The 72089-nt window shown below is 36.8% G+C and overlaps 1 protein-coding gene, 3 long non-coding RNA genes and 1 pseudogene across 5 annotated transcripts; 4 read left to right on the top strand and 1 right to left on the bottom strand.

Moving 5' to 3' along the window:
- The first annotated feature begins 4264 nt into the window (after positions 1-4264).
- On the top strand, positions 4265-4814 carry LOC121982835. Its single transcript, XR_006112281.1, has 2 exons — positions 4265-4407; positions 4730-4814. It is a non-coding gene; the product is annotated as an uncharacterized LOC121982835 (long non-coding RNA).
- A 3285-nt stretch (positions 4815-8099) lies between these two features.
- Positions 8100-8715, bottom strand: LOC121982836. Its single transcript, XR_006112282.1, has 3 exons — positions 8692-8715; positions 8250-8603; positions 8100-8169 (listed from the first exon to the last, which is right to left on the bottom strand). It is a non-coding gene; the product is annotated as an uncharacterized LOC121982836 (long non-coding RNA).
- Positions 8716-16142: 7427 nt separating this feature from the next.
- LOC121979580 lies at positions 16143-17544 on the top strand (annotated as a pseudogene).
- Positions 17545-29752: 12208 nt separating this feature from the next.
- On the top strand, positions 29753-32364 carry LOC121980494. 2 transcript variants are annotated; one of them, XR_006111562.1, is made up of 6 exons: positions 29753-30460; positions 30532-30587; positions 30679-30788; positions 31056-31123; positions 31957-32009; positions 32170-32364. It is a non-coding gene; the product is annotated as an uncharacterized LOC121980494 (long non-coding RNA). The 2 variants fall into 2 exon arrangements; XR_006111561.1 differs by lacking the exon at positions 31957-32009 and having other exon boundaries at positions 29754-30460.
- Positions 32365-32874: 510 nt separating this feature from the next.
- LOC121979581 (lysine-rich arabinogalactan protein 19-like) lies at positions 32875-33813 on the top strand. Its single transcript, XM_042531578.1, has 2 exons — positions 32875-33434; positions 33768-33813. The coding sequence occupies exons 1-2, from the start codon at positions 32875-32877 to the stop codon at positions 33811-33813; spliced, it is 606 nt and encodes a 201-aa protein (XP_042387512.1).
- Positions 33814-72089: the final 38276 nt, after the last annotated feature.

The following is a 72089-nucleotide window of genomic DNA, read 5'->3' on the forward strand; positions in this document are numbered from 1 at the left end:
TTGAACCGATAGTGAGATGATAAAGGCAACACTACTCTTAATCATTCCTAGTCGAGTATTAACATTCAGGGACAATGTTAATGCGACAAGACTAGTATGTAGGTCAACTCGATGACTTGATCTCACAAGTCATGGATATAGAGATATCAAGTTAACACATGGGTATGCATTGGAGAATGTATACTGAATGACTCGCCATAAGAAAGTATCATGGATCGTTATATGAGTGTCATATACTTTCTCATGTGGATATTAGTATAACTATTAGTCCTTGTACCTGAAGTCACCATGGATCCCTACATAAGGAGTTACGTACTTTGGCTTCGTCAAACGTCACCCGTAATTGAGTGGACTATAAAGGTGATTACTAGGTATGTAATGAATTATGCAGAGGGATGTGAGTGATGTAGATGGGATCTATTCCTCCTATATGACGGGAGCGACATCGATATTCTTGATAGAGTGAGACCACGAAGTGCATGGCCATGCCCAAATGAGTTAATATGAGATATTGAGCTCATTTGATCGAGTGAGTCTACTTGGAGTTCAAGATTTAGATTGATTAGAGGATGACACGGTCTATGCCTCACATTGATCAATCTATATGTCTAGGATAGAAGGACACTTATCATAAATTGTGAGGAGTCAAATTAGAAGTCACAAGGTGATGTTGGATCTCAACATTCTTGTAACTTGGGTAGTAATGATGTGTTGCTAGATATTGCTCATTACTTATGCTTCTAAATGGGTTTAGAAGCATTTCCAACGTTACAAGAACCTATAGGGTCACACACAAAGGGAAATTAGATGGAGATTAGGTTCATTTGATGAACCTAAATGATTAGGTTCATATGATGAATCAAATTGGATTAAGAGTAATCCAAATTGAGCTAATTGAGTTGGACTCAGTTTTGGTTCATGTGTTTAGTGAGTCTAATTTGGACTTAGACTCATTTAATTAATTTAATTTAATGAATAGAGATTCATTAAATTAAAATTAACTTAAACCAATGGTTAGATTAGATCAACCAAGGGAGAGAAGTGGTCAATTTTGACTTGACTCAAGTAGGAAGATGAAGAGTCAAGTTTTGACTTGACTTTGACTTGACCAATGCCACATCATCAAGGCTTCTTCATTTGGTCAAGTTTGACTTGACCAAATGCCACCTCATGGAGGAGATCAAGAGACTTGACTCTTGATATTCCATGGGGGTTACAAGCCTTGAAGTGGCCGACCACTTTTAGAGTTGAATGAGATTGATTCTTTCATTCAAGGCATTCATTCCATCTTCTTCCTCTTGCTCTCAATTTTCTTCTCCCTCTCCTCTCTTGGCCGAACACTTCATAGGTGCTAGCACAACTTTTGTTTGGCCTCTCCATCTCTTGCTTGTGTGGATACATATAGAGAAGTGTCTACTTTGACACTTTCGAGATCTGGCGAACCGAGGACTAGCGGGATTGCGGAGGGCTTTGCATCAAGGGTAAAATTCCTTCTCCTAGTTTAAAACTAGCATAAGAAACTCTTACTCGTAATGTTTTTCGAAAATTTTACATCGCACGGATCCGGTGGAATGGGAATCGGGGTTTCCGCAACACGAAAAAGCGGTTTTTGCGGCCCAAAATTCCCAACAATTATTACCCAAGTTACAAGAATATTGAGATCCAACATCATCTTGTGACTACTAATTGTGACTCCTCACAATATATGACAATGTCCTTCTATCCTAGATATCTAGATTGATCAATGTGAGGCATAGACCGTGTCATCCTCTAATCAATCTAAATCTTGAACTCCAAGTAGACTCACTCAATCAAATGAGCCAATATCTCATATTGACTCATTTGGGCATGACCATGCACTTAGTGGTCTCACTCTATCAAGAATATCGATGTCACTCCCGTCATATAGGAGGGATAGATCTCATCTACATCACTCACATCCCTCCGCATAATTTGTTACATACCCAGTAATCGCCTTTATAGTCCACCCAGTTACGGGTGATGTTTGATGAAGCCAAAGTACGTAACTCCTTATGTAGGGAACCATGGTGACTTCAGGTCCAAGGACTAGTAGTCATACTAATAGCCACATGAGAAAGTATATGACACTCATATAATGATCCATGATACTTTCTCATGGCGGGTCATTCAATATACATTCTCTAATGCATACCCATGTGTCAACTTGATATCTCCATATCCATGACTTGTGAGATCAAGTCATCGAGTTGACTTACATGCTAGTCTCGTCGCATTAACATTGTCCCTGAATGTTAATACTCGACTAGGAATGATTAAGAGTAGTGTTCCCTATATCATCTCACTATCGATTCAACCAATCGATTGATATAGGTAAGAACCTTCTACTCAAGGACGATATTATACTTAGTTATTTGGCACCAAGATAAGTTAGTATAATAACCAATACAAATACCTTTATTTATATATACAAGAATATGATACAACGATTCCATACAACAATCATCAAATGATTAGCTCTAGGGCTCTAACTAACACAACCACCTTGCCTTCTGTGGGATTATATAAGTAATATCCCTTTGTTTGCTTGGGATATCCTATAAAATAGCACTTGTCTGATTGGATCCTAGTTTATCTTAGACTTGTCGTCGAACGTAAGCCTCACAACCCCAAATCTTCATAAAAGACATCCTGGGACACTTTCCTGTGTATGTCGTATATGGTGTCTTTATGACAGCCTTGGTTGCAACTCGGTTAAGTGTGAAAGCGGCCGTCTCTAGAGCATGTCCCCAGAAGGAAGTAGAAAGATTTATATGACTCATCATCGATTGTACCATATCTAATAAGGTGCGATTTCTCCTTTCTGATACACTATTTCATTGTGGTGTTCTAGGTGGAGTGAGTTGAGATATGATCCCACACTCAACGAAATGATCATGAAACTCTTGGCTAAGGTATTCCCCACGTCGATCTGATTAAAGCATCTTAATACTCTTACCAAGTTGGTTTTGCACTTCATTCTTGAATTCTTTGAACTTTTCAAAGGATTCTGACTTGTGTCTCATCAGATACACATAGTCGTATCTACTGAAATCATCAGTGAAGGTAATGAAGTAATAATAGCACTACAACAAAAACCTTCATAGACATCGGTTTTCCACCGGTGTCTATTTCATTTTTGACCGATGTCTATGAAGCCGATGTTAAAAGTCTGTCATTTTAGACATCGGGTTAAAACCGGTGTAGTATCACTTAACGACACCGGTCTTCGAATCGGTTATTAACCGGTGTAGTATCACTTAACGACATTGTTTCATCAACGGTGTAAAACTGATGTAATATTGTATGTTAATAACACCAGTTTTGGCAGCGGTAAATGACCGATGTAATATTAGTTAATAACACCGGTTTTGCAGCGGTGGAAAACCGATGTAATATGTATATTTTTTAACAGCACACATTTGATTTTAAAATCGACAATAACAAAAAAAAATACACAAATATTCACAAATTATACAAATATTCTTCATTCAATAATATCCATAAAATACACAAATATTCACAAATTATATAAATAATCTTCTTACAACAATATCCATAAAATACCCAAACATTCTTTTTACATCAAAAGCTAGCTACTAGATATCAAAATCAAGGTAGAACATTCTTTTAACACATCAAGGTAGAACCACACTTCAAATGTAATCTAGCATGCATTCAGCCCACTCGAACCGCATTTCATCAATTTCAACTCTGGAGTACTTGACATTTGCAAACTGTAAAAACACATAAATCCACCATATGTCAAATAACTAAAAAAAATGTGTACATGTATCAAATAAAATAGAATACTGAGTTTCTAAAAGCTGTTGTGGAAGATAACGAATATAACATAGAATCTAAAACTTTCATATATGACACTTAGTATATGCTGCTTAGAATATAACATAGATAATTTGCTCCTTCTAATTCAAGTGTACAGATTGATAAGAACCGACAGCATCATACAACAGCTTACTAGGCATGATAATGGTTGAACAAAGAAATATGACTACACAACAAATCCAGTGAAGAAAGCATAGAAGAACAAAGCTACCTCTGATGAAGAGATATACTATTTATTGTACTACCTCTGATGCCATCTTGGTATCCTGATAGATGAAGGGATTCATCTATCAAATCTGTCTAACGCTTACCCTTTACTGTAGAGTCTAATGTTAGAAGATGGCCAAATAATGTCGTGTCCAAGGGAAGAATTGACCCTTACACTACTGAAAGCATACTGTTTGGAAAACATGAAAATTGAAAGGGTGGAATTTCATATCTCCTCTTTGACTATCTTGGTGACATTGTTTTTTCCAGGTGAATAATGCAGCTATTGGGGGAATAGCATCGAATACTCAGCTACTGGATTCCTCCAAGCAAGCGGTAAACCAAATCAATATCTTGAGACTTAAGGCACCTCAAGCATGTACAAGTACACTACTGGAACACAATTAAGACTATGTTTCATATTTTATTTTTTATTCCTAAATTCAGTATAGAAATAAAACCCTTAAAACACAAAAGACCACCAATTTCAGTCTTCCAATGGAAAGGGAAATAAAAACCCTAGATTGAATAGAGAAAAGAAATAGAAACATTATTGAAAGTGGTTTGTTGAACTGTATTTTTCTCTTATTTCTGAGCATTTGTGCTTTTACTTTGGTTGTGTATGATTCTTTCTCTGAGGAAAACGTTATAGATGCAGCCAGTTAGCTCATCAGGCCTGGCAAATGCAATTGTAGAGACTTATGAATTAGCCGAAGATTGCATCAACACAAACTATTATGGTCCAAAAAGAGTGACAGAGGCATTTATCCCTCTGCTTCAGTCATCCCAATCACCAAGGATAGTGAATGTATCCTCACTCTATGGGAAACGGCAGGTACAATGTCCATTATGAAATATACAATCTTTTTCCCTTCTCCAATCTGCAACTTACTCTACTGTATTGTTCTTCCCCATGTCAGTACATCCGCAGCGAAAGAATCAAAGAAGAGCTAAGGAATGTGGATACTCACTCTTACTTCTAGTTGAACTTGAAATTCATTGGTATAGCTAAATATGGTAATGGGTACCCTTTAGGTTTGATTACCCATTTATCTTAATAGGTTAGGTTAAATTCGAGTATCAATGTGTTAGATATTTAGAGGAAGTTGAGCAGGTTCAAAAAATGTAATCAATCCTTTAATCCTAAGGTTACCATTTAAGATAGCTTATCCAGCCACTCTACTCACTGCAGCTCCTAATCTCTAATTCCTTTCTTCTTAGGCAATCATTTAGTCTCCAACTAGTATCTGGTTTGTAACAAAAGCATAGCATCCAGTTTGTATCAAAAAAATCATTGTAACAAAAGCATAGCATCCGGTTTGTATCAAAAAAATCATAGCAAGCACCAGGGGAAAAGCATAGAAATTATCAAAATCACCAAGGGAAAAGCATAGAAATTATCAAAATCACCAGGGGAAAAGCATAGCAGCAGCAAGATCTCAAAAGCTAAGAGACGTTCATAATCAATCAAAATCAATGAGTTTGTATCAATTATGATACTGAAACAGTGTTGGAAAATGCAACAAATTATCTTTAGGGCTTATATGCAAAATGGAAAATATTGTATTATTACCATTGCTGGAAGTGAATCCTTGTGGTCAACTCCAAAATTTTTAATTATATCTTTCATATATCGCATGATATAAAAACCACATTACTCCGCATCCGGTTGTTGAGGAGCCTATGTTAGAAAAGAAATATTGGAATAACTCCTTCAAGGATAGTGAAACAGTTGCTAATCAAAAGGACATACCTTGACAACTACCCATGTTGGTTGTTTTTTCCCTTTCCTTCCAGCCTCCGCATTATACATTTTCAAGGCCCTACATGCATATAACCCGTGGGAATTGTATTGCCACATCAAAATACTTACATGTTTCAACAAAGGTAAGAAAAGAAGTCAAAAAACTTACATGTTGACAACATATTTCCAATCTTGATCACGAATGCGGTGACTAAGAGGATCCAACAAAAAAATAATCTCCTTCTCAACATTGATGATAGTCAAAATCCAGTGAAAACTACACAAAGAAATATAATTAGTGTATATATGCATCTTGCAAGTTCTCAAAATATGCAAGTGAGAGTGATATATAATGTTATTCTTACTCACCCAACGTTGCATGGCACAACAACCAATTAACCAGATGAGGTACCATCAGCAACTGATGGGCAATTATTTTTAGAATAGCTTGGCACCCGTGAATCTAATAATCAGTATCTATTCATAGAACACAGCAATTAAGGCTCTTTATTCAAGCTTCTTCAACAATTCAAATGCTTGATCTAGTCTTCCTAAATAGAAGTTAGCCTTTGCCTTCAGGAGCCAACGCCAACAATATAGAAGAAAAAAAAAACACTACAAAAGTTGCTAAAAGCCTAGAAAGAACGACATCCACTCATCACTTTGTTGTCTCAAACTCTATATCGAGCATTGGTCTTCAAGGAACAAGCCCAAGGTTCCACATCACTAAAAACGCATTGCATAAGATACAACAATATTAAAACAAACTGGGTTTTTAGAATAATGTAAAGGGAACAACAACACCGGAACAATGCAGAGGGATTTTGGATGTCAACCTGGAGTGTCGGAGTGTCAGTGCTTGAATTTGTGTTAAAAGGGTTATCTCTCACAGGCAACTCAATTTTGCCCATAGAATCACACGAATTTTGAAGAAGTATCAATAAAGAACTTACCATAAATCTATGTGGTTAGTGACAAATTTGTTAATCATCAGCACATTGCTAACATGATGTGAGGAATTAATATTTATACAATGCAGAAACCATGTCAAAGACCCCATCCTAGAATTTCATACAATATTAGCAACAAGAATAACATTTATGAAGCTAACATCAATGTGTATACAATAAGTAGATGACCACTTTTTGTGTGATTGTTGCTTAATTTTAGCCAAACAAGGGACTATAACTCATACTCATAAATCTACACGGCTCAAGCATAACTAAGCAGATCCAACACTAAGTTTTATAAAACAAAGTAGCTTCAAAATGGGTGCCAACGTAGAATATATTTGTTGGTTTCTTCAGCAAGCTGCATTCGACTAATAGTGACTTAAATGAAACATTTCGATCATCCATGCACCAGCATACCTAAGTCATTGTTGTTCATGCCTTTCTTCCAACAGAATACTCTCGATTAGTTGTGAGAACCAAACCATCAAAAATCAGCAGGTAACTCTTTCTTCCAAATATGTTACAATATAGTTAATTATTATGGTTCATATATGGCTAGAATGAGCTAACAGTAAAGCAGAAATACATATTTTTTTCCTTTTTCAAATTACTCAAACACTTTTATGTATATCTTAGGCACTGAGTGGATTCTTTATATACTTGGACCCTTCAATCAGGTAAAAATGTAATTTGCAAGAGAAACTAAGTATGGCGATTATAAGTAAGGTGACTCATTGGTCAGATGCATAAGGGGTAAGAAACACAAAAGTTTATCTCCTTGCACCTTTCTCATAATTACAACTATTATTAATTTATGATCAACAAAAAGGATTTTGAGCCAGAAACATAGAAAATGCATAAGCATAATGAATCACACCATCCTTATAATTATAATATCAAAATAGAAAAAAAAACACCTTTCCTCTTTCTCAAAAATGCACATGATTGAAGAAATTATGAAGAATCAAGAAACATAGAAATAGTTGAAGTTTACACAGGGTGATGCGCATATACAAAAATGGAACATAAACCAAAAACACAAGGAGAAAGTGGAAAAAAGGGAGAATACATAAACCAAAAACACAAGGAAAATAAATAAAAAGCACATACCACGTATTGGAACAACTAGATCCAAATACATCAAAGTTATATCTTCTTTCTTTAGTCCGATTTTGTATGAGGTCAAGACAGTCCTTTGACATGTCAAGACCCAAGACAATTAAGCTCTGTAAAGTAAGAAACAATCATCTCACGGCTAGACTCTAGAGAGAAAATTTTACTTGACAAAGAATAGGTAAAACATAAATAATCTGTTGTTAACACCTTATCATCCATAACTTGAATAATATGCATGCACTGCTTTTGTTCTACTTCAGTCAATGGCCTACATTTTACTGCCACCTACACAAAGAAACTAGAATGTGGCATTATAGTAACTCTTTTGAAAAATTATCAAACTTTTACTAAATTGAAAGGGATACCAATAAACTTGTAGTCCTTTTTGATGATGGAGCTCTAATGCTTGGCATTGCTGATCAAGTTTCACCAGGAGTAACCTCTACTAAAATAATTATGATACACATTTGAAATCTCAAATGTTTATTTTTTGACAATTTACAAACTTGTTCACCTTCTCCGATACTATCTGCTAGTCTTGTCATTAAACAAAGCTTCGATACTTGTCCAATTGTAGCCAAAGCCAACCAAGGATTGTTGCATGTCAGTATAGAAATTGTTCTATCAAACTCAAACAAGATCTAAAAGAAGAAACCAGTATTGCAAACTAACTTATCAGTCCTGTGCAGAGAAATATTCTCCCATAGTAAATCATCCTCCTACAAGAAATCAAGATCCAATTGCTCAAAATCTCAATTTTGCAACGACATCAGCATACCAACAACCAAAAAGATGGGAATTTGGGACCTGAGGCCTGAGGTATCCAAGTTACGATATGTCGATCCTTCTTCGAGGGGGCAACCGATGAAGGGGGTTCTTGTCAAGGAGGTCAGCCATAAGGTTCCACGCGTAGGGTGAGTGTTGGTCGCTAAGGTAGAGGGATCTTGCCTAATGGAAGAAGCGACGACAACACCTGGCTGGGAGTAAGAGAACTTGAGCACGACCTCCACATCTTGCGAGGAGACACGGACGCCAGTGTTATCAAGGGCACGATCGACTGAGGAAGGGGTGGAGGAGGTGAGGATCTCGAAGAGAAAACAAACAGAGGCTTGATGAGGAGGAGGAGAAGTAGCGGAGGCGAGCGAAGCAGAGGAGGGAGAGGGAGGTGGGTGGTGGATTGACGAGGAGCGGAGGAGGGAGAGGGAAGAGGGTGATGAGAATTAGGGATTGAGGGTTTGTCGGGCGAGTGAAAAAGTTACGGAGGGAAGAGTGAAGTGTTGTAAATTTTGGCTAAGTATTGGTGGAAAAATTTAATTATTTTATTTTGGTTCATTAACACCGGGTTTTAAAAATCACTGTTAAAAACGGCGTCTATTAACGAAAAAAGGCGCTCATAGACATCGCCTAAAAAACCGATGCCTATGAGCGAAAATCTGCGCTCATAGACACCGGTTTTTGGAAAAAACGGTGTAAAATATTCAAAAACATCAGTTTTTGCTTAAAACCGATGTTGTTCCACCGATGTCTATGAGGGTTTTTCTTGTAGTGTAGCCTCCTCTAGCTGTTATTCTGAAAGGGCCACATACATCTGTATGTATGAGTCCTAACAGATCATTAGCCCTTTCACCGTGTCCACTAAATGGAGTCTTTGTCATCTTTCCTTGAAGACAAGATTTGCATACCTCATATGATTCAAAATTAAATGAGTCCAAAAGTCCATCCTTATAGAGTTGGGATATGCAACTTTCATTTATGTGACCCAGGCAACAATGCTAGAGATTTGTTTGGTTCAAGTCATTAGACTTGAACCGTTTAGTATTTATGTTATAGATTAGGTTTTCAAAGTCTAGAACATAGAGGTCATTCATAAGAGGTGCACTACAATAGAACATATCATTGAAATAAACGAAATAACATTTATCCTTTATTACAAATGAAAAATCTTTCTTGTCCAAAACAAGAAACAGAGATAATGTTCTTTGTCAAAGCGGGCACATAACATCACTCTTCTAGTTCTAAAACAAGCCCAGTGGGTAAAGATAAAGAATATGTTCCTACAGCGACAGTAGCAACTCTTGCATCATTACCTACTCGTAGGTCCACTACTTCGCCCTTTGTCAACGCTATACTATTTCTCAGCCCCTGCACATTAGTACAAATGTCAGATGCACATCCGGTATCTAATACCCATGAAGAAGAAATAGATAGATTGACTTTTACAACATATATACCTGAGGCAGAAGTCTTACTTCTCTTTCGTTTCAGTTCCTCTAGGTATACCTTGCAGTTCCTCTTCCAGTGTCCGGTCTCACCATAATGGAAGTAAGTCCTTCCTTAGCAACCCCACCTTTGAGTTTTAGTGCATGTGTCTTGCTCTTGCCTTTGACTTGAGTCTTACCCTTACCTTTAGGCTACCACTTGCCTTTGCCCTTAGACACCATCAAAATGGGACTAGGCTTTGCCTTCTTAAGGTTTAGTTCAGCAGTTCTTAACATGCTCAACATCTCAGGCAGTGGTTTGCCAATTTCATTCATGTTGTAATTCATGACAAATTGACTATAGTTATGGGGCAATGACTACACGATAAGGTCAATGGCCAATTCTTGACCTAGTGGGAATCTCAACCTTTGTAGATTCTCCACATACCCGATCATCTTGAGCACATAAGGTCCTACGGGACTTCCTTCTTGCATTCTGCATTGAAACAGTACTTTAGTGATCTCAAATCTCTTATAACTTGCTTGTCCTTGATATAGTTGTCTAAGGTGTTCAACCATATCATAAGCATCCATGTTCTCATATTGCTTCTGAAGCTCAGAGTTCATGATGGCGAGTATAAGACATGACACATCTAATGCATCATCTTGATGTTTCTTGTAAGCATCCCTATCAGCTCTAGTAGCAGTAGCGGGGGTGCCTCAGGAATGGGCTGCTCTAGGATGTACAGTTTTCATTCTTGCTTGAGAACTATTCTTAAGTTTCTGTACCAGTCCAGGAAGTTAGCTCCATTGAGCTTGTCCTTATCAAGGATAGATCGCAGAGAGAGAGTGTTCAACGTATTTGATGACATGATTATCAACAACAACATAATGCAGAACTTAGTATCATATATCGATCATTTAATAAATCTTTAATTAAATGATTCTCCCACAGAATTGTAAAGCTTGGTAGGAGTGAGTCATGGTTGTGATTTTACCCACACTACTAGCTCCAATTCCAATACCTCATCTTGAGTTAGCTTTGGCTAATCGCCCAAGACTCGTATAATGTAGGTAGACATCTTATACCAATTGCATCAAATGTAACTCTTGTATAGCTAGATGAACAATATTTTTTGTTCATTTGCCCATTTTTTGAAATTCATATTATAGCTCATCTTGAGTTAGCTTTGACTAATCGCCCAAGACTAGTACAATTTGAATTCCATCTTATGGGATATGCCTCTAAGCTCTCATTCTAAGTGAGACAACTTAGTTAAGTCGCACACGAGTTTAATAGTCGGACATCGCAATTGTCCTGCCGCACTCTAACAAGATAAATTGAGTCACTTTGCTTTGGCAAAACCTGACTACAATTGATCGATCTAGATGTAAGTATTAAACTTTTGGTAGACATATTCTAAAAGGACCTAATTATATATATTAAACATGTATCGAATACATCACAAAGCACACATCACACATATTTGCATAAATCAAAATGTAACACGATTATGGCCCCTATAAACTACGATCTTCTCAAGCTAATGAGAAGAGTGATGAGTCTACTTAGGTCAAAGTAGCTTCTCCAAGTGCTCCCTTTGTCGCTGTGTGTTGTTGTCCTTCCTTCCTTCCTTCCTTTTCACCCATCTTCCAGTAGACTAAATTTTTAATTTGTACATTACAAAATCTAAAGAAACTCGATTTACATTCGAGTGTAGTCTAAAATTACAACTAGAATGAAAGGGTCATGCACGACACGCAAGCCGTATTATGAATTACAACAACACACACAAACACATAGGGGTTTCAAGGGCCATAACCATGCACCATGTCATATATATTCACAATATACCTACGACATAAATTTACTATGATTGCAACTACAAATTATGAGCCGCAACGTCATGGCGATCCCATTAGCTAGTTAGCGGGCGGGGTCAAGGGGCAGCACCCCTTGCGGGGGTTAGGGGCAGCACCCCCGAAACAAAATTAATTTTGCATACTCGTTTATGAGTTGCTGCCATGACCGAGACCCTACTACCCTTAAGACCGACTATGTTTCACTCCGAACAAAATACCTTTGGCCGAGATCTTGCTGATCACTTACCAACTATGTTTCGTTCTCAACAAAACACTAATTTTGGCCGAAACTCATAATTTTGCAGATCATAATAAACCTATCATGCTTTTCTATATCACATATAAAACTCTAAAACTTAGTATATCCCTTCGCAAGTGGCTCTGATACCACTGTAAGGAAATATGTTGCTAAACACACAAACACGCAGCGGAAAAACATATTTCCTCAAGAAGATCCATGCGAAGGGAAAGAGAAATTCCTACATATACTAAGTTTTCTAACATAGCATGAGAGATTATACCTTTGGTGTATACTCACGGACTCCCGACAACTCGGATCACAACACGATCTCATGTTCGTGCCTCTACGGTATCTACACGAACAAGCGTTCGTTTGTCTCACAAACTCACAAGATGGAGAAAGGTTGTGCTAGAAACCTATGGAGTGGATTTCGGCCAAGAGAGGAGAGGAGCAAATGAGAATGAAGAAGTACCCATAATGAAGAGAAAATTACTTAAGTATTTTCATCCAATGAAAACACTTAATTAGCATTAATGGCCTTAATGAGTATTTACACTCCATTAAGGATTACACTTGTAACTCCTCATTTCAAATGAGTGTAACTCCTCATTTCAAATCAATTTCGAAAATTGAATGAAATGAATAATTAAATTTTGAAATTTAATAATTATCTCCATTAATCCTCACTTGAGTCTAACTCAAGTCTCGAGTCTAACTCAAGTCTAATTCACTTGAATCTAACTCAAGTCTAATTCAATTGAATCTTACTCAATTAATTCGCATGCAATTCAAATTCAATGAATGACTATTTCATTAATTCAAATTGACTCCATGAGTCTAATTTGAATTGGACTTAATCCAATAATTAGATCCAATTGAGTCCAACTCAATATGTCCAATTCAGATTAAACTTAATCCAATGATTCATCATATGAACCCATCTCCAAATCTACTTGTTCTTTGTGTGTGACCCAATAGGTTCTCGTAACGTTAGCAATGTATCCAAATCAATATTTAGATACATAAGTAATGAGTGACATCTAGCAAGACATCATTGCTACCCAAGTGACGAGAAGGTCAAGATCTGACCTAACCTGTCCGTGGCTATTATCTTGTATGACATGGTCCCTCTATCCTTAATATCTAGATTGATCAATGAGGCATAGACAGTGTCATACTCTTATCAACCTTTGTGTTTCTTGATCTCTAAGTAGACATACTCAATCAAATAAGCTCAATATCTCATATTAACTCATTTGAGCATGACCATGCTTTTCTTGTGTCCTACTAATCAAGGGGCCCACAGATATCACTTCTGTTATATGGAAGAGATAGATCCCATCTACATCACTCACATCCCTCCGCATAATTCATTGCATACACAGTGATCGACTTTATTGTCCACCTTGTTACAGGTGACATTTCCCGATACCAAAGTACACAACTCCTTATGTAGGAAATCATAGCGACTTCAGGTCTAAGGACTATTCATACCAATAGTCACATGAGAATATTTATGGCACTCATATAACGATCCATGAAACATTCTCATGGTGGGTCATTCAGTATATATTCTCTAATATATACCCATGTGTTAACATGATATCTCATATCCATGACTTGTGAGATCAAGTCATCCGTTGACCTACATGCTAGTCTCAACGCATTAATATTGTCCTTGTATATTAATGTTCGACTAGGAACAGTTAAGAGTAGTGTTCTCTATAATATCTCACTGTCAATTTAACCAATTAATATACTGTAGATAAGAACCTACTACCCAAGGATATTATTATACCTATTCAATTGGCACTGAACTGAAATAAATATAATAACCAACTTTACCTTTTATTAATAATGATATATGATACAAAATGAGTCCTTTATAATAATCTCATAATTGATATTAGGGCTAATACTAACATATAACATAGTTTCTAATAAAAGGCCAACCTGCAAATCAGCAAATTTAAATCATGTTGCAGATAGGCACTATAATTATTAGTCAATCTCTCAGTAGACATCCAATATACGAGTGCAACCTGTTTTCTGCAATTATCTCGTCAAACCTTTGTAAAACTTCCAACTAGTTTCTTTGTATTGGCTTGAGAAGAAGAGAGTGAATCAGCGAAAGAATATTTTCCATAGCTAATGGAAGCATATCTCACAAGTCATAATACTAAAGCTTTATTGTCACTATCTGTGATGTTAACGGACAAAGTGCGGTCTCTCAAACATGTGAAGTCAGAGATGTTAGCTTAATCCAAAGCCCAAACATTGTTATTACAGTTCATTTATCAACAATTCTTTTCACAAATGAAAAGATAGCAATATTTTGCTCTTAGCAGAAAAAAAAGATGATAACTAAATATAAATAATTGAAGTAAATATAAACAACTATTTTTTTCCCAAGTATTTACAGAGGATGTCACAAACATCTAAATAACATCATAATCACACTTTGTCAGCCCAGCTACTAATTAATTTAGGATTGGATATGTGGATTTCATCAAACCAACAAATTCTTTTTATACACAAAAGAAGAGAGGAAAAATATCAAGAGAGTTGAGTAAACTTAACATTTACTCTCATGTTTCGCTAACTAAATAATTTAACAATCTAAATCAATAAGGGGCAATTAAGTTTGCTTAGCATGACTTGACCGAATTTGTTTTGACAATGGCATATATACTGTCTGGATCATTAATATGTCCAAATGCAAGCAGATCCACATGTGGAGGCCACTAAACACATAATGACAAAAAATCAATCTGATATATGTGCTTAGTGTGAGTGTCGCTCACAATCCTTATTAAGTGTGAGTGTGAGTGTGAGTGTGAGTGTGAGTGTCACTCACAATCCTTATTAAGTCCTATTAGTGTTGGATATAATTATCCCTATTAGGTGGGTTTATTTATAAGTTACACACGTGAATACGATTCGACCCTTTTAAAGTGATTTAACTTATGTTTAGTGGGTTTCAGGTAATTGGATGTGGATCTCATATGTATAGAACCTATAGTCCCGCATCTATTATCATCTATATGCTGATAATAGATGTTCAATATATATATATAGACTTATAGTCTCACATCTATGATTATCTATGGGCTGATAATAGATGTGCACTATCACTACAACAAAAATCCTTATAGACATCGGTAGAACAACAACGGTTTTAAGCAAAAACCGATGTCTTTGAGTATTTTACACCAGTTTTTCTAAAAACCGGTGTCTATGAGCACAGATTTTCGCTCATAGACATCGATTTTTTAGGCGATATCTATGAGCGCTTTTTTTTCGTTAATAGACATCGATTTTAACAGCGGTTTTTAAAACTCGGTGTTAATGAACCAAAATAAAATATTTTAATTTTCCTACCAGCCAAAATTTGCAACATTGTGAAGTTCCCTCCAAACCTAAACCTATATCGCGCCCCTTCCTCCAATCATCTCTCTCAGCCTAAACCTAAACCTAAACCTCCGACCATCTCTCTTAACCTCATCTCCTTCTTCCCCTTCCTAAATCGAATCCCCTTCCTCTCCCAATCAGAATCAAGACACGACGCCCTTGCTTGTCCGTCCAACCACACCGTATCTCCTCCAACCCCTCCCTTTGAGTGAGAAGAGGAGGCCTTCTTCGTATTCCGATAGTTTTTCCTTCATCCATCTTCGGTCCAGCATTCACTGTCATCGTTGGAGTCCTTCTTTACATTTCGATAATTTTTTCTTTATCCATTGTCGCTACTGAAGTTCTTCCTCATCTTCAAGAATTTAGCAGGTGGGTTAAGTCAAAATGGGTCGGCGCCACAATTATCAACGCTGTAGATAATACGCTACCTTCATCCTCAAGCGTTCGATGAACGTGCCTACCACAAGAAGCAGGAGCCTTGTATCTCCCTCTCTCCTAATTCATCAGAGTAAAAGAACAAGAAAAAGGGGAAATATTTAAAGACAATGTAGTCTTTACAGTAGAAGGTGTCGGAGTGGAGCGAAGTGGCAGTGAGCGACGCCTCGCCATCGACGAGACCAACATCTTCGAAACCCTAGGCGGAATCCAACCCTTCATCGATCTCTCAACCAATTTCTACAACAGGTGAGCCGATCTACCTACCTCTTCCTCCGCGGCCCTCTCCGTCCATTGTAGATGCTTGATTGATTATGACCATCTCTGATTTTGTTAACACAGATGGTTGGTAGGGTTTTCGTTGATGAGGAAGAGTGGAGTTCTGATCTATCTTTTCGAATTCGAAGAAGGAGGACGCGATTTGGAACCAGTACGAGTTCTTCGTTCAGAGGATGGGAGGCCCTAATCTGTATTCCCAGAGGAAAGGTGAAGGGAACTTGTTCTTTTGATGTCTGATAGCTTCTTTCTGACACTTGCACTATTTGTTTCGCCTTTTAAAGCAGCAAAATCATTTGGCATCTGCCAAATTTATCATTTTATATTTGTTTTATATGACCAGAATCTTACACAAATTGATTATTGTGATGATATTCGTATCATTGTAATTTCATATGACCTCTTAAATATTCTATTCTCTTTTGTAATCACCTTGTGTTCAAGATTTGTTCATTGAGCCTTTAGGAGAATGTTGGTTAGGAAGTACAAGAATGGTTGGTGTCCTACTTTGATGCATACTGAGATATTGTTATACCGATCATATCTCTGGTGTTTCGGTTATGTGATTATATCAAAAATAGTCACATAACTGAAACACCTGAGTTCGTGCATTTGAATTTATTATGAACAATTAATTTTAGTTTGTGGATATGCTACTATATTTAGACCAGTATTATGGAGTTTGATGCAACAAAAGGCATGTTTTATTCATTTGGTAAGGAAATCATAACAACAATTTAATCCCTGGACTCAACTGATACAGAAGAAAAAATCTGAAAAATATACAAGAAATTGATACATCTATCTCTCTGTATAGATTCCAGTTCTAAGTTTGCTTCTGTAATGAAGGGAAACCTTTGGCTGAATTGTTGCAACACGATTTCGTTTGAATCAATCATTATTGCAGGTCATCCAGCTCTGATCGGACGACATGCACCATTCCCTGTTACTCACCAAGCTGCTGAGAGGTGGTTGCACCACATGCAACAAGCACTCGATAGCACCACGAGCATCCATCCTAATTCAAAAGTCAAAATGATGAATTTTTTCAGGCACATATCAACCCACACTGTGTCTTCCTTTGTTGATGATATGAATACTATTATTATTTTTATTATTTAGGCTGGCTTTCAGGCACATTGCTTACTTTCTCGTGGGTGGGAATGAGATGACAAGGCAAAGGCAACAAGTTCTCAATGTAAGCATACAACAAATGGACCATCAACATCTACTTGAGATTCAACTTGCTCGTCAATTGACACAGTTACTTGATATCATAATTCCCTTTTGTGTTTGGCATGGAGCGCACAGTCTATGTTAACTGTGATGACATAATTCCCTTTTGTGAATTGAAGCCAATCATAGACACTTACATAGTTGTGTATATGTGGTAAGCTTTCGATCGAATTGGACTTTATTTATGTGTTTCATTAATTTAGATTTTATCATTTTTTGAGGATATTTTCCAATTGTAGGTATCTATATAGAAAGATGCAGGAAAAGATGTTGCTGCAGGATTTCATATTGGTGGATCCAGTGCCTATGGAGTATGTACCATCAAGAAATCAGAATAGAGATTTCATCCAAGAACAGTTGAATAAAAGGGCTTGTTACTTAAGCAGTAGGCTAATTTGGGAATTTCTCGTAGGGTTTTCATCGTTTTTTACTCTTGACTGTGCTTTTTTGCTTCTCACATCTCATTTTCCTATCTCATTCATAGTTGGATGTTTATCGCATGCTCGAGTCGTTTCCTCTTGCCGATTTTAGGGTTCAACCATTTTTTTCTGTGATTCTTAGAACAAAGGATTGTTGGTCCGGGAATTTATAAGACGACTGACATATTCATTGTACTTGCTCTTTTCTTGTAAATTAAAGAAGGGATTTTGGAACAGGTTCTCAGTTTGCTAGGGCACACTTGGGAAAGTGAAAATATCGAGTTTTTTTTCCTTGTTCAGTTGATTTTATTCACACATTTAGACCTGTATTTTATTTTATTTTTGGTTGTTTTTTTTTTCATGGTGTTCCAAGGGGTTACAGTTTCCGTGGATAATGGCGTCTCTTGAAGACTCCGATGATGAGGAGGTTGCGCCGCAGTCCGTTGCAAATTACTTTTTTGTAGATGACGATGAGTCACCTATTTCGTTCTCAGTTTTACCTCTCCATTTCGATGACGGGCTGAAGCAGGAAGTTGCGGACAATGCTGTTTTCTTGCACGGAACAACTGACGGTGGCCTTCAGAAAGTCTACAAACAAGTTATTGGCTGGAAGCTGGTATTTGAAGATGTGGAACCCAAGATTATGGTCCTTTCCAAAGACAAAAAGTGGATAAGTCTTGTGAAACCTAGAAACAGTTAGTACGAGGGCACCATTAGGACAATAATGATCACTGTGCATTTGCTTCATTTTCTGAGGAAAAACCCACAAGCTACGGAAAGGAGCCTTTGGGAACATTTACGCACTGTTTTCAGGTAGTTTTTTTTCCCCAAATTCAATTAAATGTTGTTAACCATGTTGTTTTTTCTCATTTTTCCTGAGATTTTTGTATTATGCAGCACATTTGAGGTTAGGCCTTCTCACAATGATGTCAGGGAACATGTTTTTCTAATGAAACTATTTAATGAGAGGGATGAAACTTTAGCAAATTCACAGGTACAAATTATATATTAGTCTTTTATCTATGTATTGATTTTGTAATGAGAGCATCCACTGTCTCTGATGATAGCACCTTTTTATGGTAGAAGATAATGACTAATATAGGTGGATGGCGAGGATTGGGTAATCATAGATCCATTGACAGAGCATATTCAATGTCAGCTAATAAATTCTATAGTCAAAAATGTTGAATTGAGTAGAATGAAAGGTGTAAAAGGTTGAGAGAGACAAAATAAACTTTAGTAAAGGTAATAAAAAATGATGTATATGATCTGAATATTATCAGTGATATAACAAATCTTAATTGACAGAAAGAATTCACATATTTAACCCCAAATTAGGACAAACATATATTCATATCAGTGATAATTCTATGTCTGATTTGTTATATGATGCTCTTGGTCCTTCCATGATTTTTGAATTCAATCATTATCATGCCTAGTAATTTATTATATGATGCTGTCGGTTCTTATCAATCTCTACACTTTAATTAGAAGGAGCAAATTATCTATGTTATATTCTAAGCAGCATATACTAAGTGTCATATATGAAAGTTTTAGATTTTACAATGATTTTTTTATGTTAAATTGCATATGTATATGTGTATCGGTGTGTATGCGCATGCGCGCAATTATCCTTCAATGAATTAAGCATTATGAACAATAGTCTTCCACAGCAGCCTTTAAAAACTTACTATTCTATTTTATTTGATACATGCACACATTTATTTTAGTTATTTGACATATGGTGGATTATTGGGTCCTGATCATGAATTAACTTTGTATAAAGTATTGTCCTTTCTCTTTGTTGCAAGTATCAATTAGAAAGGGACTTTCTTTGGTTTAGATATTTTACATTCCAAATTTATTTTGTTGGTAGTTCTCATTGCAAAACCAGACTGAAAATCTTTCAAAATGTTTGATTTGAAGTGTTAGAAGGATAGAGATCAGAAAAACTAGACTGGCCTCGTTAGAGCTAGAGCAGATATTTGGGAAAAAAATAAATAAATCAAAATTGCATCTTTACCATTTCCGCTCTCATTGCATTACAAGTGCAATAGGAAACCAGGTTAATCTTTTAGCATGCCCACTATCTTATAAAAAAAATTTAAAAATGCAATAGGAAACCAGGTTATGATTAACTTTGTTGCAATAATTTCTGGTTTGGATTATATTAAGTTCCCTGGAATGATAGATCTATCACTATATGAAGTGGTTGAGATAATTGATGAATGTTTATCTTTTTAAGCATTCCAATTAGTCATCTTGTTACCTGATGCTCTTATTGTATTTTCAACTATGATTTTTTAGTCTTGGTTTACTAATATATTATTTGTGTTTTTACAGTTTACAAATTTCAAGTACTCCAGAGTTGAAACTGATGAAGTGCGGTTCGAGTGGGCTGAATGCATGCTAGATTACATTTGAGTAGGAAAGGTATTTGATTTTTGAAAACTTTGAATGATGCATGCATTTGCATGGAATGTAAATTGCGTATATTGTCTCATGTCAATTTCTTTCTGATGCTGATATTCTAGGACTTCTGCAGCATGTATAATTCTTCTGTTTTTGTTTTTTGCTGTAGTTAAGTAGACCAAATGATACTTTTGTTTGACAGATTAGAACAATGGATGTTTTAACTCAGAAAACTAGGCATTTGAAGGTGAAAAGCGGTGAGATTAGGGAAATGAAAGGCACAAGAAGAATGGAGCAGTATAGTAAGTTGAACAAATTCTGATTCTCATAATTTAATGTAGCCTCAGCTTGATTTTTGACTCACGATATTCTACCTTGATGTGTTGTTAAAATAATGTTCTACCTTGATTCTGATATCTATTAGCTTTTGATGTAAAAAGAATGTTTGTGTATTTTATGGATATTGTTGTAAGAAGAATATTTATGTAATTTGTGAATATTTATGTATTTTATGGATATTGTTGAATGAAGAATATTTGTGTAATTTGTGAATATTTGTGTATTTTTTTGTTACTGTCGATTTTTCACTGTTTCGGAAATCAAATTTGTGCTGTTAAAAAATACTGATATTACATCAGTTTTCCATCGTTGCAAAACCGGTGTCATTAACTAATATTACATCGGTCGTATACCGCTGTCAAAACTGGTGTTATTAACATATAATATTACATCGGTTTTACATCGTTTGAAGTGGTGTCGTTAAGTGATACTACACTGGTTAATAATCGATTCGAACACCGGTGTCGTTAAGTGATACTACACCGGTTTTAACCCGATGTCTAAAGTGGCAGACTTTTTACATCGCCTTCATAGACATCGGTCGAAAATGTAATAGACACCGGTGGAAAACCGATGTCTATGAGGGTTTTTTGTTGTAGTTTATATATGGATTGGTCTCCAGAGGATTAGGGTAATTTTGAGATGTCTCTTCGTTCTCCATTGACGGAGAGAATTCGACGCCGTCAACCCTAACTCCTCCGGAAGACCTACCTTTTTCCTTCTGTTGTTTCTTCTTCCACAGGATCTTCTTAACGACACTAAAGGACAAAGATATGACTCTTCAATAAGGTTCTTTGTCATTATATTTATATATTATTTACTTTCTTATGTCATGTTCTCGATGAAATGAAGATCCATGCTCATATACGAATTCTTATTTTGATTATCTAGAATTCATGCGGCTTAGGTTTTTACGAGAACCATCAATTGGTATCAGAGCTACAGGTTTCTGTTTCGTCATTTTCATTGGCAATAAAGTTTAAATTTTTCATCGATTCATTGTTTGTATGCTAGATTAAGTTTTCCTAGTATAATACAATTATTTGATCGTCGAAATCTTTTGTATAGAAAATCTAAGAAAGACTTGATCTTCCATGTAGCAATAGTTTAATAGATTGGTTTGATCGACTAATCGATTACTAAGCCTAAAACATCGAACAGAATCGATAGAAATTAATTAAAAAGTTTTCTTAAATAATTTTCTAGCTTTAAACTCATGACTACATTAATTTTAATCAATTAATTTTAATTTTAATCGATTAAGATTATTTTTAATTAATTATGTTTTTTTTCTAAAAGGAAAAAAATTAGTGTTTCATTGAAACAGTAAAAAAAAAAAAAAAGGAAAAGGCACTGTTTCATGAAACAATGCTCGGAAGAATATATATATATATATATAATATTTTTTTAAATATGGGATAATTAAGAGATTAAATAGTATTAAAAAAATCTATTTAATTTATAGAATTTAAAAGGAATGTAAGCTTCTCAAGGGAAGGTTCTATTTATAATTATATAGTCGCATATAGTAAACTTTCAAATTGATTGAAACACACCAATCGATTATCATAAGGTATCAATCGATCAATAAGTCTAATTTTATGTTATTAAAGGTTGATTAAGTAATTTATGTTCGAATTAAGTTCCTAGTATTTTTTTGGGTCTATCTACACAACGTGCTATTAAGTTGAACTAATGTGTCGGCCCAAAGGAAGGTACCTTAGGTAGGTTTAGTACATCTTGTGTTGGTAGACGTATATCTATGCTAAAAGTAATCAGCCCAAAGGAAGGTTACTTTTATGCCAGATATATGCATAAGGTAGTTTACAACTATGGAATAAAATATTATTTTGTTCAAATCATACACAAAATATGTCGACCCAAAGGAAGACATATTATGTGGCCGATTAAGGTTGTTGTAAGCTATGGACCAAATATAACTCATATAAAGTATCATATTATGCGCACAATGGGTCGGCCCAAAGGAAGACACATTATGTGGCCAATTAAAGTTTGAGTTATATTAGAGAGTATCGCTAACAAATTATGTGTCGACCCAAAGGAAGGCACATTATGTTGTACTTAGTATCTCATAAAGAGCCCATTTATATGCATTTAAAATTTTATTTTATTTACATAATTTTTTATTACTTATATGTTCTTGGCTTTAGTTAAATCGTGAGCTTAAATAAATTTCTCTATTTAATTTCAGTGCAATCTGTAACTGCCAACATTAATAACATCCCAACACTAACTTATTCGAATTTTGCTGAATGGAAAGAATACGTGACTGTAGTCTTAAGCTGCATGAACTTAGATTATGCATTAAGGAATGATCATCCTGCACCTTTGACCAACGCTAGCACTATAGAGCAGAGAGCTGAATTTCAGCTGTGGGAGAAATCAAATCTCATGTGTCTGAGTATCATGAAGCTTTCCATACTGACACCAATAAAGGGCTTAATCACCGAGGGAGGAGATGCTAGGAGTTTCTTGGACCAATTGGCAAACCGATTCACCTCAAATGAAAAGGTTAAGACTACCATACTTCTTATGAAGTTGGTAACCATGCGGTATACTAGCAAAAGAAACATAAGGGAGAGACTGAGGCTTGAGACACCTGAAAGTGCCCACATAGCTAGCATCTAGATCTCAAGGTTTAAGTAAGAAGAGAAAGAGGATCAATAAAGGAAAAGGAAAGTAGACTGCAGATTCTGGGAGTTTTCAAAATTTTGTTAGTTCGGAAGTTATTTAGCTATAGTACCTACTGACACTTGGTGGATAGATACCGGTGCTACTACTCACATAAATGTCATTATGCAAGGTTGTCTCAGAAGACGACTTCCGTTTGATGGTGAAATATACATCTATACAGGAAATGGAAAGAAGGCTAAAGTCGAATCGATTGGTGTTTTTAGGTTTTGTTTAGGAACCAATATTTTTCTAAATTTAGAAAATACATTTATTGTACCGTCTTTTCGATAGAATTTAATTTCAATTTATTATTTGAACAAATCAGGTTATTTTTGTTCATTTAGAAATATAATTTTTAGTATTTCCTTTAATTCAGTGTTGGTTGGCAATGGTTCCTTGGTTGATAAGCTTTATAAATTGAACACCTTTACTCCTACGGTTGATAACGTGATAATGCACAGTATAGGTACGAAACGTAAATTGGCTAACGAGAATTCTTTCATGTTGTGGCATAGTCATTTAGGACAACTATCAAAACAACGCCTAAAAAGGTTAATGTCACATGGAATTCTCGATTCTCTTGACATGTCAGACTTTGATGTCTGTATAGAGTGTCTCAAGAGGAAGATCACTAACAAAAGGAATAAGGGGGTTAGCCGTTGTAGTGATGTTTTGGAGCTAATACATACAAATATTTGTGGACCATTCCCTAAGACATCTTGGAATGGACACAAATATTTTATTAGCTTCATAGATGACTATTCCATATTTGATTATCTATACCTTATTCATGAGAAATCGCAATCTTTGGACATGTTCAAAATTTTCAAAGCCGAAGTTGAACTTCAACTAGGTAAGAAAATTGAAGCTGCCCGATTTGACCGTGGACGTGAATATTGAGGTCGATATGATGGATCAGGTGAACAACATCCAGGACCTTTTGTGAATTACCTTGCTAAGTGTGGAATTGTGCCTTAGTATACCATGCTTGGTACACCCAATCAGAATGGTGTATCTGAGAGTCGCAATCGAACCCTAAAAGACATGGTAAGAAGTATGATGGCTTTCACTTCTCTACCAGAGTCCTTGTGGAGTGAAGCACTCAAGAGTGCAGTTTACCTACTCAATAGAGTAGCTAGTAAGACAGTAACTAAAACCCCGTTTGAGATGTTGACGGGTAAGATGCCTAGCATTAGGTATTTACACGTCTGGGGTTGTCCAGTTGAAGCTAGGCCTTATAAGCCTAATGAAAAGAAACTGGACTCAAGAATGGTTAGCTGTAATTTTGTAGGATACTCTGAGAAATCAAGAGGGTATAAATTTTATGATCCCTTTAATAGATCCTTCTTCGAAACGGGAAATGCCAAGTTCATTGAGGACAGTGGGAGTGATAAAATCAGGGAAATATCTTTTGAGGAATGCGATGGCAATCCTTCTGTGGTTACTACTAATGTGATCAGTAGCGGTATGGTTACCATACCACCCATTATGGGTATCACACATCCAGTAAGCGTAGTGAACCAAGATATTCCCATGACATCTCCAATGCAATTGGAGGAACCTGCCACTGAAATTGAAGTATTGCCTCATATTGATGAGCAAGTACCTCAACCACCTCAAATACAAGTGTCTTTAAGGTGATCCACAAGGGAATGGAGAAGTACGAATTCTCGTGATTATGTTTATCTCCAAGAGCATGATTTTGACATAGGGTTGAAGAGTGATCTTACATCTTTCCAAGAAGTCAAACAATGCTCTAATCCTGAAAGGTGGATTAACGCCATGCAAGAAGAGTTGAAGTCTATGGCGAACAATGATATTTGAGAACTTGTCGAATTGCCTGAAGGAAAGAAGCCCGTTGGTTGTAAATGGATATTTAAAACCAAGCGGGATTCAAGAGGTAATGTCGAAAAGTATAAGACTCATCTTATTGCCAAGGGATTCACTCAGAAAGAAGACATTAATTACAAGGAGACTTTCTCACCTGTGTCGACGAAAGACTCCCTTAAGGTAATCATGGCACTTGTAGCTCATTATGATTTGGAGCTATATCAAATGGATGTAAAGATTGCATTCCTCAATGGAGACATAGAGGAGTTTATATATATGGTGTAACCAGAGAACTTTGAGTCAAAGGACTCAAAGCACCTAGTATGTAGATTAAAGAAGTCCATTTATGGTTTAAAGTAGGCGTCTCGTCAGTGGTACCAGAAATTTGATCAAGTGGTTACCTCATTTGGATTTAAAGAGAACCCCGTTGATCAGTGCATATATGTCAAGTTCAGTGGGAGCAAGTTTGTTATACTTGTTTTGAATGTGGACGATATATTTCTTGTGAGCAATAATAAGGATATATTGCTTCAAACTAAGTCATTTCTATTTTGTAATTTTGAAATAAAAGATCTTGGTGAAACATCCTTTGTTTTAGGCATACAGATCTATCGTGATCATTTAAGAGGTATTATTGGACTTTCACAACATGCCTATATTGAAAAGGTGCTTATAAGGTATGGTATGCAGAACTGTACACCCGGTGACACACTTGTGTGAAGAGGTGACAAGTTCAGCTTGTAACAGTATCCACGGCTTAAACTTGAAATAAAGAAGATGAAGCAATTCCCATATGCATCAGCAGTAGGAAGTCTCATGTATGCACAAATTTGTACTCGACCAAATATAGCATTTATAGTGAGGATGTTAGGCAGATATGTTAGTAACCCAGGGCCGTTACACTGGAAAGAGGTAAAGAGAGTGATGCAATATTTTCAAAAAACTAAAGGACATATGCTCACATATCGGAGATCAGATCACTTGGAGGTGATTAGATATTCAGACTCTGATTTTGCTGGATGCTTGGATAGCAGGAGGTCCACTTCGGGCTATATCTTCATGCTTGCTGGAGGAGCTATATCTTGGAAGAGCGTCAAGCAGACGCTAGTAGCCACTTCTACTATGGAGGTTGAGTTAGTAACATGCTACGAAGCATCCAATCACGCGATTTGGTTGCGAAACTTCTTCACAGCATTTCAGATTATTGATGGCATTAACAGGTCACTGAGGATCTATTGTGATAATAAAGCCGCAGAACTTTATGCCAAGAACAACCACAGTTCATCGAAATCCAAGCACATCGACATCAAGTTTCTAGCGGTTAAAGAAAGAGTTCAGAGTTGTCAAATTATGGTAGAGCATATCAGCACAGATTCCATATTAGCCGATCCACTCACCAAAGGCTTGGTGCCTAAGGTGTTTCATGCGCATGTTGTGGATATGAGAGTCCTTCTTATGGAAGAAGAACTCATCTAGTGGGAGTCTGTATTTATCTTATTACTCTATATTTGATAATAAATACAAACATTTTGTTTTGATTATTGTACGTACTTAAAGTTCAAAATATTAATGGAAATTTATATGTTTGTTTGACACTCTGATTGTGATATCATCATTTACTACTACTATTTAGTATTTGGTGTTTGTAAATATAATCATGATTTGCTATTGCAGTTTAGCATAAAGTATTTTGCAAATATGATTTGACCTCTTTTGAGGTCATCTTAGGACCAGTTGGAAATTGACATGTATTGATCACATTTTATGTAATTTTCACTCTACACATCCACATCTTGATCTATGTCATTAATGACATTGGTATTGTGATTACTGTTGAGGCTTGTTAGTCCTATACTAATGAAGTTAATGGACTAGATTGTTTACAGGGGTATTTTGTACCAATAAAATTTTATATCAACTAAAGTTTTACTTGTATTTATATACAACTCACATATAGCCAAAGTGGGAGATTGTTGGATATAATTATCCCTATTAGATGGGCATATTTGTAAGTTACACACGTGAATACGATCCGACCCCTTTAAAGTGATCTAACTTATGTCTAGTGAGTTTCGGTTAATTGGATGTGGATCTCATATGTATAGAACCTATAGTTCCGCATCTATTATCATCTATATGCTGATAATAGATGTTCATAATATATATGGACTTATAGTCCCACATCTATGATTATCTATGAGCTGATAATAGATGTGCACTATATAATGGGTTGGTCCCCAGAAGATTAGGATAATTTTGAGACGTCTCTTCGTTCCCCATTGACGGAGAGAATTCGGCGCCATCAACTCTAACTCCTCCGGAAGACCTACCTTTTTCCTTCCGCTGTTTCTTCTTCCACAGGATCTTCTTGACGACGCTAAATGACAAAAATATGACTCTTCAATCAGGTTCTTTGTTATTATATTTATATATTATTTACTTTCTTATGTCATGTTCTCGATAAAATGAAAATCCATGCTCATATGTTCTTATTTTTTCTATATAAATTCTTATTTTGATTATCTAGAATTCATGCAGTTTAGATTTTTACGAGAACCATCAATTAGAAATCAAACTCATGTTGGAGAAAACGACTGTAACTTTCCAAAATGTTAAATGTACAAGAGAAAACTAACAAGTCCTGAGCTCTAACCTACTTATTCTTTTACTAGGTTCTAGGATTAAAAGTGAGTGTTGTGGCCTTTAAAAGGGACTGCCACATCCCTCTTGTTATCTTATATATTCAGTTGAATAACTTTCTGCCTATATTAGTTTTCTCTGTGCAAGATATTTATCACATATGCTGCACATTCTCGCTTGCCCAAATAATCATACATTGGCTAATTGCAAAAGGTCTTATAAAATTATCATTTCCGCAAGACGACCACTTCCACGAATGAAGAAATATCGAAAACTAAGAAGTATCTACAGTGAAGGTAAAAGAATTCTCTGAGATTAATTCAAGTGTACAGTTGCTGATCAAGTTACAATTATATTTCCTTTTGGAAAGCTTGTTAGTTGAAAGAGAAGTAATGAAATCACTGAAACTTAGATTGGCATCCAGGAATGAGAATAAGATATAAGACTAAATTGTGGTATAATAAAAAGCAAAATGGCCGGAATTACCATGGATGTGACGAACCGGTTCTCACAATTTGAAAACAAGGCGCTGAATTCCTGGTTGAGCAAATGTGTAATGATCTTGCATGCCACCAAGTAACTTTGAGAGACACCAGTAGCAATTAGCTTCAATATTGGATATTATTTGAGGCGAAAGATCTGAAATTGACCAACTCTCCATGCTGCCATCTAGATGTTCAGATAAGAACACTATTAAAAAATGGTGTGACAAGATCATTTATTCCTTGAATATATCCACTTGCTGGGTGACGAATAGCACTAAACTTGTTTTTAGTGCACTTCTTACTGAATAATATATATGAGAAGAGGAATTTAAAAAGCCCATAAAAACATTCACTTTCACCATCTAAAACTTTTCCAAAGAGCAAAAATAACATCACAACCTTTTCATGATAAACTCTAAGACTTCGAATCACAATCATTCAAAATTATAAAAATAATAATTCAAAAACTAAAACAATCCAGTAAAATAAACCGGTACATGATTTAATTCTAAAGATAATAATGTTTTTATCTTTAGTTTTATTATTTCTAGCAGATCTTGTCTAAAGACATGCCTACCTGGAAGAGAAGAAAGAAAGTACCAGTAGTGGGCAATGGAGGGGAAAGAACAAAGAGACAAGTTTCCCTTGTTTTCACCACTTTTCCCCTCTTCCTCTCTCCTCTTCCATCCACTTTTGGACAGAACCAAAAGTGGAGAAAGGAGATCTAAATTGCTCCCTTCCCCTTGTTTTTGTTTCTTCTATCAATGTAGGGAAGGGAAGTAACTATTTTCCCCTACCCTTTACCTCCACTTGGGATCCCTTCCTCTCAAATAACACACCCTAAGTTGAGAGGTTGATATCTGGTCTTTAAATGTTGTATAGTTTGAATAAAAAACTAATGAAAGTTTGACACCAATCTTAGGAGAAGAGTTATTGCAAGACTTGTGAAAAAGTTGCCACAAATCTTGTGAGATCACTCGGTGAGGCACAATGCATGCAAATCTGTGAGGTATTGTGCAAATCTATGAGAGATCACTAGCCGACGCACACAACCCCTGCTCATGCTGTGCACTTGAATTTCATTCAATGTAATTATAATGGCCTCAGAATCCACTGACATATACACTGCAGATTTATGGATGTTAAAAAGAGGAGCATCTACTAGTTGAAAGTAATATGATCAGTCAGTGTATTGAGTCCATTTATGTAAAATACCGGAAATGAGTGCATCACCATAATGAAAATTTTCAAAATTTTTAAAAATTTTCTGGAAATTTTTCGGAGTTCGTATGACGATTTTACGGGGATAAAAACTGGGTCTCGGAAAGTTTATTTAGACTATCCCGTTTAAACGAGGAAAAGTTTGATTTTTCTTTTTCTTTTTCTTTTACCTTCCTTCTCACTCGCGCCCTAAATCCTCTCCACCCGATTCTTCCCCCAACCCGACGCCTCTTCCCCTTCCTCTCGGTGCCGTCCACCTATTCCTCTTCCTCTTCCCCGAGCCTGATCATCTTCCTCTCCTTCCCTCCCACGCGAACAAAGCCTCGGCAAAGGGGAAACCGAGCGCTCTCCCTTCTTCCCTCTGTGTTGCTGCCGACCACCACAGCCGACGCCGACGCCGACCCCCAATCTGGCCGTTGCCCCTCTCTTCCCGCGTTGCCACCTGATCGTCGTCGCTAGCCGACGCCACCGGACGTCAGAGCCCTCCTCCTCCTTTGGAGGTCAGTGACGTAACCGAGCACCCGCGTTTGTTGGGTCGTGCCCTAGACTGGGTCCACGGTCGCCGGCGCCCCTTTCCGACGTCGAGGGAGTTGTCCACAGCCACGGACGCCATCGTCACTAGGGTTGAGCCGCTGGATTTCCATCGGCCTTGAGGCAGCATCTCCTTCTCTCAGGCTCTAGCAGTGTTGTTCTGAACACCAACCCCTGTTTCCCCCCTGCCGGACTAGGCACCATAGCAGCCACCACCAGACCTTCCTCTTCTCGATTCTTCACTGTCATCTCCTCACTGTGCCTCATCCGTGCGCTGTTCAGATTCAAGGAGCTAGGTTGGCAGAGACACCATCTTCAACAGAAGCTTGCAGATCAGGATTTAGGGTAAGTGTGTAGACTTGGTTTGATTCCGGAAGAAAATTCTTCCTTAGTTGTTTCATTGGATTTGGATATAGGGTTTTTGGAATTCGCTGTGGCAATCTTGCTTCGGCTGAGAACATTAAGAGAAGAGGTAACGAAATCTATTTGTTTCTAAATTGTAACAGGGAATAGATTTCTGGGTTGATTACCTTATCTCTATTTTTTTTTTCTCCGAGCAATAGGGAGGTGTCCAGCAAGAGCTGTGGTTTTTCCTGGTATGTCCAGCAGCTCACCTTGTTTCCAGCAACAAACACGCTCTTTGACTGTGGATCAACAGGGGCTGTGAAGTGAGGTAAGGGTAGCTAATTGATCTATGTTGTCGATCGTGGTTTGAATTGGATGTTGTAATTAGTTGATCATGTGTAGATTGATTAGATTTAGAATTAATCTAATGGGTTGATTGGGGATTAGATAACTAACCCTAATTAACCGTTAAATTTAATTTAGGTAGGTTGAGATTTATGGTTTAGGGTTTTCCCCTAAATTGTTCTTAAGGATTATATTTAGATATTCATTTGAGTTGTAGCTAAATAAAAAAATATATATATTGGTGACACAGGACTTTGATACGAGACGAGCATCTCGACGTCGAATTTGGATCGGATTGGATCTTTCTATTGGAGGCAGGTACCTTGACCTATCTATTTTGATATGTCTTGTTCATATGTTTAGTAGATTTTAACAAGTAGTACTAAATATGTTTATATCTGCATCGACATGCCACTATTTGTTTTCTGAGCATGTTTTGTTTGTTACTTGTTTAGCATTCATGCCCTATTTACTACTTATGTTATAGAGGTAGTGACATGCCATGCTTTATGATATATCGGACTGGTTAGATATCATACCTGACTTGTGTACCTAGATCATATTATTTGATCCACGTATTTGGTACATATTTTTATGGAGGTAGATAGGATCAAGATATTTCTTTGCTTAGTGTCATGCATTATTACGCATGATTGCATGTTGAGCTATTGGCAGCAGCTCTATTATTATTGAGCACATCGCCAGTTACATGGATCTGCACACACAACCACTCATGGGTTAGTGGTTTTTATTAAGGCAGGGTGTGTTGCAGTAGGTTGCTCTGTTTGGCTCCGTTTGTCCGCTCATTGGTAGTGTGACGTAGCGTGGTAGCCGGTAGGGATCCCTCCTTTGGATTGCCTCAGGGAGATGAGAGCATTGCGCTCCCCCACTTATGATTTGGGGTAGGAGGATAGGTGTACTCCAACAGCATCCCGTCCACTCGGTCACTCATCAGGAGCAGTGACGACAGAGTGCACGGTTGTCACATCCCTACCCACTCGGTCTCACCATCGTGTGTGAGATGGCTGACTAACGTCAGGGGTGACCAGGATATGTCATTGACATCATACACATTGATGCATTTATTGCTTGTGTTTTTGTACTTTGTTTGCTGCATATTGAATGGATGCATTTGATTGACATGCATACAGGATTATGATACTCTTCGGTCTTATAACCTTGCTTTCCTTATATCAAGATCCGGGTTAGTACAGATACTCTTTTACCTTAATTTTTTTTATTTTCCATATGATATTTATTCAGGAGACTGTACGCATATTTATTTCTGTTGATTATTATTTACTATGCATGTCAACTAGGTATCCACTGAGTGTTGGACTCACCGCCGTTATTACTATTTTCAGGTTGAGGCTGTTCAGGAGGTTCCAGTTGCTAGTCCCCCCACCACTTCGCGTTGTGACGAGTTTGCACATTTTGGTTTTTGTTATTGTCTATATTATTTAGACTTGTATCTTTTGGCACTTGGATCTTGTATGATCTCTTATTATCGATGAGTTTTCGTTTGGATGTATGCTAGTAATTTGTGTTTTATGGGTGTAGTTGAGTAAGATATCGGATTTGTGTTTTATGGGTGTGGTTGAGTAGGATTTTTGCGATGATTTCCTTATCTTTGCTTTAGTATAGTTGTTATATTAAACTGCGTGGATGCTTTCTTATTGTACTTTTATGTTATATATATGTTCCGGCCGTGTTGGCCAAGGTATCTGGATTTATGTAGTAAAGTTTCATATTGTCTCCCGTACAGGGGAGATGTTGTCGAAATTTCTTCTGGCAGGGACTACCTGGGGCGTGACAATATTTTTAGTATCAGAGCCAAGTTTGCGAGTCAAACTGGGCATTTTCAGATTTGTACGGATTTTCGTTATGTTCGTGTTTTGGAATTCCATTTTGGATTTGTATGGATTTCCGTTGATTTTCTCGTACGGAATTCCGGGGTTATAAAAAGGGGGATTGGACAGCGGCGGAACATTTCCAGACAGCAATTAGATAAAAGGTAAATTTATAATTTTTGTTACTTGTAGTAATATTTACATTATAATTGGACAGATATGAGGCGAGGTGCACGTGCTCCCGTGCTAAGACATGGTGCAGGACGACCACGCAAGAAGACGTTGGAATCCCTGGCAGCAGAGTCGCCAGAGACTTCTGCTGGGGTTGAGCCTGTCGGTCAGGGACAGACTCCTCATGGTACTACGGGTGCGTCGGGCTCTCAAACTTCGATGGTTTCAGAGGTACTTACCCCGACCATACCCACCGTACCCACTCCTACCGTATTTACGGTACCACCACCACTAGTGCCTATGGCATACCAGGCACCACCGCCACTGGTGCCTACTGCACACCCAAGACTCGCACCAGCAGCAGCAGTTGCTCTACCTCCGGTACCACCACCCACCGTACCTCCAGCCGCACCCACCTATGTTGACCCTGCAGTGCCACCAGCTGCACCTGCCCCAACCTATGCAGCAGCACCGAGGATACCTCCCCCGGCCTATGCAACGATACCACTTGTTGTACCAGCTGAAGTGGTTCTGCCAGTTCCTACAGCCGTCCCTACTCTTCACACTGATATAGTCGCGGCACGAGCCTGGATCCCAGCACTGGCAGAGTCGATTCATCCTATTCCGTGGAGAGATCGATCCGAGTGTGGCCCAGTCCTAGATAGAGACTATGGAGCGGACCTTCTTCTATATGGCTTGCTCCGAGTGGGAGAAAGCAGAGCTGGTTGCTTTCCACTTACGAGATAAGGCTGATATCTGGTGGGATACGCAGCGTTCCATCATAGGCGAGCCGAATATCACCTAGGCGAGATTCAGGAAGGCTTTCGAGAGTTGATATTTTTCACGTGCATATCAGACGACTCGCCGACTGGATTTTCTGAACCTTCGGCAGAACAATCACACCGTTATAGAGTACAATGCTGAGTTTAATCTGTTGGCAGGTTTTGTCCAGAATTAGTTGCTGAGGACAGATCCTGCATGCTCTAGTTTATCCAGGGACTAGATGGACATCTGCAAGTAAAGCTTACTGATTTCAGGAGTTCATCCTATTTAGAGACGTTGGATAGAGCCCTCATGATTGAGTCAGCTCAGCAGAGAGCATTTCTAGATAGGAAAAGGAAGCAGGCAGGTCAGACATCAGGATAAACCCAGTCACCACAGGCGACCAGACAACAACAGAGTGGTCACAGTTGGCCAGGTTAGGGTACTTCTGGAGTTTCTGGTCAGCCTCAGAAGTCAGGCAATCTTCATCAGGACATTCCCGGTCTTCTCAGCAGAATCATAAACAACCCACCAGCGACACTCATTGCACCAGATGTGGGTCCAGAGACCACATCACCATAGTCTGTTCCCTGGGACAGTTGGTTTGCTATTATTATAAACTGTTCGGGCACCTGAGCCGGGATTGTTCGCTGAAAGCTTAGCATATGGCTTTTGGAGTGTCTGGTCATAGAGGACAGCCCAGTCAGACAGGAGCTTATCGAGGAGGGCGGAGAGCCCAATCTTCGCATAGCCAATAGAGGACAGCTCCTCCGGCATCAGCTGCATATGACATGTATGGGCAGGAGCACTCCGGTGCCCTCATAGTACCACAAAGCTTTGTTTCGGGACCACAGTATCTGACTTAGGGGTAGTATCAGCCGGTCCAGTACCAGTACCAATCACAGCCCCAGCTGCTGGTCCAATATCAGTCACAGCCTACCTATCTGTCTCTGGCTCAGTACCCGAAACCGTCACAGTGGCAGGTTTTGACTCAAGTGGAGCAGCCTTTGGCAGCACTACCACCTCCACCACCGCCAGAGACTAGACATATTTATGCGGGTACCAGAGAGGATGCACAGCGGGCCGACAAATTCATTTTCCGCGGTATGATTTTACTTTATGCATTATCCGCTGATATGCTGATAGATATTAGTAGCTCATATTCTTTTATTTCCTGTGCCTTTATGAGGGGCATAGGTAGACTACCTACTCTTGGACCGTAGCAACTGACCGTCTCCCTACCGTCCAGTGATTCATTGGACGTCACTTAGGAGGTCAGAGGTTGCCATTAGATTTTGGCAACATGATACTTATGGTTGATTTATTAGTGCTGGAAATGATTGAGTTCAACATTATCCTTGGCATGGATTGGTTGTCTGCATATAATGTCATGGTTGATTGCCAGACGAGGGTGGTCACATTCTGACCTCTGAACCAATTCTCGTGGGATTTCACTAGCATCAGGGACGATGACATATTGATCATTTCAGTGATTCAGGCTCAGAAGCTGTTGTCACATGACTGTCAGGGATTTCTTGTGTCTATGATCAATACTGACGACAACAGTAGTTCCCAGCTCTCAGACGTTCCAGTGGTCCGAGAGTATCCCGATGTATTTCCAGATGAGTTACCGGGATTGCCTCCCCGAGGCAAGTGGAGTTTGCTATTGAGCTGATTTCGGGGACCGCGCCAGCATCGAAAGCTCCATATCGTATGGCACCAAAAGAGTTGGATGAGCTAAAGGTCCAACTTCAGGAGTTATTGGATAGGGGATTCATTCGCCCTAGTGTTTCTCTGTGGGGTTTTTCGGTACTATTCGTCAAGAAAAAGGGTGGTACTATGAGGTTGTGCATCGATTACAGACAGCTAAATACAGTGACCATAAGAAATAAGTACCCCTTACCGCGGATTGATGATTTGTTTGATCAGCTCAGAGGTACCTCACTATATTCTAATATTGATCTGCGGTCTAGAGATCATTAGCTGAGAGTCAAAGAATCTGATATTCAGAATGTTGGAATGTATAATAAAAGGCTAGCTTTTTGTATAAACATTTACTTAGAAAAAAAGAATCACATTGGTCAAATATCTACATTTATAAGCTAAGTGTAATTGTTCAATTAATTTATATTGTAGATAACATGGTATGTGGTTTCACACACAGAAGATCATGTTATCAGTTCTTTATAAATTATAAACAGTTGCTCACGACTAAGATGGATAGGAACAAACCATTGGAATAGTCGTAGTGTAATATGGTATTAGTTTATCTTGACTATAAAATTATACTAGTACACTTAGAGTGTATTGAGCTGGACCATTTAAGGAAAGTTCTTTTTATACTGACTAAATAAAATAACAAGACCTTTGTTATTATGGAAGTGTGTGCTCTTAATCATGATATAATAACAAGCACATATACTTAATATTCATTTCTTTGATTTATCAAAGGGTGCGATTTAGTTCGATAAATCAATAGGCCCGATAAGTTGAGAAATGATATTATTTATATGGTGTATTGTTGATTATAGAATAAAACTGTGTCCTAGTAATCTAGGTTGATAATGTCCTCAAGAGGAGCTCATAAGGATTGTCATGTTAAACCCTGTAGGTGGACTTAGTCTGACATGACGATAAGGTTGAGTGATACTACTCTTGAACTAAGATATTGATTAAAGTAAGTTATCAGTAACTCATTTAATTAGTGGACATTCGACATCTTAAACACAGGGAGATTAACACACTCATGATAAGAAGGAGCCCAAAATGTAATTTGGGTTTGGTGCGGTAGTTCAATAATAACTCTTTAGTGGTATGAGTTATTATTGATAAACTTGAGTTGGGTGCTCGGGGCGAACATGGGAAGCTCAAGCTCATTGGGAGACTAAAACCAATTCCTCCTCTCGGTCCCTATTATAGCCTCTTTTATAAAGCCTAGTATCCACCTAAGCCCAACTTCTTACCCAAGTAAAGGGGTCGGCCTAGCCCATCTTGGTGTCCAAGATGTGGCCGACCACATGAGTTACTTGTGCTGGTTAGTCCTAGGATGATCGTACCGGTTCATTGTACAAAAATTTTGTACAAGTGTCGAACCTTTTCCTAATAACCTATTGTGTTCTTTAGAAGTTAAATTAGGAATCGCAAACGGAACTTAACATTATTGATTCCAAATTTAACTTATCTGTTCTTAATGGTTTATACTTGAATCGTAAGTGGAACTTAACACTAATGATCCAAATCCACCTATGTTATAAATTCAATTAAATATTAATTTCTAAAATTGGCTTCCAGGATTGCATGACGAGGCACATGGCCTTCTTGGGTATGGGAGCATCCACCACCGCCTAGACAAAGCCTTTTAAGGAAAGCTAATATTTAATTGCCTTATATAACTCTAGGTTTAACCAAAAGGAATAATCGAATCACAAATTCGAAAAACAAAAAAAAAACACAACTTCGAAACAAATCCGAAAAACTAGAATCTAATGCCTCTTGTGTTTGGAATTCATACAAAGAAAAATAACTAGCATGATGCGGAAGAAAATTACTAGTTATACCTCTTCTTCGTAAGCTAATAACCTCGAGATCTTCTGCCGTATTCCTCGCCTCCTCTTAGACATCGTGTGGGCGACGATCTTCCAAGATGAACACCACCCAAAGAGCTTCTCCTCCTTCTCTAAGTTTCGGCCACCACCACCACCAAGGAGCAAAAGAGAGCAAAGGGAAAAGAGAGGGAGAGAGGGCTGGCCACAATGAGGAACTCCACCAAGAGAATAAGAATTGATGTCTCATGAGCCCTCCCCTCCGCTTCTTTTATATTACTTGCCCAAGGCAAATAAGGAAAGATATTTTACAAAAATTAAAATCTTCCTCTTGTTTTTCCTTTTTCCTTTTTATTTTTCTTTTTCTTTCCTCTTGATTGAATCAATCATCAATCATGGATTGATTGGCTTGATTGGCCGGCCCTTGCTTGGGCACCAAGCAAGGGTGGCCGGCCACATCATCAAGAAGGAAAAATAATTTTTATAAAATTTTATAAAAGAAGAAATCCTCTTATAAAATTTTACAAGCTCTCTTTCTTAAAGTGGATGTTAAAAAAGGAAAGTTTTAAAAATTAAAACCATGTTTTAAAATTTAAAACTTCTCTTCTAAAAATTTTCTTTTTTAACATGGTTACAAAAATAGAAAATTTTAATTTTAAAACTTCTCTTCCTTTTTTTATAAAACCATGAGGATGGTTAAAAAAGGAAAGTTTTAAAACTTTTAAAACTCTCTATTAAACCATGTGGCCTAATTCAAATAAGGAAAGTTTTTCATTTTAAAATGTCTCTTTTAAAACTTATAGTTTTCTACAAAGAGAAGATTTTAAAAATTCAAAACACCCCTTCATTTTTGAATTAATATGGCTGGCCCCTTCTTGCTTGGGCACCAAGCAAGGGGCCAACCCCTTAAGAGAAGATGGTGGCCAACCCTTGGCTTGGTCACCAAGCCTTGGGCCGACCGTCTCTTGGACACCAAGAAGGGCTTTTATTTGGATGGGCTTGAGGCTTTAATGAGGCTACGACAGGGACCTAGAGGAGAAATTGGTTTTGACCTTCCGATGAGCTTGAGTATCCCGTGTTCGCCCCGAACACACAACTCAAGTTCATCAATAATATCTCATTCCACTAGAGAGTTATTATTGCACTACCGCACCAATCCCAAATTACATTATGGGCTCCTTCTTATCATGAGTGTGTTAGTCTCTCTATGTTTAAGATAATGAATGCCCATTAATTTAATTGAGTTACTGACAACTCACTGTAACTAATGTCTTAGTCTAAGAGTAGTACCACTCAACCTTATTGTCATGTCAGACTAAGTCCACCTGCAGGGTTTAACATGACAATCCTTATGAGCTCCTCTTGGGGACATTCTCAACCTAGATCACTAGGACACAGTTTTCTTCTATAATCAACGACACACACTATAAGTAATATTATTTCCCAACTTATCAGGCCTATTGATTTATCAAGCTAAATCTCACCCTTTGATAAATCAAAGAAATAAATACTAAATATATATGCTTGTTATTATATTAGGATTAAGCGCACACACTTCCATAATAACTAAGGTCTAGTTCTTTTATTAAGTCAGTATAAAAATAACTTACCTAAACTATTCAATACACTTAGAGTGTACTAGTGTAATTCATTAGTCAAGATAAACTAATACCTAATTACATTATGACTATTCCAATGGTTTGTTCCTTTCCTTCTTAGTCGTGAGCAACTGTTTATAATTTATAAAGAACTGATAACATGATATTCTGTGTGTGACACAACACACCATGTTATCTACAATATAAATTAATTGAACAACTACACTTAATAAATAAAATGTAGATATTTGACCAATGTGATTCTTTTATTTCAAAAATAAATGTTTACAAAAGCTAGGCTTTTAGTATACAGTCTAACAATCTCCCACTTATACTAAAAGACTAAGTTGCCATATCTACTGCCATACATATGATTCCCATCCCCTCCACATGCCGATCAAAAGCTTTCGCCGGAAGGGCCTTAGTGAAAGGATCTGCCAGGTTATTTGCTGATGCAATCTTGGTGATGACAACTTCTCCTCGCTTGACGTTGTCTCATATCAGGTGGTACTTGTGCTCTATATGTTTACTCGCCTTATGGGCTCGTGGTTCCTTCGAGTTTGCAACTACACCACTATTATCACAATAAATTGTGATAATTTTGGGAAAACCAGGAATCACATCTAATTCCATTAGGAAGTTCCTGAGCCATACAGCTTCTTTGGCTGCCTTAGAGGCTGCCACATACTCAGCTTCCATGGTTGAGTCTGAAATGCATTTCTGCTTAACACTCCTCCATGCAATGGCTCCACCTCCTAAAGTAAACACGTAGCCTGATGTAGACTTACTGTTGTCCTTATCTGATTGGAAATCCGAATCCGTGTAACCCATAGACAGCAAATCATCTGCTTGGTAAACTAACATATCATCTCGAGTCCTTCTCAGGTACTTCAATATATGTTTTACAGCAGTCCAATGTCCCTATCCAGGGTTACTTTGATATCTGCTAACCATGCCTACAGCAAAGCAGATATCCGGTCTCGTACACAACATTGCATACATTAGGCTTCATATAGCTAAAGCATAAGGAACTGCCTTCATGTCCTCTATCTCCTTTGATGTCTTCGGAGACATCTCTTTAGATAAGGCTACTCCATTCCTAAAAGGGAAGAAACCCTTTTTGGAGTTCTGCATGCTAAAACAAGCAAGGATTGTATCTATATATGAAGCTTGAGATAGGCACAACATCCTTTTCTTGCGATCCCTTATGACTTTAATCCCAAGAAGTGGTTATGAATATCTATCCAGGCAAGAGGTGGTTATAAATATTTCGTCTCCTTTATAGACGATTATTCAAGATACGAATACATTTACCTGATGCGCCGCAAGTCTGAATGCTTTGACAAGTTCAAAGAATATAGGGCTGATGTAGAGAAACGTCTTGGTAAAAGTATCAAGACACTACGGTCTGACCGTGGTGGCGAATACCTCTTTGGAGAGTTTAGGAGTTACTTATTAGAAGTCGGGATTCAATCCCAATTGTCTGCACCTGGTACACCCCAACAGAATGGTGTGGCAGAACGAAGGAATATGACTCTTATGGAAATAGTTAGATCAATGATGAGTTATTCAGAATTACCAAATTCGTTTTGGGGATATGCTCTGGAAACAGTAGTGTACATTCTGAATATGATATCTTCTAAAACAATTCCTGCTACTCCCATGGAATTATGGAATGGGCGTAAGCCTAGTCTGAATCATATCTGGATATGGGGTAGTCCAGCACATGTGCTGAAGGGAGATACTGACAAGTTGGAATCACGTACAGAAGTTTGTCTGTTTGTGGGATATCCTAAGGGAACGAAAGGTGGTTTGTTTTATAATCCTAAAAATCAGAAGATCATTGTTAGCACCAATGCTCAATTTTTAAAAGAATATTATGTAATGAACCATAAGCCCATGAGTGAAATAGTTCTAGAAGAAATAAGAGAGGACACGTCTACTTTAGTACCAATAGTACAAGATGAAGTACCACTAGAAACTGAAACACGTGTCACACATGATACACAACCAGAGACAGTGCCTCGTCGTAGTGGGAGGGTTGTAAGGCAACCTGAGAGATTCATGTTTATGGGAGAGTCTTCGGACATGATCCCGGGTAAACATGAACCTGATCCACGAACATTTGACGAAACACTCCAAGATAAAGATGTAGTATCTTGGCAAAAGGCAATGAATTCTGAAATAGAATCTATGTATTCTAATAAGGTCTGGGAGCTTGTAGAACCACCTGATGGTGTAAAAGCTGTTGGATGCAAGTGAATCTACAAAAGGAAAAGAGGGACAGACGGGAAGGTAGAAACCTTCAAAGCAAGGCTTGTTGCGAAAGGGTATACTCAGAAAGAGGGAATCGATTATGAGGAGACTTTTTCGTCGGTAGATATGCTTATATCTATTAGGATAATCTTATCCATTGTCGCTCATATGGATTATGAGATTTAGCAAATAGATGTCAAGATAGCTTTCCTTAACGGAAGTCTTGAAGAAAACATCCATATGAAGCAACCAGAGGGATTCATTGAAAAAGGCAAAGAGCATCTAGTATGCAAACTGAATCGGTCCATTTATGGACTAAAGCAAACTTTAAGATCTTGGAACATCCGGTTTAATGAAGTAATCCAGTCATATGGATTTATTCAGTGTCCGGATGAGTCTTGTGTATACAAGAAGTGTAACGAAAACGTGGTGGTATTTCTTGTACTATACGTAGATGATATTTTGTTAATTGACAACAAGGTCAAGGTATTATCGGATATAAGGGTATGGTTGTCCAAACAATTTGATATGAAAGACTTAAGAGAATGTGCACACATTCTTGGGATCAAAGTTATAAGGAATCGCAAGAAAAGAATGTTGTGCCTATCTCAAACTTCATATATAGATACAATCCTTGCTCGTTTTAGCATGCAGAACTCCAAGAAAGGTTTCTTACCTTTTAGGCATGGAGTAGCCTTATCTAAAGAGATGTCTCCGAAGACATCAAAGGAGATAGAGGACATGAAGGCAGTTCCTTATGCTTCGGCTGTGGGAAGCCTAATGTATGCAAAGCTGTGTATGAGACTTGATATTTATTTTGCCGTGGGCATGGTTAGCAGATATCAGAGTAATCCTGGACAAGGACATTGGATTCCTATAAAGAATATATTGAAGTACCTGAGAAGAACTAGAGATTATATGCTAGTTTACCGATGTAACGCCCCGCCCCTTCCTGCTTAAGCTGACGGGGGTTACTTATATTTTCTTCTTAAAATAGCGGAAGTCTTATATATAGTATAATTTTTTTTCTTTAAAAATTTTTCTTTACTTTTCAAATCATCATCACTAACTATTTATCATATGAGTCACATAATATGCTTAACATAAATTTAAATCATAATACTAAAGAGCATGATGGAATGTCATGGAGTCATAAAAGAACGACATAAACATAATTCTTATTAACTAGAAGCAGGTCTTTCTTTTTAGCCGAGTCACTACTACACACGTCCTTCTCGCCCCCTCCTGCTGCTCCCTTAGTACATCCATTCTTTGCCCTTATCTGTGGTACAAGGAAAGTAAGCTGTGAGCACACAAGGCTCAGTAAGATCCTTTCCTACTCACAAAAACCGTATAACATAACTAAATCTCCAAGGCATACAACATAAAGACAACTCATCATATCATGTATAGAAGCATCATATCATAACATAATCGTAAGGTATCATGACATATCATAACATGCATCCTAGCATAACATAATCATAATCATAGCATATCATAACATGATCATAAAGTTAATCCTAGCATAACATAACATAATCATAAGCATTATAGCATATCATGATATAATCATAAAGTGCATCCTAGAATAACATAATCATGATCATAGCATATCATAACATAATCATAAAGTTCATCCTAACATAACATGTCATAATCATAAGCATCATGGTATATCATAACATAATCATAAAGTTAATCTTAGCATAACATAACATAATCATAAGCATTATGACATATCATGATATAATCATAAAGTGCATCCTAGAATAACATAATCATGATCATAGCATATCATAACATAATCATAAAGTTCATCCTAACATAACATGTCATAATCATAAGCATCATGGTATATCATAACATAATCATAAAGTGTTATGCGAGATGATTTTTCAAAAACATGATTCATGCAACAATATATGCAACATGTCCTTTGAAAACTTATTACATACATACTTAAACATAATCATAACATGAATAGGGCCCCGACTTGTACCACATACATAAATGCGCGCGTCCTATGTAGGTCCAAGGTAGCAAGTCTTGAACCCTACAAGGCATACATACTAGGCCCGTTTCTTAGTCCATCGACCTAGGGGCACTTAGGAGCTCATCCCTAACGAGGCCCGTTTCTTAGTCCATCGACCCCGGGGCGCTTATGGAGCCCACCCTTGGTACAAGCCATATAAAGTAAAGTAGCATGTCATACTTATCATGGTTCTTAATATTTCATGCACATCTTATTTCTTATCATATCATACCATACAGAATTTGGGCATACAGCTCATCATAATGGCATGTAAAATTTGGGCACACAGCACATCATAAATTCATGCATAGTTTGGGCACACAGCTCATCATAAATAGCATGCATAATTTGGGCACACAGCTCATTATAAATAGCATGCATAATTTGGGCACACAGCTCATCATAATAACACACAGCATAGCATAAGGATTACCATCGTGCATAGGTCATAGGTGTACATAATTAAACATAGAAGCATAGCAAGCTCTTACCACATCATAAAACATTGCATGTGAGATACATGGGAAATCATATTTAGATTTCTAACCCTAATGTCATATAGTGGCCGAAACATATAGTTGGGATTTAGATAAAACAACACATACAAGCATGTGAACCCTAAACCAATATCATATCATATACCATAAGGAAACATCATGAGCATGTTTAGGTAGGGTTCTAGGTTTCTTAAGCTTATAAACTTATCATGGCCGAATCTTATCAAGCATTACATTGGGTTAAAATCATCATTAAATCATGTGAATCCCTACACCAATTTCGTAGCAAATATTACAAGGAACATCATGAGCATAATTAGGTTAGGTTCTAAGTTTTCTAGGCCCTTAAACTTGTTGTGGCCGAGACTTATAAAACTTAAAGCTAGGGTTCAAGTGTCATAAAAGCATGAGAACCTTAAACAACTTTCATAGCAATTATTTCAAGGAACAACATGAGCATAGTTAGGTTAGGTTCTAAGTTTCCAATGCCCTTAAACATGATGTGGCCGAGACTTATAAAACTTAAAGCTAGGGTTCAAGTGTCATAAAAGCATGAGAACCTTAAACAACTTTCATAGCAATTATTTCAAGGAACAACATGAGCATAGTTAGGTTAGGTTCTAAGTTTCCAATGCCCTTAAACATGAGGTGGCCGAGACTTATAAAACTTAAAGCTAGGGTTCAAGTGTCATAAAAGCATGAGAACCTTAAACAACTTTCATAGCAATTATTTCAAGGAACAACATGAGCATAGTTAGGTTAGGTTATAAGTTTCCAATGCCCTTAAATATGATGTGGCCGAGACTTACAAGACTTAAAGCTAGGGTTCAAGTGTCATAAAAGCATGGGAACCTTAAACAACTTTCATAGCAATTATTTCAAGGAACAACATGAGCATAGTTAGGTTAGGTTCTAAGTTTCCAATGCCCTTAAACATGATGTGGCCGAGACTTACAAGACTTAAAGCTAGGGTTCAAGTGTCATAAAAGCATGAGAACCTTAAACAACTTTCATAGCAATTATTTCAAGGAACAACATGAGCATAGTTAGGTTAGGTTCTAAGTTTCCAATGCCCTTAAACATGAGGTGGCCGAGACTTATAAAACTTAAAGCTAGGGTTCAAATGTCATAAAAGCATGAGAACCTTAAACAATTTTCATAGCAATAATTTCAAGGAACAACATGAGCATAGTTAGGTTACGTTCTAAGTTTCCAATGCCCTTAAACATGATGTGGCCGAGACTTACAAGACTTAAAGCTAGGGTATAAGTGTCATAAAAGCATGGGAACCTTAAACAACTTTCATAGCAATTATTTCAAGGAACAACATGAGCATAGTTAGGTTAGGTTCTAAGTTTCCAATGCCCTTAAACATGATGTGGCCGAGACTTACAAGACTTAAAGCTTGGGTTCAAGTGTCATAAAAGCATGGGAACCTTAAACAACTTTCATAGCAATTATTTCAAGGAACAACATGAGTATGTCATATAAATTTCATAACTTGTCTTAAGGAGGATCATGGCATGATTAGTTTAGGTTTAACCATTTTTCTAGGCCCCTAATCCTATCATGGCCGAATACATATAAGCATGGAATGAAGTTTAATCATCATATAGGCATGAGCATATCATGTTAACAACTTCCTCATCATGAGGCACATATCATAAAAAAAATAAGAAACATGCTTGGTTTAGGTCTTAACTTGCCTATTTCCATTATTCATGTTTGACCGAGAGTCTAGGGGTATAACTCTAAGTTCTAACTAAACATTCTAGCATATGAACATTAGATAAATCCCTACCATAAGATGTATGTTACAAGAAACATATTGAGCATGTCAAAATTTAGGTCTTTACATTTCCTAGGTCCTTCTTTTTAGTCTTGTCTTGGCCGAAAATCTCATAAAGGTATCCTAGGTTTTTAGACAACTCAAATCTCATAAAAAAAATACAAAATCTATTGTACCACAGGTGAGGGAAACTTACATCCTTTCGCTTGTGGTTTTTCTTAAGGAAGAAGGTATCCTAAGAGAGCGTCACAACGGAGCACCGAACAGTGATGAAAACTGGCAAAGTGCTCGACAATAAATGAGCAATCAATCACTCAGCATGTCAATCATGCGAATGTGCAGCATATAAGTGCAACAAACACAAACACAAACAATAAATGCATCATGCATATGATGCCAATGTCATGGTCACCCCGACGCCAGTCAGCCAACTCACAACAAAGTGTGCAAATGGTGCATGTCACTAAGCATGGTAATATACTAATCCAACCTCTGGACATATCATAATGTGCACAAAAGCGAATGAATCATATCAAGATATACTGATCAATAAGGTATCAAACCTAGGTCCTGAACATGTGAAACGTGGTTATATCACTACCCATGAGCATGATAGATCAGGTACAAGACCAATACGAGATGCAATCAAACAATCAATCAAACAGGTAACATGTATTGGGCAGTGATTAACCGAAATAAATAGGAAACACAATTAATGCAACATATTATTTTCATTACTAAGCATATCAAAGACAAATAGTCAAAAGTACCCGCCTCCGAAAATAGAAAGGTCCGATCTGACTCCGAGATACTCGTCTCGCGTCAAAGTCCTGTGTTAAATCGCACAGTTTAGCTAATTCAATTTTAAACAAATAGCTAAACTAATTCCTAATCCATCGACCAGATTAATTGCTCAGTAAATCAAAGGGTCGTTGCCAACAAACCTAATGATCAAATAATTATCAATTAATTATGTGTCAATTTATCCTTCACTCACATAAATATTAAATCACCAAATTCCTTACCCTAATCCTTCTGGATCAAGGTTTGTGGCTGAAGTTCTGCCGGATCCAGTGATTGCAGCAAGGTGGGGTCAAAATCTCCACTCAAATACTCCTAACCACATTGGCAGGTTACTCGGTGAAGAGTGCCGACGGCTAGGGCTTCGGCAGCAGAGGAATTAAGGCCTCGGCGGCGGATGTTGCGGCGCCGATTAGAGCAGGGAGAGGAGAAGAGAAGAAGAACGAGGAAGAAAGAAAAATATAAATGAGGAAAAAGAAAAGAAATAAGGAATTTATAAAGAAAAAATTCCTCGTTAAAATGGGGTAGCCTAAACAGGCTTTTCCGGGCCCCGAGCTCCGAAAAATTCCCGAAAAATTTCCAAAAATTCCGGAAAATTCCCTTAATCATATTCGCCTATTTCCGGTATTTTACACCTACCATAAGATGTATGTTACAAGAAACATATTGAGCATGTCAAAATTTAGGTCTTTACATTTCCTAGGTCTTTCTTTTTAGTCTTGTCTTGGCCGAAAATCTCATAAAGGTATCCTAGGTTTTTAGACAACTCAAATCTCATAAAAAAAATACAAAATCTATTGTACCACAGGTGAGGGAAACTTACATCCTTTCGCTTGTGGTTTTTCTTAAGGAAGAAGGTATCCTAAGTTCCAAGGAAGGAGAAAGCTTCTTCTTCTTGTACCTCTTTTTGCTTCTCTTGCTTGGAAGGGATGGATCTTGAAGGCTTCTTCTCTAAACTTAGTTTTCTTGGAGAGGAACTTAGCTTATCTTTCGGAATGAGGAGAGGGAAAGGCTCTTGGTTTCGGTGAGAATGAAGAGGAAGAAGGAAGGAGGAAGAAAAGAAATTTAATCTCTTGTTTTTCTTCTCCCAATCTATTTATTTCTTTGCCAATGAAACATGTCTTCATTCATTCCCTCAACTCCTCTTTTCCCTCACTCCTTTAATTCCCATGAAAAAAGAGAGAGAAAGGGAAGTAGGCAATTCATCTTTTGCTTGCTTCTTTTCTTAACCAAGAGGAAGAGAAGGTAAGCAATTTGGTTTTCTCTTGCTCTTTTGCTTAGTTTTCTTTTATTTTCTTCTCATCTTTAACTAAATTTTCATCCCTTCCTATCCATATATTACTCATTATTCTAGTGGTCATCATACATCAATTTATCTCCATTATTTGTGGGAGGTTCAAGGTTCAATCCTTGACGTCACCTCTTCTTATTATATTTTGGTTCCTATTTTCCCTTTTCTTTTATTCTTTTTATTTCTATGCTCTAAAGAAAAATAATATCCATATACTTATCTTATAATTTCGTGGGTGTTACAACCGAGCAGACGATTTTCTCCCTGTGGGCTACACGGATTCGGACTTCCAATCAGATAGGGACAATAGTAAGTCTACGTCAGACTATGTGTTTACTCTGGGAGGTGGAGTTTCGGACTCAACCATGGAAGCTGAGTATGTGGCAACCTCTGAGGCAGCCAAAGAAGTAGTATGACTCAGGAATTTTCTAATAGACTTAGATGTGATTCCTGGTTTGCCCAAAATCATCATAATTTATTGTGATAATAGCAGTGCAGTTGCAAACTCGAAGGAACCACAAGCCCATAAGGCAAGCAAACATATAGAGCGCAAGTACCACCTGATACGAGACATCGTCAAGTGAGGAGAAGTTGTCGTTGCTAAGATTGCATCAGCAGATAACCTGGCAGATCCTTTCACTAAGGCCCTTCCGGTGAAAGCTTTTGATCGGCATGTGGGAGGGATGGAAATCAGATGTATGACAACAGATATGGCAGCTTAGTCTTTTAGTATAAGTGGGAGATTGTTAGAATGTATACTAATAGCCTAGCTTTTGTAAACATTTATTTTTAAAATAAAAGAATCACATTGGTCAATATCTACATTTATTTGTTAAATGTAATTGTTCAATTAATTTATATAGTAGATAACATGGTGTGTGATGTCACACTCAGAAGATCATGTTGTCGGTTCTTTATAAATTATAAATAGTTGCTCGTAACTAAGATGGAAAGGAACAAACCATTAGAATAGTCATAGTGTAATTAAGTATTAGTTTATCTTGACTAATAAATTACACTGGTACACTCTAAAAGTATTGTGTAGGACCATTTTAGGTAAGTTCTTTTTGTACTGATTAAATAAAAGAACTAGACCTTAGTTATTATAGAAGTGTGTGCTCTTAATCCTAATATAAAATAAGTACATATATTTAGTATTTATTTCTTTAACTTATCAAAGGGTGAGATTTAGCTCGATAAATCAATAGGCCTGATAAGTTGGGAAATGATATTACTTATAGTGTGTGTATTGTTGATTATAGAAGAAATCTGTGTCATAGTTATCTAGGTTGAGAATGTCCCCAAGAGGAGCTCATAAGGATTGCCATGTTAAACCCTGCAGGTGGACTTAGTCCGACATGACAATGAAGTTTAGTGGTACTACTCTTGGAGCTAGATATTAATTAAGTGAGTTGTCAGTAACTTACTTAATTAGTGGGCATTTGTTATCTTAAACACAGGGAGACTAACACACTCATAATAAGAAGGAGCTCATAATGTAATTTGGGATTGGTGTGGTAGTGCGATAATAACTCTCTAGTGGAATGAGTTATTATCGATGAACTTGAGTTGTGTGTTCGGGGTGAACACGGGATACTCAAGCTCATCGGAAGGCCAAAACTAATTTCTCCTCTAGGTCCCTGTCGTAGCCTCATTAAAGCCTCAAGTCCATTCAAAGAAAGGCCCATCTTGGTGTCCAAGAAGGGGGCCGGCCCATTGCTTGGTGACCAAGCAATGGCCGACCACATCTCCTCTTAAAGGGCCGGCCCTTTGCTTGGTACCCAAGCATCTAGGGGCCGACTACAATAATTTAAACAAGGAGGGGTGTTTTGAATTTTTAAAATCCTCTCTTTGTAGAAAACTACAAGTTTTAAAAGAGAGATTTTTAATTTAAAAATTTCCTTATTTGAATCAGGCCACATGTTTTAAAAGAAAGTTTAAAAGATTTTAAAACTTTCCTTTTTTAACCCTCCTCATGGTTTAAGGAAAAAAAGAAGAGAAGCTTTAAAATTTAAATTTTCTATCACCATGTTAAAAAAGGAAATTTTATAAGAGAAGTTTTAAATTTTAAAACATGGTTTTAATTTTTAGAACTTTCCTTTTTTAACTCCTACTTTAGGAAATTAAAAGAGAGCTTGTAAAATTTTATATGGGTTTATAAAATTTTATAAAAAAAATTTCTTTCTTTCCTTGATGAGGTGGCCGGCCACCTTGCTTGGTGCCCAAGCAAGGGGCCGGCCAAAAGAAAATAAAAAAAATCATCATCCAATTAATGTTTGGTGATTGATTCAATCAAGAGGAAAGAAAAGGAAAAATAAAAGGTAAAAGGAAAAACAAGAGGAAGATTTTAACTTTTGTTAAAAGTCTTTCCTTATTTGCCTTGGGCAAGTAATATAAAAGAAGTGGTGAGGAGGCCACATGAGAATCAATTCTTATTCTCTTGGTGGAGTCTCTCTAGGCGGCCGACCCTCCCTCTCCCTTCTTCTTTTCCCTTTGCTCTCTTCTCCTTGGTGGTGGTGGTGGCCGGATTTTAGAGGAAGAGGAAGAAAGCTTTTGGGTGGTGTTCATCTTGGAGGATCGTCGCCCACACGACGTCCAAGGCGAGGCGAGGAATATGGCAGAAGATCTCGAGGTCATTAGCATACAAAGAGAAGGTATAATTAGCAATTATTTTCTGCATCATACTAGTGATTTCTCTTTGTAAGAATTCCAAACACAAGAGGCATTAGATCTAGTTTTTCGAATTTATTTTTTGAGTTTGTGTTTTCTTTATTTTTCGAATTTGTGATTCGATTGTTCTTTTTGGTTAAACCTAGAGTTATTTTAGGAAATTAAATATTAGCTTTCCTAAAAGGCTTTGTCTAGGCGGTGGTGGTTGCTCCCATATCCAAGAAGGTCATGTGCCTCACCATGCAGTCCTGGAAGCCAATTTTGGAAATTAATATTTAATGGAATTAATAACATAGGTGGATTTGGATCAATAGTGTTAAGTTCCCCTTGCGATTCAAATTTAAACCATCAAGAACAGATAAGTTAAATTTGGAATCAATGATTTTAAGTTCCGTCTACGATTCCTAATTTAACTTCTAAAGAACACAATAGGTTATTTAAGGAAGGGTTCGACACTTGTACAAAATTTTTGTACAGTGGAACCGGTACGATTTTCCTAGGACTAACCAACAGGACTTATGGTTCATTACATAATCTTCTTCTAAAAATCAAGCATTGGTGCTAACAATGATCTTCTGATTTTTTGGATTATAAAATAAACCACCTTTCGGTCCTTTAGGATATCCCACAAATAGACAAACTTTTGTACGTGATTCCAACTTGTCAGTATCTCCCTTCAGCACATGTGTTGGACTATCCTATATCCGGATATGATTCAGACTAGGCTTACGCCCATTCCACAATTCCATGGGAGTAGAAGGAATTGTATTAGAAGGTACCATATTCAGAATGTACATTGCTGTTTCCAGAGCATATCCCCAAAACGAATTTGGTAATTCTGAATAACTTATCATCGATCTAACCATTTCCATAAGAGTCCTATTCCTTCGTTCTACCACACCATTCTGTTGGGGTGTACCAGGTGTAGACAATTGGGATTGAATCCCGATTTCTGATAAGTAATTCCTAAACTCCCCAAAGAGGTATTCACCACCACGGTCAGACCGTAGTGTCTTGATACTTTTACTAAGACGTTTCTCCAAATCATTCCTATATTCTTTGAACTTGTCAAATCATTCAAACTTGTGGCGCATCAGGTAAATGTACCCATATCTTGAATAATCGTTTATAAAGGAGACGAATTATTCATAACCACCTCTTGCCTGGATAGACATAGGACCACACAAATCAGAATGAACCAGTTCTAACGTATCTTTGGCTCTATACCCCTTGGCCTTAAAAGGTCTCTTGGTCATTTTCCTTCCAAGCAGGATTCACATGTTGGAAAGTTTTCCAACTCTAATGAACTCAAGAGTTCATCGGCTACAATCATTTGAATCCTACTTAAGTTAATATGACCAAGCCTTAGATGCCAAAGATACGTTTGGTTCATTTCCAAAGGTTCTTTTCTCTTATTAGAGTTAGAAGATGTGTTATTAATTTCCATATTTTGCTTTGAGGGAGAAATTAGATTTAAAGTATACAAATATCCAACCAATGCACCAGAACAGATAATCACCTTATTTCTCTTTATAACGACATTGTTATTAAAGGAAACAGAATATCCATCTAAATACAGTTTAGAAACTGAAATTAAATTTTTTCTAAAACTGGGTACATAAAGACAATTTCTTAAAATCAAATTTCTATTCCTATCAAAAGATAAGTAGACGTCTTCCACTGCAATAACCGCCACCTTAGTAGCATTGCCCATATAGACGGTTATCTCTCCTTCAAATAGTCGTCGAGTTTCCTGGAACCCCTGTAAAGAATTGCAGACATGAATAGTGGCTCCTGTATCTACACACCAGGTGCTGGTAGATAACACCGCTAAACATGTTTCAACTACTAGAGCATGAGGTATACCTTTATTGTTCTGATTCCTACGAGGACAATCTGCCTTCCAATGTCCTGACTGCTTGAAGATGAAGCACTTTCCCTTCGGCTTCTTCATTCTAGCTTTTTGTCCCTAAGGTTTATTCACTCTCTTTGCTGAAAAGACCTATTTCTTCTTCTTCTTGCCTTTCGACTTAGAAGTAGAACCATTTTCAGCATAATGAATCTGAGAACTTTGACAAAATATACCTTCTGCTGCCTGTAGTTCTGTCAGAAGTTCCGCCAACGTATACTCTCTTTTGTTCATGTTATAGTTCAGGCGGAACTGCTCAAAACTTCTGGGTAGCATTTAGAGAATTATATCGACCTGGGTTTTGCCATCGATTTCTCCTCCAAGAACTTGTATTTCGTTCAGATAGGTTAGTATTTTGAGGATATGATCCCTTACGGGTGTTCCCTCCGACATGGTGGCCGTCATTAACTTTCTCATTGCCTCTTATCAAGCAGTCCGACTCTGGTGCCCAAAAAGTTCTTTGAGATTGTTCATTATATCATAAGATGTTGGTAAATCTTGATGCTGATGTTGCAATACATTTGACATTGATGCCAAAATGTAACATCTCGCCATCTCATCAGCTTTTACCCATTTCTTATGATACTCAATCTCCTCTGGGGTAGAGTCACCGTCAGGTGCATCAGGGTAAGCCTCAGTCAGTACAAACTTATAACTTTCAGCAGTAAGAATAATGTCCAGTTTCTTTTCCAATCAATATAGTTGGGATCAGTAAGTTTATTTTCTTTCAGTATAATGTCCAGTTGGTTGAAAGTCATCAAAAATAAACTTTGGTCAAGACTCTAAATTTAGAATAATATTGATTCCTCAAACAATATTATTTTAAATTAACCAACACCTCAAATCACCCTGAATATTGCATGCCACGTTAGTGTGGACGTATACAAATTCAACATTTGTAAGAGGAGGCTGTGACCCATTAATTTTATTATCTTGTCATTCTAACTTTATGATAAATAAAATTAATAGTTGGTTTCACTTTGGTCACATAAAATAATAGTAGTGAATCTGTTGGGGAGGATACTATTGAATGCGTCTAAGTGTATACCATTACTTGATACTAAGTCCATTAAATAGGATTGTGCCCCTTCAGTTGGAAAAGATCACACGCTCCTAAATAATTTCCTATAACCATCCATAAAGGAAGTTTGATCTAGTGATCAGCAACAAACCCATCCGTTGTGGTGGGAGGCACTCAGAGCCAACACGTAAGCTTGTTGCATCACTTACAAACCAGTAATGGAGACCATGTGATTCATTAAAATCCCTCTCTAACTTAGTTATTTAAAATGAGGATTTTAACCTATGCTAGCATACATCACATGCACATAAACATCACAATAAATAAAAGCAGTAAATTTGAAAATTAATTTTCCAACTATTATGGCCTTTTCCATCACTGTCTTCAGTATGCTCCAACCCTAGTTGCTGCCATCTTTAGCCACCACCATCGGGTTGAGTTGTCGCATCTATCTTGCTTCTTATTCCACTGCGTCTCTGGTCCTCCAAAAGTACCACGCCTTGCAAGCATCCGATTCATGACAAAAATAGAATTTTACATATATCGATCCTATATTCCATAAAGGAATGTACATGTATTCTAGATCGAACAAAAATAAAATTCTAAAAATAATACAGCTCCTGCTGTATTTGATACATACAATCATGCACACAAAATAATGCCCTTGACATGTCCAAGGGTCCAATCACACACAATATCTAAATGTCATAATAGTTAGAGCCTGCAACCACAGAGTTAGCACATCCTACTATTATCCTGCCTAAATTATGTATGACATGTGCATAATTAATTTGAAAACCAAAACACACAGAGGCAAACTCTAGCTCTGATACCAATTGTTGGTTAGTCCTAGGAAAAACATACCAGTTCCACTGTACAAAATTTTTATACAAGTGTCGAACCTTTCCTTAAATAACCTATTGTGTTATTTAGAAATTAAATTAGGAATCACAGACGGAACTTAACATCATTGATTCCAAATTTAACTTATCTATTCTTAATGGTTTAGATTTGAATCGCAAGCGGAACTTAACACTATTGATTCAAATCCACCTATGTTATTAATTCTATTAAATATTAATTTCTAAAATTGGCTTCCAGGACTGCATGGCGAGGCACATGGCCTTCTTGGATATGGGAGCAACCACCACCGCCTAGACAAATCCTTTTAAGGAAAGTTAATATTTAATTTCCTTAAATAACTCTAGGTTAACCAAAAAGAATAATCGAATCACAAATTCGAATACAAAGAAAACACAAACTCGAAAAATAAATTCAAAAAATTAGATCTAATGTCTCTTGTGTTTGGAATTCTTACAAAAAGAAATAACTAGCATGATGTGGAAAACAATTGCTAATTATACCTTCTCTTTGTAAACTAATGACCTCGAGATCTTCTGCCATATTCCTCGCCTCGCCTTGGACGTTGTGTGGGCGACAATCCTCCAAGATGAACACCACCCAAAAGCTTCCTTCCTCTTCCTCTAAAATCCGGCCACCACCACCACCAAGGAGAAGAGAGCAAAAGGGAAAAGAGAAGGGGAGAGGGAGGGCCGACCACCTAGAGAGACTCCACCAAGAGAATAAGAATTGTGTCTCATGAAGCCTCCTCACCCCTTCTTTTATATTAGTTGCCCAAGGAAAATAAGGGAAGAATTTTTACAAAAATTAAAATTTTCCTCTAACTTTCCTTTTCCCTTTTAATTTTTCCTTTTATTTCCTCTTGATTGAATCAATCACCAAAAATTAATTGATGATTTTATTTTTTTCAATTTGGCCGGCCATATTGCTTAGGCACCAAGCAAGGGTGGTCGACCCCCTTAAAGAGGAAGGAAATATATTTTTTATAAAATTTTATACGAAGAAAAACTCTTATAAAATTTTACAAGCTCTCTTTCCTAAAATAGGAGTTAAAAAAGGAAAGTTCTAAAAATTAAAATCATATTTTAAAATTTAAAACTTCTCTTATAAAATTTTCATTTTTAACATGGTGATAGAAAATTTAAATTTTAAAACTCCTCTTCCTTTTTTTTCTAAACCATGAGGATGGTTAAAAAAGGAAAGTTTTAAAATCTTTTAAACTTTCTTTTAAAACATGTAGTCTAATTCAAATAAGAAAAGTTTTTAAAATTAAAATCTCTCTTTTAAAACTTATAGTTTTCTACAAAGAGAAGATTTTAAAAATTCAAAGCAACCCTCCTTGTTTGAATTATTGTGGCCGACCCCTACTAGCTTGGTCACCAAACAATAGGGCCGGCCCCTATAGAAGAGGATGTGGCCGGCCATTGCTTGGTCACCAAGCAATGGACCGACCCCCTTCTTGTACACCAAGAAGAGCCTTACATTTGGATAGACTTGAGACTATAATGAGGCTACAATAAGGACCTAGAGGAGAAATTGGTTTTGGTCTTCCGATGAGCTTGAGTATCCTGTGCTCGCCCCGAATACACAACTCAAGTTCATCGATAATAACTCATTCCACTAGAGAGTTATTATCGCACTACCGCACCAATCCCAAATTACATTATGGGCTCCTTCTTATCATGAGTGTGTAGTCTCCCTGTGTTTAAGATAACAAATGTCCACTAATTAAGTAAGTTACTGACAACTCACTTAATTAATATATAGCTCCAAGAGTACCACTCAATTTCATTGTCATGTCAGACTAAGTCCACCTGCAGGGTTTAACATGACAATCCTTATGAGCTCCTCTTGGGGACATTCTCAACCTAGATAACTATGACACAGATTTCTTCTATAATCAACAATACACACACTATAAGTAATATCATTTCCCAACTTATCAGGCCTATTGATTTATCGAGCTAAATCTCATCCTTTGATAAGTTAAAGAAATAAATACTAAATATATGTGCTTGTTTTTATATTAGGATTAAGAGCACACACTTCCATAATAACTAAGGTCTAGTTCTTTTATTTAATCAGTACAAAAAGAACTTACCTAAAATGGTCCTACACAATACTCTTAGAGTGTACCAGTGTAATTTATTAATCAAGATAAACTAATACTTAATTATACTATGACTATTCCGATGGTTTGTTTCTTTTCATCTTAGTCGTGAGCAACTATTTATAATTTATAAAGAAGCGACAACATGATCTTCTGAGTGTGACACCACACTCCATGTTATCTACTATATAAATTAATTGAAGAATTACATTTAACAAATAAATACAGATATTAACCAATGTGATTCTTTTATTTCAAAAATAAATGTTTACAAAAGCTAGGCTTTTAGTATACACTCCAACAAAAGTATCAAGACACTACGGTCTGATCATGGTGACGAATACCTCTTTGGAGAGTTTAGGAATTACTTATCAGAGGTTGAGATTCAATACCAATTGTCTGCACCTGATACACCCCAATAAAATGGTGTGACAGAATGAAGGAATATAAATCTTATGGAAATGGTTAGATCAATGATGAGTTATTCAGAATTTCCAAATTCGTTTTGGGGATATGCTCTGGAAATAGCAGTATACATTCTGAATATGGTACCTTCTAATTCAGTACCCTTTACTCCCATAGAATTGTGGAATGAGTGTAAGACTAGTGTGAGTCATATTCGGATATGGGGTAGTCCAGCACATGTGTTGAAGGGAGACACTGACAAGTTGGAATCACGTACAGAAGATTGTCTGTTTGTGGGATATCCTAAGGGAATGAAAGGTGGTTTGTTTTATAATCCTAAAAATCAGAAGAACATTGTTAGCACCAATGCTCTATTTTTAGAGGAAGATTATGTAATGAACCATAAGCCCATGAGTGAAATTGTTCTAGAAGAAATTAGAGAGGACACGTCTAGTCTAGTACCAACAGTACAAGATGAAATATTACAAGAAACTGCAATACGTATCACAATTGATACACAAATAGTGTCTCGTCGTAGTGGGAGGGTTATGAGGCAACCTAAAAGATTCATGTTTTTTGGAAAGTCTTCGGACTTGATTCCTGGTAAAGATGAACTTGATCCCCAGACATATGACGAAGCACTCCAAGATAAAGATGTAGTATCTTTGCAAAGAGCAATGAATACAGAATTAGAATATATGTATTTTAATAAAGTCTGGGAGCTTGTAGAATCATCAAATGGTGTAAAAGTCATTAGGTCTACAATAGAAAAAGAAGGACAGACGGGAAGGTGGAAACTTTCAAGGCAAGGCTTGTTGAAAAAGGGTATTAATTTGAGGAAACCTTTTCACCGGTAGCCATGCTTAAGTCTATTCGGATTCTTTTATCTTTTTCTACTCATATAGATTATGAGATTTGATAAGTGGATGTCAAGACAACTTTCATTAAAGGAAGTCTTGAAGCAAACATCCATATGAAGCAACCAGAGGGGTTCATTGCAAAGGGCAAAGAGCATCTAGTATGTAAGCTCAATCGGTCTATTTATGGACTAAAGCAAAAGCTTCAAGGTCTTGGAACATCCGGTTTAATGAAGTAATCCAGTCATATAGATTTATTCAGTGTCCGGATGAGTCTTGTGTATACAAGAAGTGTGATGGAAACGTGGTGGTATTTCTTGTACTATACATAGTTGACATTTTGTTAGTTGGAAACAATATCAAAGTGTTGTCGAAAGTAAGGGTATGGTTGTCCAAGCAATTTGATATGAAGGATTTGGGAGAATGCACACATATTCTCGGGATCAAAGTAATAAGGGATCACAAGAAAAGAATGTTGTGCTCATCCCAAACTTCATATATCGATACAATCCGTACTCATTTTAGTATGCAAGACTCCAAGAAAGTTTTTCTATCTTTTAGGCATGAGTATCTTTATCTAAAGAGATGTCTCCAAAGACATCAAAGGAGATAGAGGACATGAAGGCAGTTCCTTATGCTTCGGTTGTAGGAAGCCTAATGTATGCTATGTTATAAACGAGACCGGATATCTGTTTTGCCTAGGACATGGTTAGCAGATATCAAAGTAACCCAGAATCGGGACACTAGACTACCGTAAAACATATATTAAAGTACCTTAGAGGGACTAGAGATTATATGCTAGCTTACAAGGCAGATAATTTGCTCCTTGTGGGTTTCATAGATTCTGACTTCAAATCTGATAGGCACAATAGTAAGTCAATCTCAGGGTTTTGTATTTACTTTAGGAGCTGAAGCCATAACAATGGAGGAGTGTTAAGCAAAGGTGCTTTTTCGGACTCCACCATAGAAGCTGAGTATGTGGTAGCCTCTGAGGCACCCATAGAAGTTAAATGGCTCAGAAACTTCATGATAGACTTAGACATGATTTTTGATTTGCCCAAAAATTATTACAATTTATTGTAATAATAGTGGTGCAGTAGCAAACTCGAAGAAACCATAAGTCCATAAGGCAAGTAAACACAATAGAGCACAAGTACCACCCAATACAAGATATCATATAACGAGGAGAAGTTGTTGCCGCCTAGATTGCATCAGATGATAACCTGAGAGATCCTTTCACTAAGGTCCTTAAGGCAAGAGCTTTTGATGGACATGTTGAAGGGTTGAGAATCAGATGTATGGCAGGGTATATGGCAGCATAGTCTTTTGGTATAAGTAGGAGATTGTTGGAATGTATACTAAAAGCCTAGCTTTTTGTATAAACATTTACTTAGAAAAAAAGAATCACATTGGTCAAATATCTACATTTATAAGCTAAGTGTAGTTGTTCAATTAATTTATATTGTAGATAACATGGTGTGTGGTGTCACACACAGAAGATCATGTTATCAATTCTTTATAAATTATAAACAGTTGCTCACGATTGAGATGGATAAGAACAAACCATTGGAATAGTCGTAGTGTAATTTGGTATTAGCTTACCTTGACTATAAAATTACACTAGTACACTCAGAGTGTATTGAGCTAGACCATTTAAGAAAAGTTCTTTTTATACTGCCTGAATAAAAGAACAAGACCTTTGTTATTATGGAAGTGTTTGCTCTTAATCATGATATAATAACAAGCACATATACTTAATATTCATTTCTTTGATTTATCAAAGGGTGTGATTTAGTTCGATAAATCAATAGGCCCGATAAGTTGAGAAATGATATTATTTATATGGTGTGTTGTTGATTATAGAATGAAACTGTGTCCTAGTAATCTAGGTTGATAATGTCCTCAAGAGGAGCTCATAAGGATTGTCATGTTAAACCCTGCAGGTAGACTTAGTCCGACATGACAATAAGGTTGAGTAGTCGTCACACACAGAAGATCATGTTATCACTTCCATATTGTAGATAACATGGTGTGTGGTGTCACACACAGAAGATCATATTATCAGTTCTTTATAAATTATAAACAGTTGCTCACGACTAAGATGGATAGGAATAAACCATTGGAATAGTCGTAGTGTAATTTGGTATTAGTTTATCTTGACTATAAAATTACACTAGTACACTCAGAGTGTATTGAGCTGGACCATTTAAAAAAAGTTCTTTTCATACTGACTGAATAAAAGAACAAGACCTTTGTTATTATGGAAGTGTGCGCTCTTAATCATAATATAATAACAAGCACATATACTTAATATTCATTTCTTTGATTTATCAAAGGGTGTGATTTTATTCGATAAATCAATAGACCCGATAAATTGGGAAATGGTATTATTTATATGGTGTGTTGTTGATTATAGAATGAAACTGTGTCCTAGTAATCTAGGTTGATAATGTCCTCAAGAGAAGCTCATAAGGATTGTCATGTTAAACCCTGTAGATGGACTTAGTCCGACATGTCAATAAGGTTGAGTGGTACTACTCTTGGACTAAGATATTGATTAAAGTAAGTTGTCAGTAACTCATTTAATTAGTGGACATTCGACATCTTAAACACAGGGAGATTAACACACTCATGATAAAAAGGAGCCCAAAATGTAATTTGGGATTGGTGCGGTAGTTCAATAATAACTCTTTAGTGGTATGAGTTATTATTGATGAACTTGAGTTGGGTGTGTTAGAGTGTATACTAAAAGCCTAGCTTTTGTATAAACATTTATTTAGAAATAAAGAATCACAATGGTCAAATATCTACATTTATTTGTTAAATGTAATTTATTCAATTAATTTATATAATAGAAAACATGGTGTGTGGTGTCACACACAGAAGATCATGTTGTCGGTTCTTTATAAATTATAAACAGTTGCTCGCGACTAAAATGGAAAGGAACAAACCGTTGAAATAGTCGTAGTGTAATTAAATATTCGTTTATCTTAACTAATAAATTACACTGATACACTCCAAGAGTATTGAGTATGACCATTTTAGGTAAGTTCTTTTTGTACTGACTTTATAAAAGAACTAGACCTTAGTTATTATGGAAGTGTGTGCTCTTAATCCTAATATAATAACAAACACATATATTTATTATTTATTTCTTTAACTTATCAATAGGTGAGATTTAGCTCGATATATCAATAAGCCCAATAAGTTGGGAAATGATATTACTTATAGTATGTGTTGTTGATTATAGAAGGAAACTGTGTCCTAGTAATCTAGGTTGAGAATGACCCCAAGAGGAGCTCATAAGGATTGTCATGTTAAACCCTGCAGGTGGACTTAGTCCGACATGACGATAAGGTTGAGTGGTACTACTCTTGGACTAAGATATTAATTAAGTGAGTTGTCAGTAACTCATTTAATTAGTGGACATTCATTATCTTAAACACAGGGAGACTAACACACTCATAATAAGAAGGAGCCCAAAATGTAATTTGGGATTGGTGCGGTAGTTCAATAATAGTTCTTTAGTGGAATGAATTATTATTGATGAAATTAAGTTATGTGTTCGGGGCGAACACGGGATGCTTAATTTCATCGGGAGACCAAAACCAATTCCTCCTCTCGGTCCCTATCGTAGCCTCTTAATTATAGAGTACTATACCCACCTATATCAACTTCTTACCCATCCTATAGGGGTCAGCCAAGCTAGCTTGGAGTTCAAGCTAGGGCCGGCCAAAGGCATGGTTCATGGGTTCATGAGGTGACCGACCCTAGCTTGAACCCAAGCTTTGGTGGCCGGCCCTATTAAAATAAAAAGTAATTTTATTTTTAAAAATTTTTCTTATGTGGATTCCATGGTTTTAAAAGAGAGTTTAAAATTTAAATATTTTCTTTTATAGCTTTTTACAAAAGATTAAGAAAAGATTTGAAGTCTTTCCTTATTTGTAGATTGAAAGGTAGATTTAATTTTAAGAAAACTTTCCTTTTTTAACCATGTTCATGATTTGAAAGAGAGTTTAAAAATTAAATATTCTCTTTTATTAGTTTCTACAAAAGATTAAGAAAAGATTTGATATCTTTCCTTATTTGTAGATTATAAGGAGATTTTAATTTTTAGAGATAACTTTCCTTTTAGGAAATCATCCAGATGTTTAAAAGAAAGATTTTAATTTATAAAATTTCCTTTTTACAAATCACCATGAATTGAAAAAATATTGGAGAAATTTTTTATAAATTTCTGGAGACAAATTAGGAAGTTTTAATTCTTATTATAATTAAAACTCTTCTTGTTTATAGCTTAAGAGGTGGCCGACCATTGTAATTGAAAAAAGGAATTTGATTTTAATTAATTAAAGTTTTCTTTTTCATGGAAAAATAATTAAGGAAGTTTTTATTTAAATTTCCTTATTTTCCAAGACCAAGGATTATAAAAGAGGGGGTAGAGGTGCCTTCATGAAAAAAATGACTCTATTCTTTTTCTTCCTCCCTCTCTTCCTTGGTGGTGTGGTCGACCCCTCTTTTTCTCTCCTCTCCTTATTGTGGCCGAAACTTCTTCATTGGTGGAGTTCTCTTGGTGGCCGGATCAAGCATGGGTAAGAAGGAGAGAAAGGAAGCCTCGTCTCTAGCATCCCTTGGAGCATTGGTGGTGGCCGAACCTATCCATCAAGGACTCTTGGTGGCCGAAACCTAGAAGGAAGAAGAAGGTGCATGGTGGTTCTCATCTCGGAAGATTGTTGCCCACACAACGTCCGAGGTTAGAAGAGGAATACAGTAGAAGATCAAGAGGTCATTAAAGTTCACAAAGAAAGGTGTTACTAATATTTATTTTCTGCATCATGCTAGTTTATTTTTCTTTGTATGAATTCCAAACACAAGAGATATTAGATCTAGTATTTCGAATTAGTTTTTCAAATTTGTGTTTTCTTTGTTTTCGAATTTGTGATTCGATTGTTCTTTTTGGTTAACCTAGAGTTATTTAAGGAAATTAAATATTAGCTTTCCTTAAAAGGCTTTGTCTAGGCGGTGGTGGTTGCTCCCATATCCAAGAAGGCCATGTGCCTTGCCATGCAGTCTTGGAAGCCAATTTTGGAAATTAATATTTAATGGAATTAATAACATAGGTGGATTTGGATCAATGGTGTTAAGTTCCGCTTGCGATCCAAATCTAAACCATTAAGAATAGATAGGTTAAATTTGGAATCAATGATGTTAAGTTTCGTCTGCGATTTCTAATTGAACTTCTAAAGAACACAATAGGTTATTTAAGGAAAGGTTCGACACTTGTACAAAATTTTTGTATAGTGGAACTGGTACGTTTTCCTAGGACTAACCAACAATTGGTATCAGAGCTAGGGTTTGCCTCTGTGTGTCTAGAATTCAAATAGGTTATGCATATGTCATATATAATTTAGGCAGGATAATAGTAGGATGTGCTAACTTTTTGGTTGTAGGCTCCAACTATTATGGCTTATAGATGTTGTGTGTGATTGGACCCTTGGACATGTCAAGGGCATTATTATGTGTGTGCATGATTATATGTAACTAATACAGCAGGAGCTGTATTAGCCCTAGAATTTTAAAATTTTATTTTCGATCTAGATTTTATGTACATTCCCTCGTGGAATATAGGATCGACACATGTAAAATTCTATTTTTGTCGCGGATCGGATGCTTGCGAGGCATGGTACTTTTAGAGCACTAGAGGTGCAGCGAAATAAGAAGCAATATGGATGCAACGATTCGACCCGATGGCGGTGGCTAAAGATGGCAGCAGCTAGGGTTGGAGCACACGGAGGACAGTGATGGGAAAAGGCCATAATAGTTGGAAAATAATTTCTAAATTTATTGCTTTTTATTTACTGTATGTGTGTGCATGTGATATATGCTAGCATAGGTTAAAATTCCTCACTTTAAATAACTAAGTGGGAGAGGAATTTATTTTAATAAATTTCACGGTCTCCATTACTGGTTTGTAAGTAATGCAAACAAACTTGCGCGTTGGCTCTGAGTGCCTTCCTCCATATCGGATGAGTTTGTTTGTGGATCACTAGATCAAACTTCCATTTATGATGACCATAGGAAATTAATTAAGAGCGTGTGGTCATCCCCATCAGAAGGGGCACAATCTTATTAATGGACTTATTGTCAAGTAATGGTATACACTTAGGCACGTCTAATAGTATCCTCCCCATCAGAGTCACTGCTATTATTTGTGTGACCAAAGGAAAACCAAATATTAATTTGCTAAAAAGATAAGTTAACAAGATAATAAAATTAAAACCCCCTCTTACAAATGTCGAGTTTTTGTATATGTCCACACTATCGTGACATACAAAATTCACGGTGTATAAGGTAATTTTATTTGTCAGGATGACAAGAAAATAAAATTAATGGGAAAAACTCCTCTTACAAATGTTTGGTTTTTGTATACGTCCACACTATCGTGGCATACAAAATTCACGGTGTTTGAGGTAATTTTATTTGTCATAAAGATTTATTGACAAAGATAATTAATGGGTAAAACCCTCCTCTTACAAATGTTTAAATTTGTATACGTCCACACTATCGTGGCATGCAAAATTCCCGGTGTTTGAGGTGTTGGTGAATTTAAATAATATTGTTTGAGGAATCAATGTTATTTTAAATTCAAAGTTTTGACCAAAATATTTGATCAAAGATAGACCAACTATTAATTTTATTTATCATGAAGATAGAATGACTAGATAATAAAATTAATGGACAAAATCTCCTTTTTGAATTTGTATACGTCCACACTTTCGTGGCATACAAAATTCACGGGGATTTTAAAGTGTTGGTCTTGACCAAATATTTTTGTGATTCTTAGGATTTTAAATGTTTGTTAATCCCCTAGTTGTTATACTATAGAAAAGACTTAGTAATCCCAATTATAATGATTGGAAATAGGACTTGGACATTAAGGTAGACTAACTTCTTAGAACTGAGAACAATAAAGGTATATTTAATTCATTAGTTGTTGAAACATGTTTAGTGGTGTTATCTACCAGTACCTGGAGTGTAGATACAGATGCCACTAATCATGTCTGCAATTCATTGCAGGGTTCTAGGAAACTCGACAGCTATATGAAAAGGAAAACACCATCTACTTGGGCACTACTGCAAAAGTAGCAGCTGTTGCACTGGGAGATGTTTATCCTCTAATAGGAATAAAATATGGATTTTCAGAAATTGTCTTTACGTACTAAGTTTAGAAAGAATCTGATTTCGGTTTCTAAGCTATTAAAGAATAGAATTCTGTCTATTTGGATAACAAACTTGTTATCAAGAAAAATCGGGAAGTTATCTATTCTGGTACATTGGTTGACAATTTATAATCCAATAACTCCCACGATGCAATAAATGGAAATTAATAACACATTTTCTAACTTTAATAAGAGAAAGTAACCTTCGGAAATGAATCAATTATATTTTTGGCATCTAAGGCTAGGTTATATTAACTTGAGTAGGATTCAAAGGATAATAACCAATGAACTCTTGGGTTCATTGGTAGAGGAAATCTTTCCAACCTGCGAGTCTTACTTGGAAGGAAAAATAACCAAGAAGCTTTTTAAGTCTAAGGGGTATGGAGCCAAAGATATGTTGGAATTGGTTCATTCTGATTGACTATCCAGGCAAGAGGTTGTTTTGAATATTTCGTCTCTTTTATAGATGACTATTCGAGATACGGATACATTTACTTGACGCGCCACAAGTCTAAGTACTTTGATTAGTTCAAAGAGTAACTAGGCTAATGTGGAGTAACGTCAAAGTAAAAGTATCAAGTCACTACGGTGAAATCGTAGTAACGAGTACCTCTTAGGAGAGTTTAGGAGTCACTTATCAGAAGTCAAGATTTAATCCCAACTAACTGCACCTGTTACACCCCAACAAAATAGTAGAAAGAAGGTATAAGGCTCTTATGGAATAATTAGATCGATGATGAGTTATTCAGAAAATTACCAAATTCGTTCTAAGGATATACACTGGAAACAGAAGTGAACATAGTACCTTCTAAGTCAGAACTCTCTACTCCCATAGAATTGCAGAATAGGCGTAAGCCTAGTCTAAAGCATTTTTGGATTTGGTTGGTCTAGCACGTGAGAGACACTGATAAGTTGGACATGAATTCACTTGTTTGTGAGTTATCCTAGAAAAACGAAAAGAGGTTTATAGTTCTTAAAATCGGAAGGTCATTGTTGGCACCAATGCCCGATTTTAGAAAAGGACTATACTATGAACCACAAGCCCATGAGTAAAAATTGTTCTTAAGGAAATTAAAGGACACGTCTAACCTAGTACCAACTGTACAAGATGAAATATCACAAGAAACTGCAACACGTATCACAAATGATACACAATTGCAGAAAGTGTCTCGTCGTAGTGGGAGGGTTGTTAGGCAACCTAAAAATTCATGTTTTGGAAAAGTCTTTGGACTTGATCCCTGTTAGACATGAACTTGATCTCCGGACATATGATGAAGCACTCCAAGATAAAGATGCAGCATCTTTGCAAAGAATACAGAATTAGAATATATGTATCTAATAGAGTCTGAGAGCTTATAAAATTGCCAAATGGTGTAAAAGTCATTGGGTAAAAATAAGTCTACAATAGGAAAAGAGGGATAGACAGGAAGGTAGAAACTTTCAAAACAAGGCTTGTTGAAAAAGAAAACTTTTTTACCGGTAGCCATGCTTAAGTCTATCCGGATTCTTTTATCTATGAGATTTAGCAAGTGGGTGTCAAGACAGCTTTCCTTAATGGAAGTCTTGAAGAAAACATCCATATAAAGCAACCAGAAGGGTTCATTGCAAAGAGCAAAGAGCAAAGAGCATCTTATGTGTAAGCTCAATCAGTCTATGGACTGAAGAAAAGCTTCAAGGTCTTGGTACATCCGGTTTAATAAAGTAATCCAGACCTATAGATTTATTTTATAACCGAATGAGTTTTGTGTATACAAGAAGTGTGATGGAAATGTGGTGGTATTTCTTGTACTATACGTAGATAACATTTTTGGTGGTTGGAAACAATATCAAAGTGTTGCTAGAAGTAAGGGTATGGTTGTCCAAACAATTCGATATGAAGGACTTGGGAGAATGCATATATTCTTAGGATCAAAGGGATCGCAAGAAAAGAATATATTTTACTTATCCCAAGCTTCATTTATCGAAACAATCCTTGCTCGTTTTAAGCATGCAAAACTCCAAGAAAGGTTTCTTACCTTTTCAGCATGCACTACAAGAAAATTGGGATTTTACAACACTTAAAAGACAACGTTTTTTTTTAAAAGCGTTGTCTTTTTCTTTTTAACAACGCTTTTAGTGAAAAGCGTTGTCTATTTCTTTATTTTCTTACTAATAGACAACACTTTTTTAAAAATCGTTGTCTATTAGTGATTTTTATGGGTCAAACACAACGCTTTTTAAAAAGCGTTGTCTATTAGTATTTTTTTAGTGTCTATGATAATGATTTTTAAAAATCGTTGTCTATTGTCAAGCCCTCATCTAAATCTGGGATGATCTAAATCGTTGGATGCAACTAAGGAATAGAAAAGACCTAGGTTCACTTTGACACCCACCTTTCTCCCAAATCAATCCTACCGACTCACGCATAGTCTTCTCCTCCCGAATCCCTCTCATGCATATGTACTTGTCGGCTATGAGTGGGAGATGAACTCGACAGTTCGAGCGAAGGGCTTTGGGAGAGCTTCAAGCGGAGGAGGAGGGGGGCTTGTGAGCGTGATTCCGGCGAAGGAGAGGCAAGTATTCTTCCATGGTAGTTACAGAGTGGAGTTCTCTAGGGTTCCGATCGTGATCTTCATGGGATCTGCAAGATTTCTTCGGTTTAAAACGATTGTGTGTTTTTCCGCGGTTAGATCGAGTGTTGAACGCAAGCTTTAAGCAAGCTTTCTTCCATTGTAGATATGGGTAGAACTTCTAGGTATGTTGATCCTGGATTTGTGTGTGTGGATAATGTTCTTGGTGGTTTCCGTGTTGCAGATCTAATGCAAGTGAATGATTTTAAGTGTTCCGTCGAGTTACACTGATGATTTTTGCTCGATGAGCACGGATGTTTTCTGGGTGTTGATTTACGTTGTCTGTTTCTTCTCGATTGAAAGCCCTTGGGTCTGCAAATTGTTCTTTTCCTGTGAGATCGATGAAGCTTTTTGTTTGGTTTTCAATTATTGGAGCTACAAATTTGGTAATGCTCAGGACTGCCATCCGATTTCTTGCAGTGAGATTTGTGGTATTCCATCCAGGGATGTGTGTTTTCTCTTGTTGATCAGGGCTCTTGTATCTTTTTTGTGATTTTCGATGGATTGTTCGTTGGATCTAGATAAGTCGTTATGGATGTCTTCTGTCAAGTTTTGTACGCACTTGGAATATCTTTTTGAATAGTAGTAGATTAGAATGATTGAAATGTGCAAACTTGCATTTGGAATTTTAGAATCTGTTCATATGATTTGGGCATGTATTCTTTTGTATTCTTTAAATGTTTGATTGGTGCATACTCTACTTGAAATCTTGTACATGCTCTAATTAAATTCCAGATCCTATTCATGTGTTTAGTTGAGCAAGTATTTTAGTTGTTCTCTTGGATTACTTAAAAGATGCAGACAATATGGAAATTTTTGGATGAAACAAGTGCATGATGTACATATGTAACTAGCCTATAAGATAATACCCAGATCATTACGTTCCTTTTGTATTTGTACACATGAAGCAATAGGTTATCTTCTGTTCCAATATCTATTTAGTTTCAAGATATGGATTACTACAATATGTGTTATCTCTAGATTATTAGTTACATTTGCCTTGTACATGGTAGCATAAGTTTGAGTTGCTCCAATGACTGTTAGCTTTAAGTCTCGATTTTCTTCAGTAAGAGCTTAGTGATTTAGTTGAGAATTCCTATTGTTGTTCCATATAATTAAAAGATGTTGTGATCTGAAATATTATGGGTACTGTTGTAATTTCTTTTAGTGTAAATGCCTTATCTGGATTTGCAGTGGGGTGTTAGTACTTATGAACAAGGTAAAGGTGTGAATGTTGTAATTGGATGATAAATGTTCTCATGAAGCTCTAAATGTCCTAGTTCAAGTGTAGATGTAAATTGAAATGGTTATTGCCTTAGCTTTGGATTGATTGATAAGGTTAATTGCTCCAGATTATTGTTTCATGTTGTTTGTTGACTAGGAATGTATCCGTATAACTCATGTTTCATGTATGGATTGACATTAGTTAGGAGAAGCTTAGTGCGTGAGGTGACTTCGGAAACAAGTTCACCACACCTGAGTGTCTGTTTAGATAAAGGTTGGGTAGTATTTCCATATGATGTTGTAGAAATGGGTGGAACCACGTGTTACTGTAGTAATTAATTATTAACTATGCTTAGAGTAATCTTTCCATTCTTGATGCTTGAATGCTGGATTAGGAATAAAGGTGCTTTCACCTAAATTATTACAACTAGTATCGATGTTTCATATCAAATCTTAAACTCATGATTTTACAATCAGCTTGTAATCCAAGCACACAAGTTGTTGTCCAAGTCTATGTATATTGGTTATGACCAACTGATTTAATAGTTCTAATTCTTTTCAAACTTGCTGCATCACATTTGTCATATTACATTAATTGTACCCACATGATCTAGTGTGAAAGATATTGCTGATGGGTGATTAAGTATCTTATGTTTTTATTGGCCTTATTTAAAAGTGAATGATGCTGATTTACAATTTGGTTGGCAATGTTTTGTTTTGTTTTGTTTTGTTGATAATGTATTTTATCTTTCAGATTTTGAAGATACCAAAAGTATGAGACACTCGACTGTAGACAATTGACAATTAGGCTCAATCTATCAATCGTTGCCAACCCATGGCGATTATGATAAATTGTTCTTCATGAGTTATGCTATCATTCATTTTTTTTCCAATCTTACTGATATATTTGTTCTGCAATCTTACAGGACTAGCAACTACATGCTATGTAGCACTGCATCCGAACCTCAGAGGTATAACTGGGAACTACTTCGATGAAGATCTATCAATAAGGCTTTGGGATTTAAGCAAGAAGATGTTAAAGCCAATAAGTAAAGAACATTTAAGTCAAGAGGATAAATAACATCTATCAAGATCCTTTAAGTTCATGCAATAAGATGTAGTTGCTAGGAGTAGTTTTGAGTATCTCCTAATTAAAATTTCTTTATATGTGAGTAATTATGTTTGTTATGAAAGTGTAAGGATGATAATTTGTATATTTATCTTGATTATTTATTTAATAATATGTTATTGATTAAAGTAGATTTGTTTTTATTTATCTTTTATTTGTCTTTAGTATTAAAAGACAATAGTTTAAAACCTCTTGTCTTTTGCTAAAAAAGACAACGCTTTTATATGTGTTATGAAACTGTTGTCTTTGCTAGAAAAGACAACGCTTTTTATGCGTTGTCTTTTAAAAAAAAAGACAACGTTTTTAAAGCGTTGTAAAAGCGTTGTCTTTGTCACAAATGACAACGCTTTTAAAGCGTTGTCTTTGATCAAACTTTTAACAATAGTGCTTTTAACAACGCTTTTTCAGTCACATAGACAACGCTTTTAAAACGTTGTCTATCAGCTTTTTTCTTGTAGTGATGGAGTAACTTTATATAAAAGAGATGTCTCCAAAGACATCAAAGCAGATAAAGGACATGAAAGCAAGTTCCTTATGCTTCGGCTGTTGGAAAGCCTAATGTATGCTATGCATGAGATCAGATATCTGTTTTGCCCAGTGCATAATTAGCAAATATCGAAGTAACTCAGGACCGAGACACTAGACTGCCTTAAAGCATATATTGAAGTACCTGCGAAGGATTAGGGATTATATGCTAGATTACTAAGCAGATGATTTGATCCTTGTGGGTTACATGGATTTTTGACCTCCAATCAGATAGGGACAATAGTAAGTCGACCTCGGGGTTTTGTGTTTACTTTAGGAGGTAAAGCCATAACTATGGAGGAGTGTTAAGCATATGTGCTTTTCAGACTCCACTATGTGTTGGGTTCTTCGGGCCACGAAAACCGCTTTTTCGCGTCGCGGAAACCCCGAAGGACCCAAAGCCGTAGATCCGTGCAAAGATTCGTATACAAAATTCGAAAAACTATTTCTTGTACGAGTTCAAAAACTGATCTACTACTTAGATCTACGAGGAGAAAGTGTTTACCCTTGATGCGCGCCCTACGCGAATCCCGCTCTTCCAAGGTGTTGCCGGATCTCAAGACCGTCAAGCGCCGGTCCTCTAGAAGTATCCACACGGACAACTTAGATGGAGAAAACCTCACACAAAGGTGTGCTAGCACCTTGGTAAGGTTCGGCCAAGGGAGAAGGAGAGGGAGAGGGAGAGCTTGAGAGGAAGAACACAAGGAAGAAGAAGTTACACCACTTGAATGAAAAATCAAATTCTCATCCAAAAACCAAGTGGCCGGCCACTTTCAAAATCTCACCAATTAATTGCATTAATTGCAATTAATATGAAACCATTACCAATTAATTGCATTAATTGCAATTAATATGAAACCATTAAGAGAGTGGCTTTGTAACTTCCATGAGGTGGCACCCATGATGATGTGGAACATCATTATTGGTCCACCTAATGCCAACTCACCAATGAGGTGGCAAAGGTCAAGTCAAAATTGACCTTTGGTCTTCCTTCTCAAGTCAAGTCAAACTTGACTCAATCTCTACCATGGTGGATCTAATCCAACCATTTGATTCGAGCCAACTTAATATAATGAATCTAATTCATTAAATTGAATTGATTCAATGAGTCAAAATCTAAATTAGACTCATTTAACACATGAATCAACTTGAGTCGAACTCAAGTTAGCCCAATTAGGATTACTCTTAATCCAATTTGATTCATCAAATGAATCTAATCCTCTTGGTTCATCAAATGAACCTAATCTCCACCTAATTGTCCTAAGTGTGTGACCCTATAGGTTCTTGTAACGTTGGCAATGCCCTAAACCCATTTAGGAGCATAAGTAATGAGCGGTATCTAGCAACACATCATTACTACCCAAGTTACAAGAATGTCGAGATCCGACATCACCTTGTGACTACCAATTGTGACTACTCACAAAATAATGACAAGTGTCCTTCTATCCTAGACATCTAGATTGATCAATGTGAGGCATAGACCGTGTCATCCTCTAATCAATCTAAATCTTGAACTCCAAGTAGACTCACTCGATCAAATGAGCTCAACATCTAATGTTGACTCATTTGGGCATGGCCATGCACTTAGTGGTCTCACTCTATCAAGAATACCGATGTCGCTCCCGTCATATGGGAGGGATAGATCCCATCTACATCACTCACATCCCTCTACATAATTCGTTATATACCCAGTAATCGCCTTTATAGTCCACCCAATTACGGGTGACGTTTGACGAAACTAAAGTACATAACTCCTTATGTAGGGATCCATGGTGACTTCAGGTCTAAGGACTAATAGTCATACTAATAGCCACATGAGAAAGTATATGACACTCATATAACGATCCATGATACTTTCTCATGGCGGGTCATTCAGTATACATTCTCTATTGCATTCCCATGTGTCAGCTTGATATCTCTATATCCATGACTTGTGAGATCAAGTCATCGAGCTGACCTACATGCTAGTCTTATTGTATTAACATTGTCCCTGAATGCTAATACTCGACTAGGAATGATTTAGAGTAGTGTTCCCTATATCATCTCACTATCGATTCAACTAATCGATTGATATAGGTATGAACCTTCTACTCAAGGACGCTATTATACTTAGTCTATTTGGCACTAATATAAATAAGTATAATAACCAAAC

The sequence above is a fragment of the Zingiber officinale genome, chromosome 5A, assembly GCF_018446385.1.
Source record: "Zingiber officinale cultivar Zhangliang chromosome 5A, Zo_v1.1, whole genome shotgun sequence".
NCBI classification, from domain to species: Eukaryota; Viridiplantae; Streptophyta; class Magnoliopsida; order Zingiberales; family Zingiberaceae; genus Zingiber; species Zingiber officinale.

Bases quoted from the DNA above. Each gene is read 5' to 3' on its own strand.
- LOC121979581 (XM_042531578.1), top strand. From the start codon at position 32,875: ATGAGGCGAGGTGCACGTGCTCCCGTGCTAAGACATGGTGCAGGACGA. The intron at 33,435-33,767 runs GTCGATTCATCC...ATCTGTTGGCAG, and splicing joins TGGATCCCAGCACTGGCAGA to GTTTTGTCCAGAATTAGTTG.